Here is a 72,089-nt window from a genome sequence, read left to right on the forward strand (position 1 = left end):
TTGATGGCATTGTGGAATATAGGGGTTGCACATTGGTCTCTAATGGACATCTCACCATTGCGTAATAAACGTTTGAGGTCTTCTAGCTTCCCGCCATCACATACTACGTGCATGGACCTCCCACAACTTCTCCAAGTCTTATGCACCATCCCCTCCTCCACGACACATCCATGCTCTACTTAAGTACACTAGTGACCTGGAAAAAATTATATGAACTTGAGGCTACACCCTCAACACTATCTAATGAGACTTCCTTGTAACTTTGTTTTTTGCTTCCATAGGCAATGTTTACAACCCTTTGAGGATATTAAAATATTGTCGTCGTGAAGCATCTTTTATAAGTCAATGAATTGAGGCCATAACTTACTATTTTAAACATTTGCAATATGTGACAAACATTCTACAATCATGATATATATTATTCCTTGGTCATATTGCAACATTATTTTGATCATTTACATTCACAACATATTTGCATTCCTAATGATATCATTTACATCCACATCAACAAATGCCCATGACACATCCAAAACATGATAACTATGGTTAACTTCTTGGGAACCATCAAAAGTAATTAGGCATCCTCCAAAATCTCATAAAGTCATTATGGCACTTTACTACATCCAAATCCCATACATGGCATGTAGATTAAAGATGATGAATAAATTCACAACCCCAATAGCTACTAGTACCTAGGATAGAGAGGGTTGTAGAAGTAAACTTAATGATGTGGCTTGTAAGGTCATCGTACACTTTAATTGTTGCTTGATAATGTGTTTATGTGTATATGATATGATTTGTAGATTGAAAAACTTAATGAATACATGTGTACTCATTTTGTATATAAATCAAGAAGCATTAGAAATAGGACAAAATGTCTTGTGCATTAGGAACAATGGATATCAAAATGATGGAAACTGTAGCATTGATAAGTTCGGCATATGATGTGGGCAAATACATGTACTGAAGTGTGCATATAACTATTGTAGAACCTTAGGAATGGCCCGCTTCGTGTAATAACGATGTCTATGTCTTCACTATTAAAGAGTTGAGAATCTAGTACATGACCTTTTATTTTAGTGTCTTTTGCAAAGTGTCAATGGTATGGCATAATAATAATAATAACTACACATAAAGCATCAACCTTCTTATTAATACAAATGCAACTATAGGGATGAGATCTGCAAATCGAAAATTTAGATACTAGCAAAAGGAAAGTGTGAGATTCATACAATATGATTCTATTGAGAAAGTGACATGAGAGGTGGAGTGTATGGTGTAATTTACTTCGACAAGTAAATGGGGTCCCATACAAGAGGTAGTGGTTATAAAGCATTAGCAACAAGAAAAAGTGCTTGAAAAGAAGACTAAATTTTTCAATAATAATATCCATTTATGTTTATAGATCCAATAATCCTTCCATTGATAAGTTGTTGTCAATTTCTCATATCCGACCATGTTTTTAAAACCATAACTGGTAAATTTTCAAGAGCTCATGCTTAAGAACATTTTATTCTCATTTTTGAGATAAGGAGGTATGATTTTCCCAACAATTTTGGTCAACAACTTTTTTTTTTTAAAGTCAAGATTCACCGTGGTATTACTGAAAAGATGCCCAAAGGCTACAACGAATCCATACAATAAATTACAACCCTCGTACCCACATGAATTAACATGTCTAATAGCGGAAACCCTCTTACATGGTCATTTCAAGACATGGGGCGGAAAAAGCCATCTTGGTGGAGCATATCTCCATTTTATTATGTCCCCAGAAAAGTTGAAGACCTCTGCCTTTTTCCAAAATTCTCGAAATTGTTGTTGCTTGCAAAACACAACATGAGGCTCACCATGTATTGCCTCATATTGACCTCTTAGAGTATGCATGAGCATCAACCTAACATTCCTTGTGCTGATATGCTTTGCCATTTCCATTCATTGGGATCCCACAAAAGTTTATAAATGGGCTTATTCTCGTAGATCCACAATTCAGATAAATTGTTTATATCATTTGGGTGTGGATTCAACATCTATTTTTTTATCGTTTTTCCACAATATACGAACAGGCAACATACTCTCTTGAGATACAACTTCATCTTCCATAAGGATAGAATGAAGTCGTCTAGAATGCAAAACATCGAAATAAAGACAGTCATGAGAGTTTTTATAGCCCTTGACCCCCAACAAGACATATAAAGATGAAAACATACCATACCAAAATAGACCACTTTGAGAAGGCTGAAAGGAATACATCGTAAACACTCTATCGATTTCTGCATACATAATGTTCCCACCCCAAATTGTGCGACAAACCTGGGTTTTGAAAAAAGGGGGAAAATGGAAGGCCTTTAGGAAACCTATACCTTGCTCTTTGTATATTGATGTTGTCATTAAATGAGATGTTTTAGCAATTTGAAGGATACAAGTGTATCACAACTTATGGGGTGTAATAGGGTTGCATATGCAATTGCCAATGTTAGTAATTGGTTTTGTAGTAAAGCAAAGGAGGACCGATATCAACTAAAAACCAAGATATTGAGTACTACTAAGCAAGGGGTTGTTTCGTTGCAACATTTTCAACAACGTATGTCGTGGGCGATGTGGGTGATGTCTGAATTGCATAATACAATGGATAAGCTCTCTAAACTACAAGATGCTTGGGCCCAATGCACTTATAATTCATTTGTTGCAAAGTGCGCACAAATGGGGGATAAAGTCTCTACTGATTTTTTCAAATTTGTAATTGAAAAAAAATCTTGTAATGGGATGAAACAACTTCAGAGGGATGACGAACCTATCATGGAGGATGTTGGGGAAATAAGGGATATTGCCACACAATTTTATAGCAATCTATTGTCCGCTCAATGTTTTACACTTGATCAATTGGAGAGTCGTCAATGTGTGTGGCATACCATGCATGCATGGGTTTCACTACATATGGGAACTGTTTTAGTTAAGACAATTTCAATTTTTGAAGTATGAGCTGCTCTGGATGCAATTGGCGCCCATGTATGCCTTGGTATTTATGGGTTGTCGGCATATTTTTTCCGGAATGATTGGGAATTTATTGGGAACGACATTACTGTTGCATTCCAAGAGGTGTTTGACACTGGAATTATGCCAAGTAAATGGACAACAGGTATGATATATCTTATTCCTAATTGGAAGGGGTAGTGGCTGATATTAGGAAGTGGCGACCTATTACTATATTTAATACTATTTACAAAATATATGTTAAGTTGTTGGTTATGAGACTACAACCTTTTTTAACAGACGTCATTCATAACACCCAAATATGGTTCTTACAAGATAGGAGTATATTGGATAACATTTTCTTATTTTGGGAAGCGGTTGCAATTTCACAAGAAAGGAAAGACGACAATAAGATGTGAGTGATTTGAGAAAGTTGTCCCAACTAATATTTGTAATGAACATCCTAATGTTAGAAAGAAGTCATCAGCGTAGAATCTGTCTAATCGACCTAGATTAGTACCCAACAACCGCCTATTTGATCTAGAGAATTGCAAGGATTCAACATGTTTGCTAAAACAAAGAAGCTTACCAAGTATCCTGAAAACCATACTTAAAGCACAACCTCTCCCAAAAGCTTAACTCTGAACCATATAAAACAACTTGGCTACCTCCACTTCTATCCAACTTATCCTCAATCATATTAAAATCTCCGACCATACACCAATGATCCACATGTGGCAAAGTATCACACAGATAAGACCACAACCTCCTCCTATTTGATGATGCATTATGAGCATATACATTTATAAAACCCAATTGTAGATTTTGGATTTCTACAATAATAACTTGCACTCTTCCTTCCACTTAAATCCTATAGTCAATCACATAAGAGGACCATTTTTGGGCTAATCCTATACAGACACCAGCTTTATTGTAGGATTCGCCAATAGCGGAGTTCCAAAAATGGGCCGAAGAACCACTGAATAAGGATCCATATGAATCTAACCTTGATGAACTCAAATGATGTTCTTGTAAAAAAACCATATCTGCAAATCGCATAAAGCTTTTACACAAGTTTTGCCTAAGTCTAGCCTTAAATTTCTATGCTTGTGCACCACCTAATCCTTGAACATTCCATGAGACAATACGAAAATTATCCATAGGCTAACAAAAGTTGTTTTCCTTTCACCCTCTTCTCCTCCATTGTTACTTTCTTAGGCTTAGCGATTTGTCCAGCAATCTTGAATCCTTTCTAGGATTTCCTAGCCACAACTTCTGCGTATGTATCTTTCTTTATTGATGAAGAGAGTGTGCTATTTCCCTCCACCATCATACCTCCATTCATAACCATAGTATATGACTGCACAACCGATTTCCCAAGCATGAATCCTTGTGCATTCTTACCATGGCTTGCTAAGTCTTTTGTTTCAGCCTGAGTTAACCTTCAAGAATACTACAACCCATCCATATGACCCATCCTCAAGAGATATCACAGTTTTGCCCTCTTCATTCTTTTCTACCATAGCTAACTCCATGTGAGACTCACCTTGTAATAAGGAAGGCTCAAAAGCTATCATATGCTCATGATCATTCCCTCCCTTCAAGGGCTTGTCCATCATGGATTTGACAATACGAGGGTCAATTACAATATCGTAACCCTCCTCTCTATCAAGTTGTATATCATCATTATTAAAAGGAACTATTTGTAAATTTTTGGTCAACAACTTTTAGTTTTCATCTAAGTGATTCAATTGGATAAGTAAGCTTCCTCACTTATTCAAAGAAACCATGCTCTCATAAATAGAAGCCACTTAGTACAAAAATTATCAATTCATACAACAATCTTAGTTAGATAGTGTATCGAACCCCATATTGGCTAATAAGTTATACAAACATTACAATATTTATTTGTGAACCTCTTCATGGATAGACCTACCTTAATGATAGGAGTTAGGACTATCCTTTTTTTTTAGTAATTGCATTATGTTTGTACTCTATGGATGCTAGTTTATCATAAGCTCACCATCTTGTCAAAATGTTGGAGTTAGGATATTCACTTTTGGATATGTCAATAAATGTGGTTTCCATTGTCTATATATCATCGTTATGCGTGTCTTCATGTTGTTGAGTTGTAGGATTACATCTTGTTTTCTTTTTGAGTAACTAGAGGGTTTTTTGTTTGGAGATTGTTGTATTTTGGCGTGTATTAGTATTTTTGTATATATGCCCATGAATATGTAGAGTTTGTGTTTGATTTTGTTTGTATGTTTTTAGAGAGAGAAGAGAGAGATATTGTAGGAGGAGATCTAAACCAACGATGGAGGAGGAGGAGAAGAAGAAGATGGGCTAAGGTTTGTTTAAGCATTTGCAAAACAAAGAGAGAAAAAGTAAGACAACAACATGTTCCTAAGTTCAAATATGAAATGAAGCATCATGCCACTTGAAAGAAAATAGGATAGATTTTGAATTATCTAGGGAGATATTTTATTGTTGACATTATTATTCCTATGATTTCTTCTTCTTCCTTTTATTATTTTCCAAAAAAAATGCTATCCATTAGCTAGGAAAAAATACAAGAGGTATCATATGTACAAGGGTCAGACCTCATATAGGGCTCTGTGGCTTCGATTAACTCTAAAAACGTGAAGCCTAGAAGGATCCTTCTATAGTCCAGGGATGATGGAGGGATGTTGCATGGGGGGAGTCGTCATTGGGAGGATTCATTTCAGGGGAGATAACACCATTGTATTTTGTCACCTTGCAATCACGATTCACAACATCGACGTTCCACTCCATTTCAAAATAAAGGTTGCTCGTACCCTAGATGTTGCCGTTTCGCCTTGAATATCTTCATATGACCCATGAAAGAAGGCGATGAGTGATCCCAAAGTTCCATGATTACCTCTATTGACGAGATGGGATTCCCTTAGAAGATCATGTGGCAACGGTGCTACCATATCTACCATGTTGTTAGACCTGCAAGTATGGTCCACAATGACTTCGCCTCTATTGACTTTGTTTGTGACCAGGATGGAGAATTGGTCGACCTAATAGTTGAACCTCGCGCCAATTGCATGAAGGGGTCTGATTCGTTGAATTAGGGAAAGCATGATTCCTGGTCCGTTGTGAGCCATTGGGTTGCCATCCATGAGACCTCTCCATAACCTTTGTTGCGAGCTAGTATCCGTAAACTTCGCTTCCATATTTCCTGCGCGTGTACGCAAGACCACAAGCAATGTTGAGATGATTTAATTGCTTCACTGCACAAGCAACAAGTTGGGTCCAGTCCACATATGTTGCTCCATTCCTCAGTTGGAAGGGCACGATGGCTGAGCAGCCAAAAAAATGACTTCATTTTTTGGGGGAGATCGGTAATCCATAGTTTCTCCCAAAACCTGTGCAAGAAGAAGTTAGGTATGTTGTGTGATGCCCACCTATTTTTAATTGGGGTTTTAGCTGCTAGCTTTTGGAGTAGTAGGCACCTTCCTATGCCCGTAGTATAGGCAAAGAACTCCCTTTTCTTCTGATAAGGGATATTCCAGAGGGTCTCAATCGAGTTGTTCTAGCGAGCAATTATCATCAACCCATACCTTATAATCATCCTCCCAACTCTCTAGTTCAAGGTCGATGTGCCATTTCTTGTCCATACATGTGATGATTCAAATGGGATACCAGTTCCCTTCGACTTCATTTGAAGAATGTAGGCGCATTTGCAAAAAATCACCATTCGTCATCCCACCTTTTATGGTGAACGCTTCACCATCTCTTGTGAACAAACCAAGCCACGTATTAGTTGTAGTTTGTGTGGGTGTTGGGGTCACTATCACCTTCTCCATTAGTTCTAACATATGTTTGCTTATTTTTTGCCATTGCTACCATGAACAAAAAGAATAACTTGATGGATTGTGTTATCCATGAAAGCATACTTTTAAAAGTAGGTGTGATAAATATATTTGCTGAAATTCTACACTTAAACAAACCTATATAATATAGATTGTGCCTTTTTTCTAAAGAACAAGACACATTAGGAGAGGCCGACTGTGGCAATAACTAAACAATTCACATGAAACACCATGCCAAATAAGGAGAGACCCTTTGGGCTACGAAATATGGTGAGGAGATGGTTCATTGCCTAAAGGCAGTCTATATGGATTGAAGCAAGCACTATGACAATGGTATTAGAAGTTTGATCCATTTATGAGGACATAAAAAAATTTCTATAGAAATGAATTCATAGTTGTATATGAAGCAATGCAAAAGTAACAACTTAATCTTATTCAACGTGTAGATGGATGATATGTCGATCACAGGAAAGTCCTTGGAGTTCATCCATGCCTTGAAGTGTTCCACATATAGTGGAACACTTGAGAAATTTTCAATTCATTTGCTTCTACGTGAATACATTACCAAGGTACTTGAGTGGTTCCACAACCCAAAGCCAAACCTATCACTGCTACACCACCAACCTTGTTAAAACTTAAGAATGAGCAAGAAGGATTTCCTAGAGTACGAAGTTTCACATTAATGGATGTAAAAAGTTCATTAATCGTCCATAAATGGTAACACAATGTATTCCATCCATGGTGGGCACAAGGCTCAACATTGCATCTTGAAGTGAGTGAAGCAATAATTGGAAGTTTTTGGGCTCCAACTTACTTGAATATGCATACAATAGGAAATTGGCATTTGAATATATATTCAAGTTCATTGGAGGGGTGGTATAATGGAGTGATATGGCAAAGCCCAATCCACCATATTGATAGTCATAACAAGATTTCTTTGGAGCGGATTAAATTTTTTCATGCTCAAATGAAGCAAATTTGAATATATATTCAAGTTCATTGGAGGAGTGGTATAATGGAGTGACGTGGCAAAGCCCAATCCACCATATTGATAGTCATAACAAGGTTTCTTTGGAGCGGATTAAATTTTTTCATGCTCAAATGAAGCAAATAAAGGCACACCATCACTTCATTTGTGATTAGATCCCAAAGAAATATACCATTTTTCCAAAGGTATGTACCCGAGAATGCCACATTTGGATTAACAAAAACACTCAAACTACCCATTTTGAACATGGCCATAGGTTGATGCATATCTAGGAAGTATGGAACCACAAATTGTGCATTAAACCGTGCTAAGCATGATCAACAAGTGGAAACATGCATGATTCCCAAGGGATGAGTGTGCATCATAGTTGCCGCAAAACCAAGCTTGTGGCACTAGAACAAGAGAATCAAAGGTTGGGTCGAGACTTGCAACAGGTGAGTGATGATAACCTGACACTATGAGGGGCTACCTCAATGGCTCCACCAATTAGAATAAACTTTACTATCTCAATGAGTTCTGAGGATTCTTGATACATGTGTGGTTGATGAACCAAATGTGTTTGAGTAATACCCAACCGATGTTGTTGCAGTTGGTTCAATGTCAATCTTCAACTTAACCTATAGCTATTGTGTACCTCATCTATAATAAAATTTATTTTCTTTATTTCCTTTTCTCAATCTAGTATTGTTTTTTGGCATTGGTCGTCGATAGTTTCAACAAAAAAATCCTCTTCCTCTTTTTCATCTTCTAATTTTCTTTTCAAGAACTCTAAAAAACTCTTCTCATACCCATGGAGCTCATCAACCAGAAGAAAATGTTTATCCCGTTAGAGTTTGGTTGCACCATAACAAAGTTGTTGGCATCATAGAAGAAGAATAAAGCAACAATATGGGGAATCATCTCAATGGTCCATCGACTAGAATAAATTCAATTATCTTCGTGGAAACATTTTCGAAGATTTCTACACCTACCTTGGCGAATTCTTCTTTCCTAGAAAAAGGTTGTGGTGTGTTTATCCAATAAATGATTGGTTTGTAGCCTACCACATCCATCAAGCTCACCAATACCATGATGCAACTAAATATACGAACCTCACACATTCTGAATCCTCCGGTAATTGTTCCTAAAGTTTTGCCTTGTGATAGGCCCCCATGGCATACATCAACATGTTTGGTGTTTCTTTGCAAGATTTGATGAGACAAAAGGAGATACATATGTATCCTTCAACTTCTCTAGAGATGACAACTTGGAGGTACTTCATTTCCCCCATGGTGGAGTTTTGTTAACCATTAGAACTGGCCAATAGTCATTCTTGAAATGATCAAACTTGAACCCGAAGAAGACAAAGGAACTGAAGGTTGCCCGTTATTAATAATTCTTGAACCACTACACGACATATGTCATGGTATTGTGCGTGTGGATAATGTTGAAGGGAATGAAAATTCATAGAGGATTTATTAATGCTCATTGTCTTGGGTAGGTCATCCAAAACTAGAAGATTGGGTGGATGCATAGGAGCCCTACAAGTTCAACAATATAAATTAAAAACCAAAGAATATTTGAACTTCTTATGGTTTTTAACTTTATATCTTTGTGCTAAGTTTGATGTTAGTCCCTTATCAACAACAACAAGGGCAAACGTAAGCATATAGAACTCCTTGCACAATTGTACCTTGAAGTATTCATGAGTGAGAACGCTAGGCCAGATGTTTGACCTCCTTATTAAAAACTAAAAGTCAATGAGCATATGGTTTCCTCAATGAGCATTAATTTTTGACACGGTCCCAATTTAATAACAAGTAGACTAGATAATAGATTACAGAAATTAATTTTATATGGGTATCAAAAAGCAAAATACATAAAGGATTAATCTAATCCATAGACAACGGGATTATCTCGACTTTGTTACATGGAGTGGTTTAGAATGGGTAGATAGATAAAGAAGTCAGAGATTTGGGAATTCCAATAGTGAATGTTATAGTCACAAAATTTGCCAAAATTACTTTTATATTCAGCTTAAATTCAAAGGTCACGATATTTGTTTGAGGAAAGAATTGGTGAGGAAAAGGGGAATGATGAATTCTCGTAGCGATTGACAAGCTAATCTCATAGGCTCAACACAAAACACCTTGACACATCTTGTCAAAAGTGAATAAATACTTGTTTTTCCCATGGAACCTCCACAGAAATACTCATGTAGGTCAAGTGGCCCAATCATTGTCTTCAATATGAAAGAAGTGCTAGATGAAGCTCTCATCAAGAAGAACATGTCAATGTCCTTATGGCGCATATGGAAATGCTTTCTTTGTGTGAGCCTTATGGAATCACTTGTCAGTTGTAGTTGTTTCTTTTTGTTAATACCTAGTGAAAGTCGGAAAAACGAATTTTGCTTGTTCCCCCATTTCCCGCCACTAGGATTTTCACATTGAATTTGGCAAATGTGTTAACCTTTATTGAATAGGGGAACAATAAACAAGCAAATTATCCCTAATATTTCTACAAGTGTTTTCTTTACTAATGAGATTCAAACCAATATCTCTGATTTTGCATATTTGGTCATGCCCTGTTGTTGAGTCGCTCAAGGTTTGGCACATGCCCAACCATCGAGGTTCCAATCACTTTGGGCCCACTTGTCCACAGAAGGTAATTGTTGATCCTTTATGAAGGAGCTATCGTGACATGCAACTAACCATCGTGCAAAGCTTCTAAACAATATTGCGTCAAGCTAGTCATCGCTTGCCTCTTCAATTGACTAGACTCGACACTAAGACCTAGGCTTCATGCTAAATCATCTTTCTCGTCTTTTACTTTGGTTCCAATTCCACCTTATACACTCAACCCCTAAGGGTGGGAACTTATTGTCATCCAACCTTCTCCTCCTCGAGCCTTCTGCACTTGGAGCCTTCTCCTCCTCCAACATCGAGAAATGTATTCATGTACGGCAAGATTCAAACCTTACACCTCTAGAGTTAGAAGAGGATGATTATTATTGAGTGTTAGATTTCTCATAGATAATATTTACATATGAATATAGTCAAAAACAACTTAGATAAACCCTTTGGCCTCTAAACCAATTATCGATAGGTAGCCTAAAGTCGGCAACACAACAATTCGAGTCCCACAACCCATCCTCTCTGGTTCAAGTACTCGATGGTTCCGCCATATTTCACATGCACGTGTGTAACTTCATGACAATGCACGACGACGATTTTTGTCTCCTCTAACAAATGTACCATACAAAATTGGTTATTTGACCGAGTTTTATTTTTACGAGAACCGTTGAAAGCTTTTAGGTGAAGGCGATTGCTAACACCTAAGCAGACATGGGGTTTCGATATTGACAAGTGTATTGATCGAATTTTGTCGCAGGTTACGTGGGACCAACGAAAATCTGCACACATATTAGCATGGGGTTTTTTTTTTCATAATTAGCAGCACAAAGAGCTTCAGTTTCACGTGGTTTTTTTTTCATTGGTAGTGCGAGAGCTTTTATCGTTGGTTCTTTCGGATGGATGCCGGAGTCGGGGTCCAAGTGAGTGAACATTATGTATTATATTCAATATGATACCAAATGTATGAAGTTTGGAGATTCCTCTTTCTTCATGAAGTCTAAAAAATAAATCAGTAGAAGCTTCTGGAAACAACCAATATATGTATGTAATGTATTGGTTTGGCTCTGCCTTTTCTTCCAGAAGTCTCTAAGAAGCTTCTAGAAACAACCACTTCTTTCATTCTGTTGCCTTCTTCATCTCTCTCTCTCTCTCTCTCTCTCTCTCTCCCTCCTTCCTGCGCTGCGCCTCGTCGTAACCCTAATTTTCTTTCCATCAATCTCTGTGTTGACTTCATTCGCAAATTGTCTCCCTCCATCCGTTCTTTTCAACTTCTCTGTCACACTTCTTTCTTTGGTCTTCCAAAACCTTACATTTCCTCTCCTTTCTCCGTTTTCCCAAGCCCTGTGCCGAGCCATAGATCAAATTCAGAAATAGTAAAGAATAAAGAAAGGAAGACCATAAGCTCCGTACCTCCATGGCGAAGCTCGGGGAAGGGGACAAGAGATGGATCGTTGAAGAAAGACCAGATGGAGCCAACGTTCATAACTGGCACTGGGCGGAGAAGGACTGCATTCAATGGGCTAAGAAACGCCTCGCAGATCTACTAGAGAATATAATCGTAATGGAAGGATCGGGGGGACTATGGATACGAACCACAAAGATTGATAGTGTCACAGGAGAAGCTTATGTTAACATAAGGAAAGGTAAGATTATACCTGGCTATGAACTTACTGTCGCTCTTTCATGGAAAGGTGAAGCTAAAGATGGCGAAGGTAATGTAATCTCTCAAGTCGATGGTAAAATTCAGATTCCTTACATAGCTGATGAGAATGCTGATGAAGATCCAGAGCTCAGAGTTTCTGTTCTAGATGAAACGCCTGTTGGACAAAGGTTTAAAGATGCTTTCTTAGCCAAAGGTAAAACGATGGTGTTAGGAAAGTTAAGAGAGTTTGTAAATGATATGCAACAAGGAGGGCCAGCTAAAGAAGATATCCAACAAGGCAAAATGAATGCCAGATCTTCTGCAAAAACCTCAAAGGTTGATGATAATGTGAGGATGGAACAATCAGTACAGGCCTCTGGTAATGTTAAAAAGAGCACTGCGAAGAAAGAGAAGGAGAGAGAAGGGTTTAAAACCATATCTTTAACTGAGAGATTCCACTGTCGGCCTCGAGATATTTATGGTACTCTGATGGATGAGAAGAGATGGAAAGCATTTACTCAAAGCAAAGCTATCATCAGTAAAGAAATTGGAGGTCAATTCTCCATTTTTGATGGAGCTGTGTCTGGAATTAATTTGAAGTTGGAAGAAGATAAACTGATCATGCAAAAATGGCGTTTCCAGAATTGGCCAGATGAGCACTATTCTACGGTGAGTTCACTAATCAAAGTTAAAAAACATGTGCGTGTGCTTGTGTGATATGTTACGTCCATTTAACTACACATGCTTTTGCTGTGTACTTAAATGCATTTGTTACTGCAATGTCCTTGTTTTCGTTATGTTCAAAGATGTGAATTGTTTTAAAACCAGAATAAAATGGAAATTTGGTCTGTAGCAACTAAAATAATGTGGAAGTTATATGTTAGATTATGATACTGAAATGATATAGACACATTTTGAAAACATAATTAGAAAAGTTTATTGAAGATAACTGCTAATATAAGGTAGTTTATAGGAAGGGAAATGTTGTGCCTCTTGATGTATTTGTGGTAGTTGGTCTTGAAAATATTGTTATTTTCTGAATGTGTAGGTTAGCTTGACATTTGAAGAGCCAGAAATAGGAGTAACTGTGGTTAAGTTAACGCAGACAGATGTTCCTGAAGAGGACAGGTATTCTTAACAAGCGTGAGATACTCTTGAGCTTTCTACTTCTAACTCATAATGAATATCTTCCCATTGCATAAATAATGTCGTTTCTTCTCTATTTTTAGCTTAGTTATATTTATTCTATGGTGTAATTGTCTACTTTTAATCTTCAACAGGTTTGGGAATGCAACTGTTGTCGAGAACACTCAGAAAGGATGGCGAGATCTCATCTTTCACAAGATTAGAGCTGTTTTTGGCTATGGTTTATGAGGATAGAGAATGGGTTTTGCCATTGTTCCTTTCAAACACGATAAATGTGTCAAAATTCAAAGCAATTGTAGTTTTTTAATGTACAAGGCATTCCGGGAAACATTCTCTCTATACAATGTAAAACCTGAGATTATTTGTGAAGATGTTGTGGATTGTCTGATTTGGTAATCTGAAGAAACTTTCTGATTTATTTAATTGGTGTGCATCTTAACATAAGCTTGTGCAAAGTGGTGTTCTTTACTTTTGTAAGTGTGGTTAAAAAGGTTTGTATCTTGATTGCTCTAGAATTGAAACAAGGATTTGGCAGACATGCTATGGTATATTTTGATGTTTGAACATTTATGGTGTAATCTGAAGAAACTTTCTGATTTGTTTAATTGGTGTAGATAATAATTTTTTAACAGAAGCTTGTGCACAGTGGTGTTACTTTTGTAGTGGTGGTTAAAAGGTTTGTATCTTGATTGCTCTAGAATTGAAACAAAGATTTGGCAGAAATACTATAGTATATTTTGATGTTTGAACATTTATGATGTCATTAGATTATAGGTAAAAGGAAATTAGGTATGATTCTGTTGGAGATGATGAATGGTATGTGCGCATGAAAGGAAGATGGGAAAGTGAAGAGTTATGGTAACAGGGATTCTTAATGTAATATGTTTTTACAGAGCAAGGTGCATTCTTGTCCTAAGATTTTATCAGATGATTACATTACCTATAGGTAATGTCGTTTGGATAAACATCAATCTTCTACAGGTCGATACGTTGCTACATTCACATGTAACATTGGAAGGGTGATTATGTGTCAGAATAATATGAAGGGGTTTTATGCTTTGCAATTTTTTACTATTTTTAATCTTCTTGCTAGATGGATGAGTAATAGGAAGATGGATATATTCTGTTATTGATGGGACATAAGAGGATATGTTTTGTTATTGAGGTCTCAATTGCAAAGAGTATTGCTGTAGAGGATGCATAATGTCATCAACTTGCACAAATTCTACGTATGTTTTAATTCAGTATTAAATATCTCAATTTCAAAGAGTATTTCTGTGGAACTGACATGAAGATTTAAAATATCAAGAATGCTAACGAATTGTAGGTCCATATGCATGTATATGAGCAAACGAAGCCAAAGGATGTGAAAGTCCAGATTGCATCACTTTTAATTTGCAATGCATTTTCTTTTCAACAAAAAACTGTACCCGAAAGTATTCAACTGCCACAAACTTCAACGATTCCAACTACAATGGACATTACGTTGGTGAAAGTGGATAATACATCGAAGATTTCACATCACCTGCCCACAAATATCATGCAGTCAAAAAAATTCAATTGCTGATGCAACATTATGTACACCACTGTATCATAACTCATGGAGAGGATCACTATCATCTACTGATATACTATCTTGTAAAGAAAAGAAAAATGCATCACATGAGATTAGGAAGGTTTCTGATCAATAGAGTTACCTTTTCTCATAGTAAACAAAGATGATTATTGATGACTAAACAAAAAATTAACAGTCCATATGCATAGAAAACCATACACCTCATTTATGAGGCTAAAATAACGAAAATATGGTTAAAAGAAAGATACAATCAGATGATCTGGTCCATCAAATATCCCTATGTAGCAGAATCTAACTCACAATTTAGAGTCACGATTTGGACCCAAAGAAATCATCACCTTCATCCTTCACATCCCATCCTGCCCAATTATCATTTCCTCCGGTACTCGTATGAGAAGATTTAACACCTGCTCCAATACTACTCGATTTGCCAGGAGGATCATCCCAGGTATCCCACTTGCTATTGTTATTGTCAATACTTTGTGACGGATCCATGGAAAATCTCCCTTTGCTTTTTAATTCCTCTCTACCTGATTGGTTGTTTAAGTGAACTTCATCATCCCAATCATCCCATTTGCTATTGATGTCATGTGAAGATTCTTTGGTAAAAGTGTTTTTGGAATTTGTCCAATCATCCCATTGGCTACCACCAGAGTACTCACTTTTTCGATCTTCTTTGATCCCTTCATAGTTGCGTCCATCCATTTCATCATCTAATAAACCATGATCACCTCGTTGATAACCTGATATCCAGCTGGAACCTCCATCTTTTGAAAATTCCTCAACCTTTTGAGATGCCAAAGCCATTACACCTCTCATCAGCCCCCACGTTTTCTGACCAATTTCGGTGGTTTTCATGGTTACAACCGAAACTGTTTCATTCACCTTTTGGTCATAGCCACTTTCTAGATACTATTCAGCAAGAATAAATAAAACTTAGTTGCCATAAACATTCAGTGGGACAATTAGCATTAACAGCATAGATATATAATTTATAACTTAGTTGCCACTTTCTAGATACTATCCAGCAAGAATAAATATAACTTAGTTGCCATAAACATTTGGTGGGACAATTAGCATTACCAGCATAGATATATAATTTATATTCCATGGGTTAACTTCCATAGATATAAACATTTGGAAGGATGTCATGAGGGAAACCTTGAAGTTAGCCCATAGGTCATTTGGGTGACATGACCTCTGGCATTGAAGCTATTCTATTAACACATTTGATTTTTCTGTTGTTCAATTTCTTGGGCCAAAGTGAATAACATAATGACAACTTGGAGCTAGTATCACCAGTTCTACCCTGGTAGTAAGACATCAGAGACCTAGGAATAATTAGTTGGATTAAGAGCGTATCTCTAGATTCCTTTATTTTCAAATGATTATTCTATTAGCAACTTTATCAATGTCTTAGACCCTACCTCTAGACTCCTTTTTCTTTACTTAATTATTCTATTAGCTTATTCATCAATTTATTAGACCACTAAGCCCTTCTATCCCAACTACCCTGATTACTAGAAGGTAGTTCTACAATGGTAATTTAACTGCCCCTATTTTCCTTGTCCCTCAACTACTTAATCTTTCGGGAGAATATGCTAATACGATCTTAATGAGGTGCAGAGCCTTGCATCCGACATTCGTTGGGCTTCCGCTCCCTGCAGGAGCCAGCGTCCCCTCAAGGGCTTTGTGCAGTAAACTCCTCTGGGCAACGATCATTCCATTAACTAGTTATCAGTTCCCATCACCAAAATATCTTTCCCCCCAAATATTAAAAGATAATCTCATATTCTACAATCAGAGCATATAACCAAAACTTTGGGAAGGGGAGGGGAGGGGGGAGCACTTATGAGAATACCAAAAAACTAGGGGGTATTTCAAAGTTTTCCCATATTATTTAATTCTATTGATTCATATTCGTTTCTCAGGTGAAAAGGTGTTTAATCCAGGCACTAAGATGGTAACCAATCTCAAAAGCTCTACCTTGGCAGTAATATCCCTTGTTCCTGCCTGCATGGCCCCCGCTGCAGTCTGTGCTGCAGATGCAGCAACAAGTGAAAATCGGCTCAATCCCTGCAGACAGTAACTTCTAATAAAAAATATAGTACAGATATGTCATAAATACATCATGAACTTATTATCACAATCATGATATATCAATGGTATACATGAGATTATTATTACATTTATGTTATTATCAATGGTAAAGATAAGATTATCATCAGACAAGAGATATTAATCATATATGTGAAACCACATTCAAAATCTATCGTAGTCACACATCTGGACTCATTGACTAGTACACAAGCTCATTCATGATCTATAAGTGCCACAGATGAGCTTAGTATTCACATTCATTATCTATCAAAGGAACAGATGAGCATATACAGTTCAAACAGCTCACGATCAAAATATAGTTCATACAAACTTATATGTGCTCTATAAAAGGACACAAATTTAGGCATGTTCTTTATATATAACTCACACATTTAAGCTAAATATGGTTCCTCATAAACATAAGCATGCCCTCTCTAATCGCTTGGATCTGCCTCTTACAAGATTGTTTACTACTCTCACTTGGCCCCTCCCTACAACACCACTCTCATTTGCAAACCCTAATGAATTTTCTACTACTACATGCCGTTGGCCACTCCACTACATTCTCATGCCACTCTTATTCAGAGTATCCTCAAGTGGTTTCCTAATCTAGCCTAGCCCCCATACTACCATAGTTTAAGAGTTTATTGACCTTCATGGGCCTTGCAATATTTTAACATTCTGATGGACTTACCCCTCTTGCAATGTTCATGCTATTCTGATGGATTAACCATTGTAAATTCCCCTTGTATATGCTCATATCCAAGATCTATCAATGGCATACATGATGATGATATGTCATAATTGTACACTACAAAATAAATAATAATATAGTGGCTCTTAATATCACATCAATTATGTCAATTTCCTTCATGATTTCAATGGTAGTCATGCATGCCCCAAAAGGAAATCTTAGATCTTTACAAATGTTCCAAGTTGCATTTGCAAGGTCCCAAAAACTTTGATGATTGTTCAGGCTGCATGCCAAATTGATTAAGATAAGAGACATTTGTCCCCTCCTCTCATCTTTAGCAAATATGAAACTTTTAAAATTTTCTCAACACATGATACACCATAGTTATTTCCAATTGCTAGGGCTCTAAATGATGTCCTAGAGACTTTCGGAAAAGACAAAATATCTTGAATTCTAACATCTGCTCAACCAATGAACATTTTGAAATCCCTTTGTCATTCGGACATAAAAATATAATTATCTGAAGCTTGATCAGTAACCAAAACCTAGAAAATCCACTAGCCTTCTGAAGTAAGTGAATTCATTATGATGGAAATAGTGTTATGATTCTTCTTCATCTCATGGATGTCTTGCTCCTAACAAGGATCTTCAGCTTTAGCTCAATCTCCAATAGAGCTGGAGATTTTCTTCAAAATTTTGCTTACTAGACTCAAAACAACTCTAAAATGTACTGCAAACGACGGCATGCCTTTAATATGGGTTGGACAATGTTTCCCAGACTACAAAACTGTCTTCTGGCAAGATGGCCCAAAGACTAGCTTGGACTGGTAGATGAAACATGGTTTCTAAGGGAGGATAGGGTAGGCTCTGATACCAATGTTAGGAATACTGAAGTAACGAGAGGATTAGAACACCACAAACTGCCAAAAATAAGTTTATTAGGAACAGATTTCTGTGATAAAGGAAAAACCATGTTTTATCATGTATGACCAAGCAGATTCTATAATATATGTCAGAATATTGCCTTGCTAAAGGAAAAGAGGTGCAAGTGATCACATGCTAGAATAGGTCTCACCTCTTTGAGGGCAAATTGCAACATCAGGGAAAAGCATTAGAACTAAAAAATGCTTCAAATTTGCAAACTATTTCCTAAAGATATTTCATCAAAGCTCATGCAAAGTGACGTTGAGATTGCAACAAGCTTCATTCCTAAACAACGCAAGATCCTAGATACACATCCAAAATTTATTGGGTATATATGATAATAGTCTATCAATGGCATATATAAGGTTAATTACACATTCCGATCTCCCAGGGAGATATATAAGAATAATCTACAGATGACATATAGGAGCTTATCATCATCCTCACTGTCGATCTATGACATCTCACAATCACATTCATGAATAGCATAAACAATCTTATCATTGAACTCATGACTGATCCATAGCATTTAAGATCTCATCACCGAATTCATGAAATCAATTGCATACCTCAGAAACCAAAGAAACAGTGTCCTTGATGACATCACCACCACTACCAACATTCGGCCCTTTGTTGATTGGAGGGCGATTGCTACCACCAGAGCCAAAACCAACATACTTTCCACCTTGTGATGGAGGAATACCTTCTGGTTTACTAGCATTCTCAGCTTGTCTTCTTGCAAAGAAAGCTTCCTTGTTCGCAACTGAGGCAGAAATTTGTGATTTTCCATATATCTCTTCATTGGAATGAGATCTGGGTGGACCATTTCCACTATTCCCGCCAAATGAATCAGCAGATTGATTCCTTCGCATTCCACCTCTTTCATCATTTCCAGTTTCCTGAGATCCCCAATCATCCCATCCTTTGTCTGAAGATCCATAGCCACTAGATCTATTGCTGCCATAGCTATCCTTGGCAATATCTCCATATCTTCTTCCATCTCCATAGCTAGAATTTTCCTTTTTTACATTTGGGGAGTCCTTCACAATAGGTGGATCTCTCCATGGTTTCCCTTCTGAGAGGGCCTGAATCTTTTCTCTGTACACTGTCGCAGCATTAGAGTTATATTTCACAACAATATCTGTCTCTTTCGAGATTCCATATTGAAGAAAGAAGTTGTTCAGAGCAGCATTTCCGCCACTAACTTCCATCTTCTTCAACTGGATTTCAGACCAAGAATCCATGGAAACTGATCTAACAAAACTTATATGGACCCCAAGACCTCTGTGTTTTCCTGAGCATTCTAGGCACATGAAGATGCCATAGGAGACTGAAGCCCATTGAGGATTCTTCTGCGAACAATCCACACAAGTTTTATTGGCTATCTGAGCCTGAAGGTTCTTGAGCCTGGCAGCCGCAACTGCCGAGGCCATATCTGTGAAGAGAAAGAAAAACAAAAAAAACAAACAAATAAGAGAAATTTAGGGTTAGAACGAGTAAAATTAGTATAGTAGAAAGGTTCTCTGAAATCTTTTGAGCAGAGAGCCCAAAATGACTGCACAGACATCTATCTAAGTTCAGTTGCAGATCCGAAGTTCCTAGGAGAGAAATATATCTAGGCTTACAAAAAACCTTCTCGGAGGGGGATATATCAGTATTATTGCAAAGTTTGTAGATCAGTACACCTAGATTATGAACAAAGCAGAGATCTACGATTAGGAATGAAGTGTATCTGAGAGAAATCATCGATAACACTTCACGGATTGAAATTTAACACTATGAAAAATACAATTAGAGCATGGGAATGATGCTTTTCTGAGAGAAATATTATTTAAAAAACCTCTTGTAGAAGCAAATCGGAAACCCTAAATGATGACGAGTAGAAAAAACTCTTTCTTATAGAAATGCGTCAGCATTCACAAAATCACCTCAGATTGGAAACTCTAGATGATGGACAAGAGGGATCTAGGGTTTGAAAATAGGATTTTCTGATAGATCTCAATCGGTCCTATCAGATGTTTCTCAAAAAACTGCAGATCGAAAACCCTAGACTATAATAGAAAAGGAAAGGTTTTCTGAGACGAATAGATCAGCATTATCGAAAAAAGGTCTGCGCTCTCTCACAAATCAGGAACCATAGATAATAAAAATGAAAAGAGAGAGAAAAAAAACAAGCATTTGTTGCAGAGAAATCTGAGGTAGGAACCAACCTGCACCGTTGATAAGCTTCGATGAGACCAATGTGTTCAGATCGGAAACCCGTGGGAAGAAGAAAGAAAGGGGAGACTGCAACGTTAGGATCGAAGGAGCGAAGCTTCTTCTGCAGGGATCTGAGGGAAGAAAGCAAACCCTAGAAGGCGATGGGGATGGTGCTCACGATGATGATGATGATGATGATGGGTGCGTGTGTATAGAGAGAGAGAGAGAGAGAGAGAGAGAGAGAGAGAGAGAGAGAGAGAGAGAGAGGTGAGGATTTTCCTTATTTACCGAAATACCCCTCATCTTTTCCTTATTTCTCGAGATGCCCCTCGGCTTTTGTTTCATTAATTGCAAAGGGTATGGGATTGCCTTATTGCCATTTTTGCAAGCAATGAGTTTATTACTGTTATTCTTATTGATAAGAAACAAAGAGAGAAAATAAGAGGCCCAGCTATGGTGTGACATAAGGTAATCCAGGAAGGTGTCATAGCATTTTTAATGAAGCCCATGATCGAAGGAAATTGATGTTTCACTACCAACAATGATACGGCCCGGCCCATGCACAAAATTACCTTAGCAAATGGGCATGTAAGGAACCTGTGTGTAAGATCCTCCTTCATCATTATACAAAAAAAAAACATGTCTCGTTGGAAATATGTAGGTATTTTAAGTATTGTCATAGGCAACCCACCCACCTATTGCTCGCCAAAGAATCACTTTCACACCAAATGGAAGACAAGAGTGTCATCCTACATCCAAAACTTGAAACCAACGTTGTATACAATGGGCAAAATGTCATGCGTACGAAACCTTCATCACTAACCAAGATCTATCTTCAATTCACCTACAATATACACCATTGGTGTGCGTCGATTTCTTATTATTACCCAATCTTTCCACCAACGACAATTCTAGAACAAGAGTAGGCATCACATTCACTAATTGCCAGATATTGTCATAATATTGTGCTCCCTCCCTCCCTCCCTCCCTCTCTCTCTCTCTCTCTCTCTCTCTCTCTCTCTCTCTCTCTCTCTCTCTCTCTCTCACACACACACACGCACGCACACGCACACGCACACGCACACGCACGCACACGCACACAGCGGAAACATACAATTATATTAATAAAACAGTACCACAATTGAGTGGTATTAACGCCCCATGGATAGTGGTTCATGATGAACCATCCATAGGCAAGAAAAACACTCCCATGAAGAATGAACCTTGACTTTCTCCAATAAACAAATTTGCCACATCAATCTTCCCTTCAACTTTCATAGATGTGTTCTAGCTCCATGTCACCATCAAATACAAAAGCATTGTGCATATCCCAACTATTTTGTGATTTTTGATATCTTCGAAAAAATGACAACTATCTCCATCTCTAATCTTGGGACAAGCTATGTGAATTATGCAAAGTTGCAAATAGCCACTATCTTGATGTTAAATAACATCATGACAAAACTTATGGAATCTAAGAAATGTACCCCCCCAAATCTAATGAATAATCAAACATTGTATGAAACGATGAGTACGATCTTCCACTTGAACAATTCAAAAGAATCAATTGCATGTTATTAGTCCACGTCCCTTTATTGTTAATCCCAAAGGTAAACCCCCAATTGATACACTCAAAATGAAGAACTTTGCTAGAAGTGGCAATTCAAAATGTTGACTACATTTCAAGGTCTACCACCATCCATAATCAAAGTTACATACCTTCCACTATTGTTTAGCCTTGGACAATAGCCATCAATGAGACTAAATCACATAGTGATAGTACTAGAGATTAGTTATCACTTGTAAAAATTAAGTATGGCTCCTTAAATTGCAATCAACCCATGATTGTTCTTCAATTTTTATAGGTGAAGGACCTTGCTTTGACGTTATACTCTATAGTTGTTATCATCATATGTAGAGAGCATTGTAATTACTTGAAAGAGCAATTGCTTATGTCTTCATGATTATTATATTTCATGGAAAGGATAGATTACACTCTCAATTTAATCACTTGTTTCATTTAGGGTAAAAAAAATTTGGGAGATGCAGATTTAGCTCGATCGTTGAGAATTTTGGATTTTGGTTGAACCACGACGATTCTCTCTCTCTCTCTTGATATATATGTGTTTGGGTACCTTCTCAACATCTTATCAAGTAAGTAACTTTAAAGGAAATAAAAGCTTCAAAAAAATCCTTTATATACAATAAGAACTCTAGGTTTATGTATTCACCATAACCGTGTGAGCATCCATTAATTGAGGCGTCAATATATCTCCCATGCATTATGTATGTACACATAGTCATTCTCTTTAATAAGGATCTATGAGACCAGATACAAGAAACAAATCAACCCAAAATATCATTATATGTAATGTTATCTATATACATCTAGATTGTATAATCACAACATTGGTGTAATTTAAACCAGCCAATGATGCCCCATTAATATACAATTCTAGTGTAAACCATTGTTTATCAAACTTTTAAAAATATTCCATGATAAGTTCAATTCAATACAAATTTCAATAACAAAAGCTAAAATGCATGCAACGCAATTCAAGTTTGACTTCAATAACTTGCAACAAATGTTTATTGTCCTATTAATTAAGGATGGCATCTAGTTTATAACATTTGAACTCGAGTTGATCATCTAGGACCATATGTTCACTACACATCGGATCTCTACATTATTATGTTTAAGCTTTCATCAAACTATTACGACAATTGCAAACTCTTCATCATCTAAGCTTTTCAACATGCATTAAAAAGGTAGATAAGTTGCCACTGTTGCAATACGCTACTTTCATTGAAACTAAAAGTTGCAGACTAATAAAGAATGTTGTACACATGTCTTTATTTAAGGGTAAGAAAAACAAGGAACTCCATGAAGGGTATGCCATAAGGAATTGGAATAGGATATTCAACCCTAAAAAAATAGTGAAGTACATGGGTTAATAGTATTTTCCATATGATTTTTGTATTGTTTGGTGAAATTTCTGAAAATCATTAATGGTACAAGTAGCCCAAAGTTTCCACAACCTTGAACAAATAGCTACTTATATTTTGACCATATTTTCAAATCATTTGTATATTTATCTAAATATTTGCTTTACCTAAAGTTATAACTTCAATCAATTTGTGCCAGTGTATGGGGTTCTAAGGATGAAAAAGTAGAAGATAGTGCTGACGATGATGAGACATGTAAGACCTTGCCACAATATGGGCAATGCTGCGTGCTTGAACTATTACAATGCTCATGCCTTTTCTTTTCGTTCATATATTTGTCTGCAAACTCGAGAAATTCCTTGAAACGATTGACAAAACGCGGATTCGAAAAGACATTAATCCCTTGCACCTGCCGGTGTTGCTTATATTTCTGAAGCATTATAAACATATGTATAATTACACATAGCACAGATGCCACTCCAGATATGAGAAAAAGACCCCAAAAGTTGCCAATGTCCAGCTGATTAGATGTAGCATCAGCATTCTCACTTTGGCATTCATCATTTTTAAACCAATAATCTTTAATACGTTGTAGCTCTCCCGATTGCGACATTTGTAATATGGCTTGTGATAAGTCGGCAGTAATATCAGATCCTTGAGGAAAGGCCTAGTTTGATCAATGGCAACATGTCAAGCAAGTCACATAGAATATAGTCGTCACAAACAGAGACAAACAAACACATGGTAGCTATATCATCATTTCTAAACAAGGTGAAAGTATTTTGAACTCTCACGAGCATGATATATTGCTAGTAACCTCTATGGTATATCGTCAGTTGCCCTCTGATTTAACCTTATCCTCTATTTGAAGGCACATTGGTATTTATGTGGGAGGTTTGTTGCAGGATTAATGCTACTATACACATCCTAGATAGAGTTTTACTTTAAAAGAAAAAGCAACTTTCAAGCATATAAAGTAGATTTTTAAAAAAAAGCATGTATAAAATATTACAAAGAAAGAACAACAACTTACAAATCCCCAGCCACTCTTAGTGAACTCCTGGCCAGCAATTGTGTACTTTCGGCAGTTGGATGCTTGAAGCAACTGAACATATGGAAGCTCGTCTACAATAGCTGCAACACCCCCTTGTGAATAAGGACCAAGGTTCAACGCTCTCTCATACATCTCACGTGATTCGAGATCCTTCAACCTCCTCGGATTAACATTGAGATTGATCAAATAGTCTCTTACAAATGACCCTGTCTGATACCCAATTGGAAGATTCGTCTGTATCAAGCTCTCTAGCCCATTTATTGATGGTGCAAGCTGTTGCACTGTCAGTATTGATGTTAGGTTGGCTGTATAACTTGAGTTTATGATTAGAATCACAAATAACCATATGAGTAATACAAATCGTCCCAGGAACGATCTCGCCTCCTCCTCTGCAATGCATTAGAAAAATAAATGAAATAGGCTTTGATCTCTCTACATGTTCCCAGTTTTCCTATTTCTTATTCATTTTATGTTACAAAAACAAACCAATGCCCAATTTAGAAGCAAAAACAAAAACACTTACTATGGCTGTAGAAAAGAGTTGAAAAAATGAACCTGCATACGAGAGTTCTCCATTAAGATTGCTATTAAAATATCACAGCAATACTTAAAAGACACATAAGGTATAAAAAGAAAAAGAATATGTTGCAGAAGAAACGTTTTTCCTTGGAATGAACCTTTATGCCCTTCCAACACCAATCCATCCACCTTTTCCTTAGCACCAATAAAGATTCATGCAATAAAGCTATGCTCTGCAACTATTCCCAATTAAACCCAGAATTTGGGAGAACACATAATGAACTTTTAACATCTTCAAATTCTAAAAACCTTTAAGATTTCGTATCAACCACATCACCCAACTCCATCACCCCTAATCGAAACAAATGGTTGAACTAAAATCCCAATATCTCTTTTCCTTGCCAATATAAAATACAGAATAAACAAGTAACTCCTTCTGTAATGAAAAAGACAGTTGTCAACTAGATGATGGTGCCCATTCAAAATATGACAAAGCTTCTTGCCAAGATTTTACTATTAACCAATTTCCACTATGACTTGAATCTCTGCCCTTCTATGCAGCAATCCATCGATCTCCATAAAATACTGCCTCACACAAGCCCAATGGTTGATCTCGTCCACACATATCTCGCAGCAACGACAACCGCCTAGTCATCAAACACATCCAAGTTCAAAACAGCACCACCACCTAGTTGTTCGGGAGTAGCTAAATGATCCCATGAAATCCATGTAATTACTCTCTTATCCTTTTTCTCCCAAAACATGAACCAAAGAGGCTATAATACTGCCTGTATGCCTTCTCATTCCAAGGAAGCAATGTCAAAGAAAACACAATTATATTAATAAATGTGTATGAAAAGCAATACAATGGTACCACAACTGAGTAGTATCACCACTACATGGGTAGTGAGTGGATCACACTGAATTGCACAATAGAATAGAAAAAATGATCTCCATCTTGAATCAAGCTGTGCGAATTGTTCAAATTGAAGAGCATTCGGACATTGTATGAAATGATGAGTAATACCTTCTACTTGAACAATGCAAAAGAAGAAATTGCCTATTGTGAGTCTGCCTCTCTTTACAGCTGATCCCAAAGGTAAACCCCCAATCAATACTATCCAAACGAAGAGATGGTACGGTAATGTCAATACTCCCCCAAGGGATACTCTCCAAACACATGAAAGGAAGAAGATAGTCTGTATGTAAAGATGGTAAGGTCATTATTATAGAGGAGAGCTGCATGGTAGTGTATGGCCTATGAGACCTACACATGACTATATGGTAATACAATGGCTCTCAAGATCAAATACTGGGTATTTTGAAGATAGCTTCAAGAACACATATTTCTATGTATACAAAAGACCCATCAATGCATTGTTAGTAAACTTCTCGATGTTCAAGGATATTGATGGGAGTCACTATTGTTGGTCCCCAACCATGGATAACAAGAAAATCTAGAGACTCCAAAGGAGTGGTTGTGTTGTACAAAAAGGAGCTTCATGATATAGTGCATGTTATGCAGAAGGATGTAGATGCACGTTATATGTGGATACAAATCAAACGAGGGAACCTTATGGAACTATAAATTGCAATTGTCTACTTTCCACCTGCCAATTTCAGATCCGTGCCTTTCGGAGAATCACCATATCTACCATTACATGATAATATCATGAGATTTTCTACTATGGGGGATATCATACTATTAGGAAACTTCAACACACAAACCAAGGATGAATAACCAACTATGTTTGACACCTGCAAGAATAGAATAGAAATTTTATCGTCCATCATGCAGCCAATTTTGACCTATGGGACCAAAGCAACATCTCATCTTGTATGTGACTCCTTCCTAAGAAGGGGGTTTATTACTCTGTAGAAAAAATTCTCAATGTAAAAATAATGCATGCACATCTGTGCTCACCCTTCGTGGTGGAAATTCGAGTATGACGCTCACATTATCACACCTGTTTAGCAGGTCACCGTGTTTCTCACAAATTCCCTTATATGTTGAGTGTGTAATAAATGATATCCATCCTCCACTAGACTTTCGTAGCATACCTTGCATATCTTCATGTTTGTGTGATGATGCCATGATCTACCTTAACACCTAACTTGTGTGAGAGGGTTCAAAGAAGTGCTAAGGCTCAACGAGAGCCAAGGCTCATGGGGGTAGTGAGATGATGTGATTGGATACGTCCTGGCATATTTTTCCTTACATAGTGCCAATATCAGGGGTTAATATTTGCAATGTAATATTCCAATTTTGACATTTTAGCATCTTGTTGCTTCATCCTTAGTGCCTGTAGTAATCTATCCTCAATGATCACATACTTCATAGCATCACATGAGAGCTCCAATAGATCCTTTACTCCCCATCTCTTAAACCATTTCATGATGTCACACACTCAGCCAGATTAGAGGATTTTGCTCTTATTAGTTTTTGTACCTTGCATCCTATGTTCCAAGCTTGTTTGGGAAATCTATGATCAACTTATTGAACATGAAGATATTCATTGCTGGTATGCTGAAACACAACAATGGTTCCAGCAGCGTGGCATAAGCATAAATGCAGTACCCCACTCCAAAACAGCTTGGATTGTCCCTATCTAACAAGACCAAAGTGGAAAAGAATAGAGTGATGTGAACTGATATTAATCAACTTGGGAAACAAAACATGGGTCAGCTCCACAATGTCTCCTGCTAAGACATACTTTTTACACAAATCAGAGGATGGATTCATTATCTGACCCTCTGATATGGACATACATCTGTCACATGCACTGGGCAGTGTGATCGGGAAGCTACAAACTTCTTCACATCAGTTAGAAATTGAGCTGGTCAAATATGCACAAATATCATAGAAGAAATAATTTGCCAATTGTGTCATCCGGGAGTGCACGAATACCAAGAAGATGTTATCTCTTGTTTGGTCTTATAGGCCATTATGGCCACTTAAAAGATGTTCTTTCTTTCTTTCTTTCTCTGTATCTACCTATCTATAGATACATACATATATCTCAAAAAAAAGAATATACACAAAGTCACATTCAAATAAAACACAATGAATCATTCATATCTGCCAAAGCCTATTCTTAAGTTATAACAAATCAACGGATGACAGACAATATCATCAGAAGAACTATGTGAACTTGGCCTGAGTTAATGTTTGGTACCTCCAAGCCAACGTTTACATATGTACATATGTATAGGTATATCTATATATGTATATACACACAAACACGCACATATACATACACATACACATACACATACACATATATACATATATAAGTAGGTTCCCAAGAGCTTTTAGAACAAAGCCTTGGGTTGATTTTTCAGACAGTTACTTGGTCTCAAAACAATGTCTTAACTTGCCCGTTTATTGTTTTAACGGAGTTTCTATTCTAAAAGCTTTGTTTTCTTTTTAAATGAGCAGTTATTCATACCTAGGGATCTTCTAAAGCTTAGAGCTTCAATAACATGTTCAAGTGGGTTTCTAAGACTTGTGCTCAACAGCCAACTGTGTTAATATCTTTATTTTGCATGGTTGTAGGTGGAGAGAGAGGTCATTGAGATCTGACTTTTCATTGTTGCAGAGAACATGAAATTTGGGTTGGCATTGGGAAGTTGTTTGCTTTACGTAGTAATTGAGCAAACTAGGAGTCCTCTCTTATATGAAGGCAGTTTTACATGTACAGAATATAAATGATGAAATACTACATATACCATATATTTGTAGTGAAGGCAAGGAGATGTTTTTGGCAATCCAAGTAGCTCAAAATGCTTAGGTGATGCATCCTTAAAATCACATATTTGACAGGGTACATGGTTTTCATAGATAAAGAACCTATTGATTGGGATTGGATAAGAGGATAGAAGTACAATTTTGGATTTACGCATGCATAAGGAATGCAACACAAAAGAAATACTGTTAAAAGAAAGACAAGTTTGTTGATAAAATGGATCAACTGATTGTTGATTGGGATTGGATAAGAGGATAGAAGTACAATTTTGGATTTACGCATGCATAAGGAATGCAATACAAAAGAAATACTGTTAAAAGAAAGACAAGTTTGTTGATAAAATGGATCAACTGATTGTGTTTGTATACTTCATTTTTTTTCCTGAACCATTTTTCTGTTGGTTGCCACGGATCTCTTTAAGAGAACAAGGATGAAAAAAAGTATAGAGAGAGAGGAAGCCCAGACAGTTGCAGCTCAGTTGGTACCAGAAGGTCATGCATTCATCAAAAAGATATATAGTAAGATTTGAACTCTGGTGCATGAGTTAGTAAAAACTTGGAGTACCACTAGGATACAGCCATAATATGAATAACAGACAGAGGAATACATACGTCATGACAGTGACAAGTTGTTTCCTTGGAGGACCTCGAAACTCCTCGTTTACATTGTGCTCCAGTATCCAGATGACCACTCCTGTAAATATGAAAGACAGAAGTACAATACACCACAAGGTGGATGTGAATGGTATAAGAAAAGCCCAAGGGCTATTTGCTCTCCTATCCTTCACTGGCAGTAGCACAACCAATCCAGACTCAATGTACGGCTGTGTGAAATCGACTATACGAAGACGGTCTGCAAGAATAGCTACATCCCCAACCACAGCATCATATTCCTGGCCATAAAGAGAAAATCAAAGAAACATATATATAAGGAACAATCTAAAGCACTTGGCTTTTTATTATTATAGTCTATATTGTGTCCAAGTAACTGGCATGAGCAAGAAACATACTCTTCTGAGTGAAGAACCTCACTAAATCGACTCTTCATGTAACCTAACCTTCTTTGTACACATTCATTGACCCAGCTATGTTACGACAGTCTATAGAGACAGGCACACTTTGTGCAGCCTATGGTTTTTGTAATGTGAGTAATACAGATGTCCTATAAATTAAATGAAATGTAAGTTGCACCGAACCAAGAACCTATACTGAAGCATTTATAAAATGATTATCAATTTGAATATCAATTTTGGTGCTTTGAAGCTCTCTTTTTAGCCTATGTCTCTATTATTTGAGGATAATATTGACATGAGGGAAATCTACCAGGAGAAGCACGATACAGGAACAAATGTATATTTTTGCGTATGTTTTAGATTTGCACTCATACAATGACATACTCTTTGAATTCAAAAGTGAATAACATAGATAACATAGATAATCACAATTAATACCTGATTTGCCAATTTCTGAATCAAATCACTGTATTTTGGTGTTGTTATACCATCCCCAAGTAATTCAAATTTGTATGGCACATCATAGGGGACATGGTCCAAAGCAGCTTTAAAGACCTGTATACAGAAACCATCGATAACTGTCTGATTTTGGGTATCCATAGTTACACCAACAAGTTCAGTATATCCAGCCTTTCTAGGTACACCAATTATTAGAGGATTTCCATTTTTGGGAAGTGCCCAACCACGCGGAGTGTCAGTTAGACCACCTGGCCATATTATCGGCATTTTGGTCACATTTGAAGAACTACTCTGATATAAGAAACCAGGATTTTGTGGAATATTAGTGAGATTTAGGAGTTCATGCTCGCTGGGAGGGTTTAATGAGATCGTCTTGTGGTTAGGCCACCAGTAGCCTACACCATGTGGATTTCTACCCACCATGTTTACATATTCAAAAGCTCCTCCAATCAGATCCCCGTTCTTATCAAACTTTATTAGACCTGATGTCCCAAGAAACTGTGTCCTTAAAATCTCATCTTTGAATACCTCCCCTGCTTCAAATATCTTCATTTTGGATAGTTCTGATTTGCCCCCAGATTGAGTGGGCATCTTCCTCGGTGAAATGAAATTAATCTTCCCATTTGTCTTCAGATAAGAAGAAAGAGCATACGAGATTGTCCAAACAGCATCATAAGCATACAGTGCATAGGGATTGATGTGGTCTGGCTCATGGAAGTGGGTGGGGAAGTTCTTGTTCCATGAATTGAAAAATCTTTGTAGTTTCAAAGAAGGGGGTATATACGGTCGTATGCCAATGATGCCTTGAGTATTTCTCACTACTCCTAGAGTAAGGGGCGTATCTTCTAGGCTAATTGTAATTTGATCTGTAGCAATCCATACATATCCATAACCCATCATATTCAGGTTGTATGCTTCTTGAAGTATAGCCAATCCCACATCCGGGTATGCATGTAATACAAATACCCTTGCTTGTTGGTTCATTAGTTGTTCAAGTTTTTGATCAATGCTGGACGTGTCCATCCATGGAATTATAGGAATTTTTTCGACTAGTTTCATACTTCTTGCTTGTAAGGAATCACTCAAAGAAGAAGCTCCATTCATGCCAAAATCATCATCCATGTGGAACATGACCACTTCTTTCCATCCATAATTCGCAATAAAAGACGCTATGGCGTCCATTTGTAACACATCGCTTGGCACAGCACGGATGAAATACGGATATTGCATCTCAGATAGGTTTGGGTCAGTAGCACCGAATGAAACAAAAGGTACTTTAGTTGCTCTTCCTATGTGAGCTGCAAAAGATGCTGCAGATGAGGATTGAGGACCCACTATGGCCACGACACCTTCCTTCATAAGCTCAACAACTACATGAAGATAATGAAGTGTGAAAGTATTAATCAGTTTCATAATGAATCTGAACATTATATATATGGGCAAAAACTCCAGAAATCCCCTCCCCCCCTGAGTTTTTTGCTATTTCTCCGATTTCCCTTCCTTCACCTCAGAAAGAGGGAAACAAAAGAGGCATGAATAGGCCAATTTAATTGCTCAAGTAGCACATATAATTGCTCAAATAGCACATATGATTGATTGCTCTTTCACAGGCTACGGGCATTTGAGGAAATGGCAAACATTTAGGCACATTCTGGAAATAACGAAAAATCCCGCGATATTTCAGAGTTCTTCTCTAGCCTGATATGATTATCTTAGAATAAAGTTGAGGGGGGAAAAAGAAATTACCACAGGATGCTGCTTGCACTGGATCTTGCCCAGAATCAAACATTTCCAAAACAAGTTTTGATCCATGTAGAACATCACCCTCTGCATTGTTCACATCATCTATGGCAAGTTGTATTGCTTGTTGGACAAATACATTGATCGTTGAATTGAAGCTCACTAAAGCACCTATTTTCAAACTTGAACTCATGACGCACGATATACATAACATGACCTCTACACACAACACCAAGACACAACATTGACAATGTATTCTCATATTGTGTGACGTTTGGGTTTTATTGTTTTCTATTTATAATGCTGAAGAGGTTGGCGTTAATGTATGGAAATAGAGAAATTTGGAAAATAAAATGGGCAATCGAAACTAGCTTCTAAACATACTGTGCTACACAGAATTGAAGAGAAAACTCTTAACGGATATATTGTAGGCATTAATATAAGCTCCGACCAGAAATTATGCATACCAAATCTCAATAATGTAATAGACTATGTTTCTGATTACAGCGAAGTAAAGTCTCCGCCAGTAGTAAGCTACCAAATGATCACATCATCAGCCATGGTCTTCTGAACTTAGCGCTAGCAATGCTGTTGATATACGCATTAAATCACCACTTTCTAGAAAAGCATATGTACTAGGAGCATCATTGTTGACGTTCAAGTATAGTAGATATTATAATAATAAGCAAAAATGCTTATACACTGTTCACTATGCAACTCCCAACTTTAGATAATGATAAAAATATATAGGGTTTTAGCATTCTGTCCTAAGCTAAGCATATGATTGCTTATACCGTTTAGCAAACCACAACCTCATATAATAGTAGAAAATCGTTATACAATGAATGTCTATTGCTTCTGAACAAAGCTAGACGTGAGTTTAGTTTACGTAAGGTTTAGCGTATTTTGTTCTGTACATGTGTTTGAAATTAATATTGGATTTAAATGGATTTTCTGCTGTATACGGGTTAAAGTAATAATGGCATTTAAATGGATTTTGTACTATTATGTGTGGGTTGAAAACAATATTGGATGCTGATAGATTTGGTGCTATATAGGGGGGGGGGTTTACTGTGTTGTGTGCTATACATATGGGATTAATATACATAGATTCAGCCACCAGTTCTAATGTATTTTTGAGATATGTTGATGATTAGATTTCCTGTATTTCAGCCCTAAACTAATATGGGCTGAACATATTTTTTGTGCCAGAATTAATATGTGGTTTAATGGATTTTTGTCTCAAATACATCATAAATAATATATATAATCAATAGATTCAGCCACCAGTTCTAATGTATTTTTGAGATATGTTGATGATTGGATTTCCTGTATTTCAGCCCTAAACTAATATAGGCTGAACATATTTTTTGTGCCAGAATGAATATGTAGTTTAATGGATTTTTGTCTCAAATACACCATAAATACTGTATATATGTATATATATGTATACATATATTATAGTTGATTACAGTTCAAGTGACCTTCTTCGATCAAAAGCCAAACTTGGTTTGAAAAATAAGTAATGAAGTAAACAGAAGCTCTAGAACATAGCAGTTACGAGTAAAGAGATCATCAAACAGTCTATTTATTTACATATTGACGTGTATGTAAGTGAGTAAAGTAAGCCCACACATAACTTTATAGTGCGCCTGCAAAAAGCCCCACCCACTCCATCCCATCCATCCATCTCACATGACACCAACACAAGGTTTCAAGTAAAACCCTAAATCAATCAATCCTACACGAATCACATTTTGTTTTAGCCAATCCATCCATCAATCAATCATTACATACATACATACATACATACATATGTGTATGTGCATGTGCATGTGCATGTGTGTATGTGTATGTGTATGTGTATGTGTATGTGTATGTGTATGTGTATGTGTATGTGTATGTGTATGTGTGTGTGTGTGTGCATGTGCATGTGCATGTATGTGTATGTGTATGTGTATGTGTATGTGCATGTGTATGTGTATGTGTATGTGTATGTGTGCCCCCCTAAAGCAGTGTCTAATCGCTATCAACTATTAAAGAGCGAGGGAATCACGGGCATGGACAGTGTCGGTCGCTTAGTTGAGGGCGCGTGCAATCTGCACCGTCCGATGTGGATAATAAAAATGCGTGAGAGTGAAAAAGTTGTATCCAGACACCCGACCCATCAGTCACAATCAGTATTCAGACACCCTGTTCATAATTGTCAAACACACATGCTCATAATTCTCAGTCGCCCTGCTCGTAATTCTTAGTCACCCTAGCCAAATCAAACACCCAAACTTAGAAGGATTTAGGGTATAAAAGCAAGCGTCTGCCGTTTTCTCATCATTTTTCAAATCAGAGATTGAGCTATTTGGAGGGATTTTCAAATCAAAGATTTTTCGACATTACATTCAGCGTCGCCATCTGCATTACAATCAGTAACACCACTGGAAAATCATTTAGGTATGTATTTTATTACAGTTGCATGTTCGTCTTTTCTATTTGTAAAAGTGTGTTTTCAAATCAAGGTTTATTGTTTGGGATGGGTTAGGGTTCAACACTAAAATGTTGAAGCGGATTTTTTAACTTTATTAAATCTATTTAAATCTTAAAATGGGTTTAGGGTTTTTGGAATCAAAAGATGGGATGACAAAGTTAAAAGGAATTAGGGTCATGCAAAGAATTGTATATGTCTCAAGGTTTTGTGTTTTCATGATATGTAATTTCTTAATAATGTTAATATGGCTTGTTAAAATGGGTTTAGGGTTTATCTATTTCGTTATATATTGCTTGCCAAAGATAGTTGCGAAGTCTAAACACTTGGAAATGGAAGATGTCAACTAGAGTGATGCACATCACTCCTAAGGAAGGTATGCCACTTCCTCATACTTTCTATTGTATAACAGGTCTGCATGTGTGCTAACCCTTGTTTTAATTCTACAGGGTTTTTTGATAAAGCCACACAAGGATGGGACAGGATCCGATTTTGTAAGTATGGCCTACCATGTGGATTGCATGTAACTCTTATCAGTAATGGGTGGGTTCTTATAGTCACACCTTTTTTAGAGTGTATAGAGAAGTGGTTTGCACATGAGGATGTTCAACTCCTTCGAACAAACATGGCGAAATGGGATTGAAGGATTTTGGGATTTCCGATTTCATAGCCATGACAGTTTTTGTATATGACACATATTGTAGTTGCCTCGCTATTTTTATGAATCAACCAATTTTGTATATGCTTTCGAAATGTATATGAATCAACGAATTTGTAGAGACCACATTTTGTAGATGCAAGGCCTCGTTTTGTATACTCTTGATCATGTATATGAATACAATCTTTTGCACATTTTGTATATGAATATATTCTTTGGCACATATTGTATGCCATAAATATTTGGTGTGTATGGTAAACATGAATTGACAATTTTTCTGTTGAGGTACTGGATTGGGATTTTTGGAATTTAGATTAAAATTTTTGTATATAAATATACTCTTTGGCACATTTTATATATCATAAAGTTTTGTAGTGTATATGGATGGATGACCAAGTTTTACCTAATGAAGATACTAATCATATGGTTCGTCGAGTTTTACCCAATGTTTGTATCATATGGTATTAAAATACATGTTATTATGGATTTCTTCTTGTTTCATGTATCATATTGTATTGAAATACATGTTCAATTCTAATTCATGTGATTGCTACATATGGGGAGACTAAAGACAGTAAAAGCGCTTTTGGTCTTTGTGCACAAAAGGATCTAAGCATATAGTCAACATATACCGCATGACTCATTCATTCAGTGGTTGAAATTTTAAACTTGAAAATATTCAATGTGTTTTTGATAGCTAACACATAAAACAATGTAGCATAGAATAACAAATGCATCTTCTATTTTTTAGACAATATCAACTATATGGTGACATTTTTTTTTATATATTTTTTTCCAAAAAAATTATACTTCCATTAGTTAAGAATAAGTACATAGGATAATATATAACTCATATGTTACAAGCCACTTTGCAATGGGTACAAGAAAACATCATGTATAAATGAAGCAACAAAGCCTCGTCACAAAATCACTCGACAGACTCCCCTCAACATGAGCCTCACACAACCCAGATTCAGCAAAGACACCCTCCAATCTCTTCACAATTCATCACCTACCTCTGTGTTTGGTACCCTAGGAGGAAACAGCCACCGGGGTGGCTGATAAATCCACTTTGCATTGCCATCCACCATTTGTAACATCGGAGAACCTCTCCATTTAAGAAGGAAGCGGTATCTAGCTTCTTCACTCGCATCAGAGGGCCCCTAAAGGTTGTCAAACTTTCCTTGCAGCGTAGAAATCAGATTAAACCAAATCATCATTAAGCTCTCAACCAATGGGGTTCGCTTCCTGGTAAACGACTCCTTGCACATAGATACCCACACTTGCCAAACAATAAGGCCAACCACTAAAAACCAAACATCTACGTACCGTTCCTGTATGTAGAATGAATCTCCTTGAGCCGCAAGTTGAATTGTTCCATTCACCACCTTTAAAGAAGGGCTATTTCCATTCCACCCATGAAACCATGCAGCCGACTCAATAGCTAACCAAACAATTGTTGCATTTGATACCTGAACTTCAACCCACATCGAACCATAATTCTTAAGCTCCTCGTCCAAACTTCTTAGGCTCGCGGGCAACTCCCTAAACAATGGGCGATGTCCTCCAATCTCGCTCCACAAGCCTTGCAATTACTCATGCCACCCCTTTTCCCCAGCCACTCTAAACTTGTTAGTCGTAATGGCTTCTGCTATTTGATTGAGCAAAGAGTCATCCCGGAGCAAGCAAGTCATGAAGTTGTAGAATTGGTCATCCTTTAACAAACTTTTGGATTGTTGGAGATAGGCTTCGTCCTCTGGAGTGAGCTCTAACTCAAATTGACGGAAAAAGACATCGGTTGTCGTGTGTTGAGCGTCAGGTCGAAAGATTATCTCAAAATCATAGTTTGCCAAGAAGGTTGACCAACACGCTTGTCTATGATTTAAAGTTCATGTGGTAGAAAAGTATATTAGGTTTTTGTGATTGGTAACCACTTGGATACGGTGTTGCGCCCCGACCAAATAGGGTCTCCATTCTTCAAAAGCAACAATAATAGCGAGAAGCTCCTTGTCATATATGGGGTAGTTGATTTCTAGGGCCGTGAATTTGCGGGAGTAGTAAGCCATTGGGTGAAGCACACCAACCTCATCTGGCTAGGGGAGGATTGCCCCAATGGCGAAATCGAAAGCATCTGTTTCGACTTGGAAGGCTTAGTGAGGTCAAGATGTAAAAGGATTGGTGCCATAGTAAACATTTGTTTCAGCAAGTCAAATGCCTTTTGTGCACTTGTTGTCCATTCCAAAGTAGCATCCTTGCGGGTAAAGAGCAATGAGAGGTTGTGCAATCATTGAAAATCCTTTGATGAAACGACGATAAAATTTGGCAAAACCAAGAAATGAGTGCACATCTCATACCCGAGTTGGGACAACCCACTCTTGAATCATGTTGACTTTCCGTGTGTCCGTTGTGACTCCTTGTGTCGAGATGACATACCCAAGAAACTCTACAGAAGTACGATCAAATTCACATTTTTCACTTTTAGCATAGAGTCCATGCTCTCAAAGTTTCGCGAGGACTAACCTGACATGTTGAATATGCTCCTTGATTTTCGAAGAGAAGACCAAGATATCATCCAGATAGATCACAACAAAGTGATCCAGATATTCTCGGATGATGTCATTCATCATATGTTGAAATACTGCAGGAGCATTAGTGAGGTTGAAAGGCATTATCTTATACTCGAAATGATCATAGCGCGTTCTAAAGGCGGTTTTCCATTCATCTCTAGGTTTGATCCGTACTAGATTGTATGCTCCCCGTAGGTCGATCTTAGAGAAGATCCGCCCAGTTCGGAGTCGATCCAACAGCTCTGGGATGAGAGGCAGTGGGTAGTGGTTGCGAACAATAATCTTGTTTAGACCCCGATAGTCGACGTAGAGGCGTAAGGAGGCATCTTTCTTTTTCACGAACAAAATAGGAGCTCTAGGTGGTGATTTTGAGGGTTGAATAAAACCCTTTTCAAGGTTCTCGTTGAGATAAGTTCGGAGTGCCTGGAGTTTTGGTTCTAACAACTCATAAATTGGGTAGAAGGGAGGACTGGCACCTTCTTGCAGATCGATCGGAGAATCGTAGGGTCGATGCTTGGGCAAGCGATCAACATTCTTTTTCTCAAACACGTCCCCAAACTCTTCATACTTTGACGACAGTGAGTCAGTACTTTTCTCCATTGGACTACTTGACTCAAAGGCACTATGCACTATTTTCCTCGTTGTGACTAGGAAATGAGCGTCCGCCTCGGAGCTGATTCCTTCTTTAATGGAAGGGTGAGCGCCTGAACCCGATTAGTGCCATATTGTTGCTGCAACATAAGATACTGCTGGCACCTCCGAGCTGGTTTGCGAGAAAGTAATCGAGTGGTTGTGCCAATCGATAATTGGATTTTGTGCCTTCAACTAGGACACACCAAGTATGATTGGATGTCGCGGTGAAGTGATAATGTAAAATGTTAAGAACTCCTAGTGGTCCTTGAGTTGTAAGATAAGTGGGACAATGGCTTCGGTGACTGCTCCAGAAGAAAGCATGCATCCATCGAAAGCTTCCACTGGGATTGGCTTGGACAATCAGACAACTAGAAATTTATGTTTACAAACGAACATTTCGTCCATAAAACGCGATGTTGCCCTGGAATCGAGAAGTGCTAAGGACCTAATTGAAATAGACTTGAAATGGATGCTTACTGGGAAGGAGAAATCTTCTATCGATGTAGCCGAACTATGGGAGCAACATGAATGTGGATTTTCCAACCACATGGCTCCTATTGTGGTTGGACACCATCGTTTTCCAGTTGTTGGGATCGTCTAGTCATATTGTTTGTAGATAATTGTCGTTGATTATTCTTAACTGGGCAAAAACGAATGAGATGAGTGGATGCACCACAATATAAACATAGTTTGTTGGATCGGTTGTTACAGGCATGACCATATAATATCCCGTGGTGAGAATTTACCGTAGTATTCTATACACGTGGATAAGTGTGAGGGTTAAATGAGAGTGTAAAGAAGGGGAGGATTACTTTTAATCCTCAGGATTAAGACAACCCATTAGGCCAAGTGTGAACTTGCCTGGGGGCCTTGGGTATCACTATAAATAAGAGGCCTAGTTACCCTCATTGGATCATCTTGTTGACTACGTCAAGACTCTGTCTTGTGGTGGGTCAACTCTTGTAGCAAGCGCACTAGCACCAGGTACGACTCGATGCCACGACAGTGGTGTGGGATGCCGATCGAGGCTCGAGTCCGTCTTGATCCCTTCGCTCGGGGGTGGTCCAATGGATCAACACCCTTCTTTCTCTCTCTCCTTTCTATCTAGATCTATATTTTATCCTTATCTAATGCTTACATTAGTTCGTGTCTCTTACATCGGTGATACCTCTGTTCAGCCTCGGTGAGTGGCGGGGCGGGAGCTCGATCAATTTCCATTGGCACGGGGTCATCATACGATGAAGATGGAGGAGATCTCGAAGAGGGTTACCGCCTTGAAGTTGATGGTTCCTCCTGACAAAGCTCAAACAACCGATTGTCACAACTAACTACTTGCGTGATGGCTTGCGACAATGACGTAGGCTCCGAAAAGTTTAGTAAATTTTTATCTCACTTCGAAGGCCCTGACGAAAATGGTCGTAAAGCGCTTGGCCATCCCACTGAACATCACATGCTAATTGTCTAAATTCAGAGGCATAAACGGATACTAGACATATACCTTGATGTAATGAATAGAGTTTGGTAATGGTAGTTCGGTGTCGTTTCATATCCCCAAATGTCGCCTCGAACTCTGTCAGAAAGGCAGGAAAATTTTGGAGAAGTGGTGATGAAGTTTCGACCAACTATGCAAACTAGGCTTGTGCAGCTCCTGACAGAAGGGTCCCAATGAGACCAACTTGACGAAAAACATCTGCATACCGTTGGGGATGTAGTTCAATAATAAGCTTGACCTGATTTATGAACCCGAAAGTGCTTCCTCGTGCCATCGAACTTGTCAGGTAAACTAATCTTGGGCTCCATACTTGTAGTGGGATGGAGAGGAGTTGGAGAAAGAGTGGACGAGGGACCAAGCTCTACAGGTAGAACATTTGTTGATGCATGAGGAGAGTTGTTTTTTTCGTCGAGTTCCATCGGTGTTCCAACTTGAAGCTTCCGTAGCGATACTTGAAGGTTGTTATTCTCAAGTTGAAGTTGATGCATGGCTTCCATGTGTTGATTTATTCTCTTGTTAAGATCCGACATGTTGAGGCTTAGAAAATGGGAATGTGAACAAACTGTCACGGACAGGTAGACGAGGCTAAATACTAAGAGAGAGCGAGAGCATAAGCAAGAGAACAAGAAAGGGATAGAGATTGTCACGGACGAGTAGACGAGGCTCAGTACTAAGAGAGAGAGAGAGAGAGAGAGAGAGAGAGAGAGAGAGAGAGAGCATAGACAAGAGAACAAGAACGAGAGAGAGAAAATAGACAAGAGAACAAGAATTGAATTATGTTTCCGTAACTGGTGTCGTTCTCCTTGATTGTAATCAAGGTGCACCTGAGTATTTATACAAGAATGTGAAGGTATGCATGTAAGCTAGGAAACTTCTAGAGAATGCATCTTCATGCACTCTCTAGAAGTTTATTGAAAGTTCTAGTGATTAATCTACAATGTAATAAGTTGAATCTTATACAACATAATAATGCATAGATGGATGTAGTTTATCTGGTAAGGTTGCCCAATAAGATCATGAGGTCATGGGTACAACCCCCTATATTCCATGTGGCATCTTGTCTATGACAGGTATAACATTTTGTTGTCAATTTTATTTTTGTACACATTAAAGAAAATTTTAATGGTTTCGTGTCTGTCGAGTGTTTGATTTGAGTAGAGTACATGTATGTCAATTATGGGCAGGGTGTCTTAATACTAATGGGTCGGGTGTCGGGTGACAACTTTTTTACTTTTGCGTTGTTTTTATTATCCACATTGGACGGTGCAGATCGCACGTGCCCTCAATTGAGGGACCTACACCATCCCTGCCCATAATTCCCTCACTTGCCCTCTTTAATATTTGGTAGCAGTTAGACACGAGCCCCCTAAAGTCAAGGCCATCCATCCATACATACATACATATGTCGTACATACATATATGTGTGTATGTGTTTGGGTGGTCCCTTGAACTTTGAAGGCAAAGCGAGTTGACATTTTCTCATGATATCTCGACATCTTTGTAGTATCTTCCTATCCCAAATGTCACATGCCCTTGGTGTTTTTTATGTCCGGTTTAACAACTCTGATATCTATGTCATCCGTCTGATTCGTTGATGGTTCTCATGGTATACACACCTCTAGCATCTTAGATCATTCATTGACTTTGTTAGTTGTTATGCCTCCAACATCGATACTATGTATGTTTCGTTATGGAAATATTGCATGCATATCAATATTCCAGACTTATTATGTGGTGAATCATTATGTTGGACATATATCATCTTTTAGGATCCAAATATGCCTTATTGGGCCAAAAATACAATAAGTACACTTTTCCTACTAGCTTGTAGTTAGTAAGGTTTTTTTTTTCAAAATTGGGATGATTTATCAAGCCCAAGTCATTGGTTGGAAGCACATGTCAATCAATGCTTTGTGATCAAGTTGCCTCCTTCATGGTATCCTAGCATATGAGACTTGGACCTTATCTCATTCATCTTCCTTACAATTGTGAGCATTCTCATCCTTTAAAGGCTTTTCATGCTCTTTGGTTTATCTTCTAAGAGTAAGGACCTAAGGGTCATACTTATGGATGAGAGGGGAGGGGAGGAGAATTGTTCTTATGGATGGACTCCAATTGTATATTCTCATGGTACATTGTACCCCCCCCGGCACAACAACGCTTGCACTATAGACCACATGAGGGGAACAAAGATAAAGATAACAATTTCAAGGAGTTACATGTGCAATAATAATGTAAGTTCTTACTTTCATTTCTGGACCCTATGCTTTTTCGTAGTATATTTAAACCCTTTTTTATTAAGTTTGCAAATGCATATAATTAGAATATACAAGATCTTATCATCATCAATACAACTTAGGTACCCTCACCTCAATACATGTCTTCCAATATTACTTTGAGCAAGTGATGCTTGAGTAGTTTCACAACTAACCCATCGATTCTATAATTACTTTGCACAAATAATAATACTATGAGGACTTACCAATTATTATCATGAATCTTCCCACATCATGTGATTCTAAAGTACTTCGATAATCAGCTAATAAAATATTGTGGATAATTTTGAGTTTATAAAGGGAAACAATATCATTTTCACAGTTTGTATCGTGGAAAGTATGACAAATTCAATAATGTAAAAGCATTTAGTGAGAGTTAATTATGCGTACATATTTTAAATTCATGACCAAAACCATATCCAATCTCAAGCACCAAATTAAGAGTTCCTATAACATTGTAACACAATATTGTTTGTAGTTCAATAACTTTCACATAGACCTTCAAAGTTCAACATTCATTCTCATAAAAGCTTAAGAGGATAACCTCTCGTGATGCATTCTTTAGTGCATCAGAACAAGGTCTCACCCACCTTCCTATGAGCTTACGTTGGAAAGTACATCCCAAATCAGTATTACATAAAAATGCCGATTTTATGTACACATTGGTAAGAAGCAATTAAAAAGTAAGCCTTAAATAATATGCATGCAAAGATATGTGTGTTTGTGAAGAATCAAAGTATGAACAAAATTATTCGACACAAATATTTATGAAGTGAACACAATAGCCGTTTGTAAGATGAACAATACATATGATCAAGAGTCATCAATGTTTAGTCGAGGACTTACTACCATCAAGAGTTCCTAACATCAATGTTCCATGGATTTGACTTTCAAAACAAAATTTAAGGCATAATTTCCAACTAGCTTTCATTAAATCAAACACATGTGCTCTAGGTTGTAGTAGTTTCTCGAGCTTTGTGACATAAAGATATAGAATGCATCCTTCCAATAAAACTTCACATTTCACAATAGAACGCACATGAAACAAGAATTTATTCTCCCAATTTTTTTTTCTCTTGTCGGCCCAAGGGGATAGGTACTAGGCACCATTTTCTTAGCGAAAGAATCGTCGATTTTTGTTGTCGATTGTTTGGTTACGTAAGCAGAGAGAGAGAGAGAGAGAGAGAGAGAGAGAGAGAGAGAGAGAGAGAGAGATTAAAAGTGGCAAAAGACAACTCCCCGGTTAAGAGTGATAGGTTTTACTAAAGATATATCGGGAGAAATTAACCACCTTATTTTGAAGAAGCCAACTTGTAGAGTCCACAATCAAATTACCTCTGATCGAGTCACCTTTTTCAAAGATATAACAAAGTCAAGTTCCACTTATTATGTTAAAACTTTCATTCTTGCCGGTCTCCTATACAACAAGAAGTTCAACAACGAGACAAAAATGAAGTTCGACATCTACAAACTCGAGCAATCATGTAGCTAAAACGAGATATGAGAGTTTTTAGTTTAGGCCTAACTAAGTACTTAACTAGGTCAATATAGCAATGCATGTATGTACTAGGTCAATAAATTAAAAGGGTTTCTTATGCCTTAAGTATGTGTATGAATTATCCATCCCTATGAGTCCAAAAGTAGGGATTAGGCAAAATATTATTGTTCGTGTTTTAGGAATTTCCAGACTTTACAAAACCTTTGGAAAAAGAAAAGAAAAGGTAGGAGTAGTTATTCTCCCTCCACTCAGAGGGAAACTAATGGTGTATCATGTATGTATATAGATGTGTGCCTGTTTTTAATCTTCTTCTTCTTCTTCTTCTTCTTCTTCTTCAAAATGTGTTAAAAAATGCTTGAAGAAAAGTGGTATTAGCCTTTAGAACTCTTTCTGATTCTGATTCTTCTTCTTCTTCTTCTTCTTCTTCTTCAAGGTGTCTAGCTAAGTCTTTCCCCACACAGACACACACTCTTATGGTCTCTGTTCTTCTTCTTCTTCTTCTTCTTCTTCTCTCCTTTCGATGATGTTATTTATCTCTTTGTGTTCCATAGCCATTAATTAGTATTACATATTTTTGACCTTTTCTTCTTCTATTTCCTTCCTCTTCCTTGGATGTTCTCTCTCTCTCTCTCTCTCTCTCTCTCTCTCTCTCTCTCTCTCTCTCTCTCTCTCTTTTGATCTCATCTGCGTCCATCCATGCCCCCCCCCCCCCCCCCCAAAACCCTAAAATCCTTTCACAAAAGCGAAAAGGGTTTTCTTGATTTCTTCCCATCTACTTTTCTCTCTTCCTCCTCCTCTTTCCCATTTCTTTTTTCTTTCCTTCGCGTGTAAATCCATTGCTTACGACAAATGAAATTATATACATACATATATTTATATAAAGCAGCATTTGTACTTTTCTTCGCAAACCTTCCCAGACGATGAGCCTCTTTTGTTCATATATTATCTTCAATTGAAGATGAGGATTAAACCTTCTTCTTCTTCTTCTTCTTCTTCTTCTTCTTCTTCTTCTCGTAAATGGCATCATACATGCTTACTTGTGCTGGGGAGTCATCATCATGTAAGTGTTCCATATTGAGGAAAAGAGAAGAAAAGAACATTCGCTATCGTAGCAAAAGGTCTACTATGGAGCTATGTTCCTTTTGTTGATTTTGTGTGGAAGAATGTGAGTAAAATTATGCAGGATGCAACAACAAAAGAGAGAAAATCTCTATATTAGTAAGCTATTCTAGTCGGCTCCAAAAATGTTGTACACTAGATGGCAAATATTCAGAAAGCAAATCTCCATCAATTAGCTCTTCTTTGTTGAATATTCTATGTTAGGGAAAGAGTGAATACATCAACAGAGGAAGCAAATATGAGCTATTTTGCCAGATGTTGTATGTTGTAAGGTGAGTAAATCTACAAAGAAAGTAAGGTATCTATCTGTCAACGGGACTTCCTGAGGAAGTATATGGAGTAAGGAAAAAGATGAATGGAGATGCGACATTGGCAGCATTAGAGGAAGGATGGAACCAATATAAAGAGAATTTAGAGCTCCGCAAGAACAAGAGATTATTAAGCCCTATACAACCCAAACCTAGGTTAGATGATGACATCTCAAGTCTAGGAATGTCTAGAAAGGCTTGTATCTTGAGCATAGATGGAGGTGGTATGAGAGGAATCATTCCAGCCCGGGTCCTTTCATACATAGAAGACTCTCTCCAGAAGAAGACAGGAAACCCAGATGTGAGAATAGCTGATTTCTTTGATATAATAGCAGGAACTAGTGTAGGGGGGCTCGTAGCCACTATGCTAGTAACCAATAATGGCAATGGTAGGCCATTGTTTAAGAGTGAGGAGGCATGGAAGCTTATTGCTGAGAAAGGAAAGCTTATCTTTCGGGTTCCGACATTGCAAAGGCCATTTGCGTGGCTACGGGGAATTCTCAGCCCGAGATACTCGACCAAGGACATGGAAGGGATACTGAAAAAATACTTGAGTAGGGATGGAAGAGAACTAACACTCAAAGACACCGTGAAGCCACTATTAGTGCCTTGTTATGATCTTTCGAGTGCATGTACGTTCTTATTCAGTCGAGCGGATGCGATGCAAACAGATAGCTTCGATTTTGCACTCGCGGACATATGCCGGGCAACATCGGCCGTGCCAGGGTTCTTCAAGCCGTCCAAACTTGTATCCGTGAACAAGAAGACTCTGGTAGTGGGGATAGATGGGGGTTTAGTGATGAACAACCCGGCGGCAGCTGCAGTTACACATGTACTTCATAACACTGCCGAGTTCTCATACGTGAAATCAGTCAGCGATGTGATGGTGCTTTCGCTTGGTACCGGTCTATTCGATCGATCTTACCCTAATGAGAGGGTGAGGAAATGGGGTGCTTTCCAGTGGGTGAAACCTGTTGCGAGGATCGTTCTTGATGGTATCTCAGACATGGTTGACCACTTCATGAGCATGGCATTCAATGAGCATCGATCCAACTATGTCCGCATTCAGGTAAACAAAAATGCCTTTAGTTGCTTGGCTAATGTGAATTTCTTACCTTCATATACTTGTAGTTTATGCTGGACCTAATCAGGAAACCCTAAAAAACTCATAATCCTGAAAAACCTGCAACTCTAAAAAGTCCAGAGCCCTAAACCCTGAATCTAAACTCTACAACTGTGAACCTTAAAAAACTCTAAATATTGAACCCAAAACATTTGACTTCAAACTTTGGACCTGAAATTCTGAAACTCAAAATCCTGGATGGTTTGGTTTTTATGCTTGTTGGTAAATTTGTGAGTCGATAGTCACTAAGTGATCCAGTTGAATCATCCAAGAGAGATCAGAATTGTGATGCTAAATGCTTTGTTAACTTTACATACTTGGAATTCATTATTCACTCTAAACTATTAACCCTAGACATGCTAAAGGCTTTTATCGAGATTCAAAAGTTTTGCTAACTGCTTTCTTGTAGATTCAAAAGTATTGCTGAATGCTTTCTTGGGAAATTTGAAAGTCATGTCTAATGTTTTCCTATCTTTACATATTTGGAACTGACGAGGCACCCAAAACCGTAAAGTCTCAATGGTTTGTTATTCTTAAGTTTCATGCATCAGGATACACCCTTTCCTTGTAAGTCTTTGAGTTAAGGGTCACTAAATGGTGCAACATGAATAATTCAAGAGACATCAGAATTCTTGGTTGATTAACCCTAAGAAGTTTATACTCTTGCACACATAATCTCCTTGGAGGCAATGTGATAAAAGTTGCCTGATAAGTCATCAAAATTCATAGGCCTATGGCAATAGCTGATAGATATATGTATATTTTGTAGAGAACTGTATGGGCTTGCTCATATGTCTTGGTATCTCATAGAAACCATTTCATCACTGTGTAATTTGTGAATGTGTTTATACATAGTATGTATGGATGTGTGTATCTGTGTGCAAATGTATGGATTGTTAGTATCTACTATGTAGCTTTATACCATATTTCCTTAATGTTTTTTCAATGTACTTGTCGCTTAAAAAATGAATGATTATCCATGATTTCTTCATGAAAAGCAATGTTCATGCTGCATTATTATTTAACCATATAATTCTGATGTATGGCGTGCTTTGTATATTCCATGTAGGTTTTGTCTAGCACTTTTGGTTAATGTTTTTTTCAATGTACTAGTTCTTTAAAACATGAACAAATTTTTCATGCTATCACTTATTATTAATTAATTAGTTTTGGCTCAGGATTTAACTTTCGTCCTAATCTAGATTGTCTTGTATCTTAATTGTTATATGTGGAGAGAGACACAAACCTATGTTCTATATATAGTTATATGTATGTATGCATATATAATATTTAATAAGTTGGTGTTGAAACAGGTTTCTGGAATACCAAGCCGGTGTCTGATGGAGATGGATGATCCGAGTAGTGCAAATGTACGGCGATTGACAAAGATTGCCGACGACATGTTGAACCAACCCAGCATGGAGTATATACCTTTTGGTGGAAAACGCCAGCTCCAACTGACAAACAAAGAACGTCTGGATCACTTTGTCGATTGCCTCATTGCCGAACATCGTGTACGTCAGACAGAGTCCCCTCTCCCACTTCATTGTTGAACCCCTTTTTTCGTCTTCACATCATTAACCACTTTGTAACCCAAAATCTAGGGCTTTTCTTAAGCAGTAGATTTGTCTTGATATGATGATCCACTTAAATCCATCTTGTTAGCGCACCCATAAAGTAAACAAAGAAAGCAAATTTGTAACTTAATCTTCTGGTTAATGAGTTGTAGACAGGAAAGTTGTTTTTCCTGTGTATTTAGGAGAAGAGGATTAAATTCCTTGAAAAATGGAAACATAAATGCCCAAGCTGTTTGATCTTGGCAATTGCTCTTCTTCCATCGTCTTGATTCTGGAGCTGAAACCCTCTTTTCTAACGACAACAAAGTTTTAACAAAGTAAAACTAAATTGCATCAAGTTATAATGCGGAGTTTGAAGAAGATTCAATCTTTGGACTCTTAGTTAAGCTTGATGTGATTGATTAATAAATTTGAAGTCCAAACTGAATCAGAATGAATTTATAATTTGAGAAGGTGACCTTTGGAGTTTGTGCTATACATGATATTTAATAAGATCTACAACTTAAGCAATGAGATTTCCGAAATAAATTTTTTTATGGACAAGGGACAATTTTTACAATTCAGGATTAGTATAAAACATACCAATAGAAAGCTCATTAAGAGCCATGAAATCATTTAAAGAAGAATGTAAAGGACAATTAAAAAGGAGGCATGACTTCTCCTCCATCACCCAAACCTATCAAAGTCACATAATAACACTCCAAAAGTTGAGATGATTAATCAAGTGTTTTGCATCTACCCCACTATAATCTGATTGCCAATTAACTACGTGTGCAAACATCCGGTGACTAATGAAGTGTGATTGTGAAGTAATTAACCAATCTCACGATGGGCTTTGTCACTCTTTTTCTTGGTGTGCAAACATGTTAACCAAGCCATCATTTCTATAATAAATAGAACATTGCATATGCTTTGCGTTCACAATATATTTCTAGAAGCACTATAACATCTACAGACATGTGCTTGAGATTTGATGCTGAACATATGGGAATGCAAATTTATCAATGGTTACAAGTAGTGCATGCATATATGATATGCTGTTATGTTGTCTCTTACCATACTTGTTTGTGTATTAATTGAGCAAGCTTATCTAAATACTCCTAGATATATCATCATGCTCAAGATCTGAATCTGGCCTAGTCATTGAATCCATGTCTAGTGAGGGTGTGATATCTTGGTTAAAAAGCTTGTAGATATGATGCTTTTTACCAACAGTATAACCAAAATGTATAAATTTTAACCTATTACTATTGTTTACGCTAAAAACCAAGTAGAGAAACTGTAATATCTATGTCTCCATTAAAATATGCCACCTTATTATATATCCTTGTGCTTCGGAAGCGTTTTGAATGCCCTTTCCAACGTTCATTTTCTAGATCGCTGCTTCTTCATTTATTACATTAGAAACCAAACCTTCGTTTGAACTTTTTCCCTTTTGTAGAAGGGACAAATCACTTGAACTTTATCTTTGATGAGCCAAGTAATGATGCCTTCAAAATGCATGTTCCTAAAGTAATGGCTTTACAAAATTGTCACTGACATGCTTTTATTTGCTGGGTGAAGGCAATAGCTTGCTCTTTAAGGATCAATGGTAGCTCTAACAACTAGACACAGATAAAACCTGGGCAAGTCATACAAACGCCACTAGTTTTCCACTAATCCTTAAAATGCCAAACCCACGGGCCACACTGTTTTAAATGAACTTTCACAATACTAAAAAGTAAATGCTCAACTAAGTGCATTGTGCATTTAACAATCCATATGATGTTCTGAGCTTTCCAGCTGATCCCTCAATATGACATGGCAAAAAACGGTGATAAATTCTATTGGAATAAAAGAAACACATTGGAAATTCACACAAGGTAGGGTAAAAATGACAAAAGGGATTGAATAAAAGGGTTGATTTTGCACAAATCTGTTGCTACACAACATTTTCAACCCTCTTTGTGGGACAAGTCTAGCTTTCGAATATAAATTATGAAGATTTACTAGATACGTTCAATCACAAGGTGTAGTCACATGGATTTATTAGAACTTAATGATGATGTTTGTTAAGAACTTGATTATAAGACTTGATACTAAATTCAATGGGAGCATTTATACAACAAGATACAAGAAAAGACTCATTACAATATGCATAACAAGACAAGATGAGATTACATGAAAATACATAGAAACGGAAATGTTTTTTCCATCACTCCTATGGGATTTTGGAATGATACTGGCATTCAACTTCCCCCCCCCCATAACAATAATGTATGAATGGAAAAAGCCCAAATTAAAGATGTTATAGCTCACTCTAGATAGAAAGAGAAAACTATCCAACCACAAAAGCGGGGCTACTTTAGGGTTTAATGTTTTAGATTCACTAAGGTTTATCTTAAAGTTCTCCATTTTCATTTTCTAAAGTGTATTAAAGATTAATGGTATCATCTGAGCGTTTTACCTAGTACTAAATCCCATACCTAACTCACTACATGAATATCTATTTCTTGAAGTGTTATTGGGTAATGCAAAGTGGTTAAACATTATCAACACCAATCAAAACAAACCATATTATGAGAATGAGTAAGGCTAATAAATCAAACTATTAACTCACTCATCCATGGGGCTAGGCTCATCGGCTTTTCCTTTGAGAACAAGGCTGAGATTCTCCATCATTAGTGGTCTGTACGCTTCCATAGCTGGTGCAATATGCTTTAGCATATCCAAGGCTAAATTCATCCATTTCTCTGCCATTGTAAACCTAGAGAATCTTGCATGCAAAGAACCTCTATTCCAAGCAGTGGAAATTAGCCATTGTATCTCCTCCTTTGGGTATACATCAGCACCGAGGCCAAGCAATATCTGGTGAGCTTGCCTATAAAAACTCATGACCTTTGGTCCATCTCTCTGCTTTGAATCTCCTAGATTTATAAGTGTCCTTATTGTTGCAGAAACCAAACCATAATCAGGCGATGGGGATGATAATGTAATGTTAAGGCCAGCATCAAATGCTGCCATTGCTACCTCATAGTTATCATTATTGCTTTGGTTTTTCTCTGATCCTTCATTATTATATGCTGTTGAACCCATAGAGAAGAAATATTTTGGATGGAACCCTGGTAAGGTGCTGCAATGACGAATTATATCTAGTTGAGCTTTGTAATCTTTCAATCTCCTTCTCACTTCAAAGGAGATCAAGCTTAGGTGAGCTTCTACTGTGTCATTGTTAGAAGAGATCGTGCTTGATTTTGATAGTATGCTCTGGTGCACCTGTAATACGTATATTTGCAACATCAATTTCACTGCTTGAAGTCATTGTTTGTAGAGATTGTACTTAGGTTTATCAAAAGTAAATACACTAAAGGTAAGTCTCACATCTAGGTTCAATAATATTGGGAAAGAAAATTGTTAAATTTTGATTAACATTGTGAACAATATGGTTTTGCTAGCATTTTGAAGGAACAAAATTCTAGTCTCACAAACGACAGTAACATTAATAGGAAAGAAGAAGATACGATGAGATTCAGAGTGTAAAAGAGAAAAATAGACTAGATTAAAGAGAATGATATTTCCTTTAAATTAACCGTAACAGAAGACGGAAAAAATATATTGGTGAGAATGCTCTTAAAATACTGGCAGAAACTCCAAGCTATTAGAAGTTTAAATCGAAGTTATAATATAATTTAATTTTGAGCTGTTAGGCAAATTAAAGTTTGCTAAATTTGTTACAGTTTTTAAGAACATGCGTAAGACAACGTCAAAATATGTTTATAGAATTTAAGAATTCAACACTAATATACTAATCTGTTTCCTATATTAGAATGATTAAGCCAACGATAAAACGCTGTTTAAGAAATTAAGATAAATCAATTATCATCATCTATGGATGATATAAAAATTCTAAAATTATCAACAAGAAATGCACGTCTACCTTCACACATTTATCCAGATATAGTGCTGCCTCTCTGATAACTGCATTACTGTTTGCCTCTTCTTTATAAATACCTCCTATTAACGTTGCACTGATTGCTAGAAGCATAGACGTTCTTCTCAGTTCTAGATTCTCTAAGGTACCAGGAAGTACTTCATAGAAATCAGCAGCACATTTAAGGAAATCTATACAAAAGCTCCATTTCTGCAATTGTGCAGTATCCAAGCCATGATTCCAGGAACTCCCAGCATACCACTGAGCTTCTTTCTCTCCCATGCTTCCAGTACCAAAGAATCGGACAGACCCCACTTCTGCTAGTCTCGATCGAGCGAAATTGAAGTATTTTAGCATCGTGGTCAATTCATTTCTTGATTCTTGAGCACACAATGCAATGATGTTCCTGATAATCACTGCCTCTCTTCTACTATCTGAACTTAATGATGAACAAGATGGCATCTCTAACATGTGAGATAATGCAGCTATGGCGACATTGAAGCATTTGCAAGATATTGCTTCATGGGATGCCAATGTTAAATAATCTGACTCAAAATTTGGACAGTTCAACATTTGTTCTACCTCCTTGGTTGCTCTTTCTTCATCATTCGTCTGAAGGTAGATTTTGAACTGGAAAGGTTTGACGCACAATTAGTAAAACATTGATTTAGCTAATCTCTAAAAAACTTTCGTGTACAATTTTATCTGTTGATAGTGAATTATTTCTGGACCTGGTCCTATGGTTTTCTATCCCTCCTTGAGGGTTTTCCGAGTTAAAATTTTGGTGATGTATTGTGCATAATTTTGTGGTTTTTCTTGAATAACTTGCACAAGATAACCTTTGTCTCTAAATCATCAAGTCAGAATTGGGAAAGTGTGAAGAACAGTTACTAATCTGGACTGATTGTAGATAACATCCATGTTCGAAAAGTTTATAATCATATTCTAGTCTTCTAGCAGAAACTGTATCAAAATTTGAAGCAGATTTCCCAAACAATTCCAATGTTGTAGGAATATGATCACCTTCAAGAATGCTCCAACGATATTTGGTTCAATCTGTGCATTTAAGAATCCGTAATTAGCTGTTACTATCAAGAAACATCGCAGCTTTTGTCCATACACAGTCTTAACACGAGATTTGTGTTCAACAATACGCACCTTATTTGCTTCATCAACGTAATCTGAGGCTCTGTCATATTCATGACTTGCAAGATGACAGATGCAAAGGATGCGTAAATTCTTCGCCCTTTGCTGAGCATAATCGGTATCATTTGGGGAAAGGTACATCAGTGCTGCTTCAAAAAGCTTTGTAGCAGTGAGATAATCCTTGGCTTGGAAAAACTCTTGTGCACTACATATGATCTCAACAAGGTGGCAGGCAACTTTGTGAGCTCAATAAAACATCAGATTAGTTGACGCACTCCATTTAATATGTGAAAGAAAATGACATCAGATTGGCCTCTTATATTGCGGCATGGATAAGAACAGAATGATTAATCCTTTAATGATGCGTGTAGATCAATAATCATCAGATTAGGCATATCGAAATGACTTAAAATTAAGCTTTTTCTTCGTGAATCCAGCTTGGATATAAGAACTGACATGATCAGTATTGCAGTGCTGAGAATAGAGCAAAGATTAACGAACTGATCTGCTGAGAATGCATGAAAAGAGCAACGACAGACAACAAAGAAGGCAATAAATATAGTCAACCTGTTCCACAGGAGGCAATGCACAGATCGCTGAGCGTTTGCATCACTGTCCTGATCTGAGTCTCCTGTTGTATCCCCCTGGTTTATAGAAGTAGCCTTGCCATTAGAGGAACTTTTGGCAGCAGCTATACTCTGAACAACATCTTCATCTGTGGCGATAAGGAGGGCTGTTTCTGTCCGTTTCTTGAACTGTTGATCCATAGAATTAGTAGTGCGTAAGAGGTTTTCCAGAACGGAGAGGACAAAATTTTTGTTAGTTGGGAAACGGCTCCGTACAATGGAGAAAGATTTTGCTATGGCATCTTGCATAAGTGATCTGCCAGAGCTTATACAGCTCTCAATAAGAGCACTAATGGCTCCTGCACAGATCTTAGCAGTAGAGAACCTTTGGGCAGAGAGAATGAAGAGCTCTTTCTCTGCTTCTTCGAATCGAGATAAGCCAAGGTATGCCTTTAACGCCAAGTAAGGAATACAAGCATGGTCCGGGCCATTTTTAAGAATCTCCACACATTTCAGAACACTGTCAAAGTTCTCGTTATGGAGATGCCCCGCTGCAAGAAAACGCAGAATGTCAAACTTCAGACTGTTCAACTGTTTTGAAGATCCTTCTTTCCCGATACTTAATTCGAGTGATTTATTGCTGCTGTTTTGCAATGCCATGAGTCCTTCTGAGCAAATTTCGAAAGCTTGTTCAAGAAAATTTATGGATTCTGCATATGCAGCCTTGTTGGCCATAGCCAGAAGTCCCTTTCCAAAGCGAAGACAGTCTTTTGCCAAGATTTGATACATTTCTGCTGAATGAGAGCAAGTTGGAGAATCTAGCAATCGTAATAGTCCTCGAGCGCGACCTAATAAGCTGCGAGACAAAGCTTTTTGCTGAAGCTCCCATGCTGTTCTTGCTCTAGCAAGATACAAATCAAATAGGAACTTCTCTTCTTCTTCTGTTTGAGCTCGTGACGTGATTGACATTCCTTCGTGATGATCTTTAGATCTATTTCCTAGCTCAGTAGCTTTGTCAAAGCAGGACATAGCCATGGCATAGTTGTGCAGGTTATGCCAGATCGTTCCAGTTCTGTAGAAGAACATTGCTGTCTGAAGCAAACTAGAATGAACGGATGATCCTCCAACAGTACCTGCAATAAGAAGAAGATCGCTTGCTACATGACGTAGTTTAGCTTGCTCTTCGTTAATTACTACTTTTGCAGAGAAGTCTTCATCTCCTTCTTCCACTACGTCTCCTTCGTTTCCACCATGAGCAACAGTACGTTGAGCAGATGTTCTTTGCACATTACTGATTTCTACACAGGTGTTCCAGATATGGCGAGCAAGCTTCCAAATCCGAGATCTTTGATCTTCGTTCAGACGAGAGTTTTGGAAGGATGGGATGAGTTCCCTGAGTTTCTTCACTGTGTCAGGACTAATCGTGGGAGCCATATGCATAACTTCTGCAACAAGCTGCTCAAGCTTCTGCAAAGAAGGCGAGAAATTGGTGGTAGGTTGATGGCCAAGTTCATTGTCTGTGTTAGCAGAATGGTCGCTAGATACCTCGGAGATCTGCATTTGTCTTCTTCTTTTTACTCTGCAAAGAAGCTTGATTCAGAAGACTGAATTTTTTTCTAACAATATAAAGAGACGAAGACAGCGACGATGAAGACAAATATAAAGAAGACTAGGACGACGATGACGGAGCAAAAGGAACAGAAGAAGATGAAGATGGAGATTGAGATGACGATGGCGATGGCGATGGCAATGAAGATAAAGAGGACGATGACGATGTGATGAAGCAGAAGAAGATAGAGACAGTGATACCGACGATGGAACAATTTCTGCACAGAGATAGTGATCTTGATGAAGGAGAGCGAAGGATGGGAGGAATCAAACGGAGAGAATGTCTGTGCACAGCGATGGCGTGCTTGAAGGAAAGAAGGAAGGAAGAAGAAGGTAAACGGCGATGGCGGGAACGGGAAGCAATTCGGTTTTTGAACGAAGAAGAAGAAGAAAGAAAAAGGTCTGCGTTTTTGTTCTCTCCGTACACATCCAAAGTGCCGTACGAATGGGGGAAAAAAAATAAGAAGAAGAGAATTTTAGTTAGCCCTCTCTATACATAATAACATTTGGAAGATTGCTTCTTCTTTTTTCTGTTTTATTTGGCTTTTGCTTTGCAACCGAAGAAGAAGAAGAAGAAGAAGAAATTCTTGTGTCCCTCTTTTCTTGAGTTCCATGCTTTTAGATTCATTAAGAGAGAGGGAAAAGAGATTCTCCATGGCAACTTATGAGGTCTTGATGATGGAGGCTATGAAACCTCGATCTACTTTATGTCTACCCATACCGTAACCCCTCACGAGTGAGTCCCTCCTCTTGTTATGTTGCTTCTCGGAGACCGCAAAACCTCGATCTACTTGTCCCTTGAATAATCAGAGAGAGACAGAGAGAGAGAGAGAGTTGGTAAGGTTGCCCAATGGAGACCAGGTGGTCATGGGTTCGAGTCTCGACCCCTACATTCCACAGTGGCTTATCTAGTGTAATAAGAGATATTTGTGGAGTCCAATAAAGAAGTGAGAAATTTGGGTTTCAAACCAAAGATGTAGTGTTAGTAGTGTATCACTAGAGTAAGCTAATTACGATAAATAAATAAGCAAGTTGTAACTCTTTTCTCTTTGGAGAGCACAATGTTCGATTTTATCGTGGGAAGTTATCCCCTCTCAAGAAGCAGGAGGGTGTATAGTGTATGTTTCTTGACTTAGAGAAACTCTGTAAGGAAAATGCTTTTCAAACTCTTTCCAAGTCGCCTTAGGGATGCTACCTGCTCCATACAGAAGAATCGGTGACATTAAAGTGTCAAAAAGGTACTTCGTGTAGACCCAACACGTAAATTTCTCCATGATTACACGTGTTCTCAAATGCATAATATATGCTCTCTTTCTCACCTCAAAGCACCATGTAATACTCTTATTAAATCTATGATTTAAAATATCTTCAAGACTATGTTATGACCAAGTGTCATAACTAATGCATCTCTAGACATCATGTAATTATAACAAGGAACATATATGATAAGATACTTGTACATTTTATTGTTCTAGAAATCTTTAGAAAGTTCTAGAAGCTTTTGAAGCATGCATTGCAACAATCATTGGAAAGCTTGAGAAACTTATGGAGAATGTATACATATGTAGTGCTCAGGACCAAGTATAAATACAATTATTCATCTTGAGCTCAATCTCGATAAACAACGCTAGCTACAGAATCATAAGTACAATTCATTGTTTCTCTCTCAATATCTTGTCTCTTGTGTCATATTCCTTGTCTCCTTTATGCTTTACTCTAGCTATCCGTGACAAATTGTTCACCTTCCCCTTCCCTAAGCCTCACCATGGTTAACTTCACCAATAACCTAAAATAGATTATGGCAACCTTGCAACAACTCTAGATCGAAAATAACAACCTTCAAGCATCATTGTGGAAACTTCAAGTAACAACCTTCAACCTCGATGCTATTTTGGTTGTTTTTGTCAAGTCGATTTAGTTGTCACCTCTAGTTTAAATATCGTCATCGTCACCCCTTCTACAAGACTGTGATGCTTTCCTTGCATAGCTTGTATCAACATTTCGGGACACTAATCGACATCAAACAACCCTCATTAAGCTCTGTTTATTACATCAAGGGATTTCAATCTTTGTTTGTGCTTCTAAAGTTTCAGCAACTTACATCTAATGTTCAATGGTAGTCCAAAATTTTCATCAACGATGTCCACCCAAGCTTGGAAGTCTAGCTTAAATGAAAGATAATGTCACGTACAACAATCAAACGTCCAACCTCCCATGTCATAGCCAATGCATCTCCACACATCAAGTGACTCTATTATTTAGAGTTATTATTCTAGAAATCTTTGCAAAGTTTTAGAAACTTCTGAATCATGCATTCTAGAAATATTTGGAATATTCTAGAAACTTCTAAAGCATGCATGCACATGTAGGAACATATATAAATACATTTGTTCGTCATGATTCTAATCAAGGTGAACAACACTAGTTACACAATCAGCACCCTTATTTCTCTCTCTTCCTCTTTATTGTATTTCATTTAATTCATTGTCTTATGCTTATATTAGTAATAATCTCAAGTATATGGTATTAGAGTGATTTTCTAATGTTTCTTTTGTTGATGTTGATTTCCTTCGAATGGTGATCGATTGATGTTCTTTTGAGCTTGATCAAGAAACTCGTCAACAAAGGATCTTCGGTACTTTCTTTTATTTTCACGAATAATAATATATTTATTTTTATTCTATTCTTTCTTCTCCTATTCTCAATCATGTTTAAGTCAATATGTTAACATGTAAATCATTCAATTATGTTGTAGTGGTCATAGTTTGTTCGTATAAAATGTACATATGTTATGTATGTGTATGAGGTCAATACCTCAATTGCTATGTATTTGATATGCGATGTGTGTCATATGCGTAAGAGGTCAATACGTCAATTAGACATTATGTTTACTCTCTTTTTTGGATATTGCATGTGGGTAGAGGCGACATGCCTCGATTACGTATCTCAATTACATTATTCGTTGGTTTAATATGTTTTGTTAATTATTCTTTTATATATATACATATATGATCACATGTATATGTATGTGATCATATACAAGTCATAAACATATAACGTATATATTAGGAATTTGTTACATGATATTGGTATATCGAATGTTGTGCTTTTGGGTTAAGGATCTTGGTGGGTGTCTTCCTCATTTTTGTGGGAAAGGCGTAGTCACCATCCATTTTTAACAAAAAATTCCGGTTATCCCCCTTGGTCACCTTGATTTTGCTATACGTAACAATTAAACAAGCACTTAGTGCGAGGTTGCCCTTATGAAACCCACATCCAAAAATCCGCACTTGCAACATGATTATGGGGTCACCATGAGATCATGATTACGAAAGGAAATCATAATGAAGTAACTATGTGATGGGCCATGTGAGCCTACTATGGAAAGAGGCCTAGTGTTGGCTTGACCATTAGGTTGCTCCTTATGGTATGTCATTGTAATGATGAGACTTGAGGTTGAGGAGGATACCAACATAGTTTTTTAGTCAATGAGGGGGAAATAAGGATTTTGAACCCATATGTTTTTCTTTTAAAAAGTATATGTGGGTACATAGCTTTGAATATATAGAGATCGGGGAAAAAAATTCTTTTTTCAACCCCATGGTTTTTTAAAACACCTTTGTATTACTATAATTACCTGATCTCGAACCTCATCTCATGTGTCTAGAGGGGTAGTAACATGAGATCATGATAATGATTAATGTTTGCCCATGAGATGGTTACATCACGACATTATGTTATCACTATTTGTTTGACCTGATCGTATTTCTTTGGCAGACATTATATTTTTATGGCTCATAATAACGATCACCCCATGGCATCCTCCCAAGTAGAGGGTTTCAAGGAAATATGCCTAGGTCAATCCCAACTATTTGTCTAACCTAATCATATTTCTTTGGCAGACATTATATTTTTATGGCTCATAATAACGATCACCCCATGGCATCCTCCCAAGCAGAGGGATTCAAGGAAATACGCCTAGGTCAATCCCAATTGAGCTGTATTTTTTACAAATACAAAATTTCATTAACTCTACCTTTAATGCGATTTCTGAACTTTGACAATCTCATGGTACTCTAGAAGCACATCTCATTAGCGTGGAAAGATACGAATAGACCAGATGAACATCAAGGTGAACCATCATTTGTCGTCAAGCCATTTATAGGAGAAAAAAATGAGAGAACCAAAGAAGCAATTCACACATAGCTTGATCTATATCCTAAGGCCTCATCTATCCAAAGGAGACAATTGGTTAATTGTTTGTTTTGTCAATGGCATTCCCAATTCAAAGTATCATTGGATAGTGCATGATAAGAAAATCTTTCAAAGAGGCCGTTGAAATTGTCCTTCGTTATCAACACACTTTAATAATTACCAACGCGGTAGAAATGCATAGAGATTATTCCTAATTTAAGCATAAGGCAAGGAATTAAATTATAGCTGATGAAGAGCAAGAGAGAGAAAGAAGGGTGTTAATCCACTCGACCACCCCCAAGCGAAAGGATCAAGATAGACTCAAGTATTGATCAATGTCTCATACCACCGCCATGGCATCTAGTCGTACCTAGTACTGGCACATGCTCGCCACAAAAGAGCTTGTTTACCACAAGGTCACAATCTCAACGTACTTAAATAATGTGTCTAAACGGGTGGTTAGGCCTCATATTTATAGCGAGACCTAAGGCTCCCATGCAAGTTCACACACTGGCCCTTATGGGTTGTCTTAATTCCTGGGATTAAAAGTAATTCACCCTTCTTTACACTCTTGGTTAACCCTCTGACTTTTATCCTGGCGTGTATAATACTACATTACAAACTACCATGGGATAAATTATCGTCATGGCCGTAACATTAAACAAGGAAGCAATTAACATATGTAAGGAAGGTATTGCTATTGTGTTTGCCTCGTGCTCCTAAAAGTAGTTTCGTAAAGTACTATTGTAAGCGAAACTATTAGTTTGGATGTTCTAGCATTGCCTAAGGGATTCAACGATATGGCTATTAACCATTTATGTGTGATGTGGTAGTGTGTAGTGGCTTTTAAATGAAAAACTATTCCATCATTCTCAATCCTTAGGGGAACTTGTCATTTTTTGCATGTTGCTCTACGATTTGTGAAGCCATATTCTATGGAGAAACTATCATGTCTATGCTTCCCTTGGATTTATAAAGCCATTTGCATGTTGTTCTTGGATAAGACAAAATCATGAAGAACTCATGTGTACATATGAAATATCCTAATCAATTGTGCACTTGTTTAGGTTTGAATCGTGAAATCGATATTGTGTTCAGATTCATGGTTAACCGCCAATAATGCTTTGAAAATAGCATTGGATTGGCACTTGTTTTTGCATTCGCGGGAAGTTATTGTAATAAACAAGAAACAAAATAAATTCAAAAAATAATTAATAGGACATGATGCGGGTGGGTCAATTGAGGTGTCGTTACTTTTTTGAATTCTTCTTGATTGAATGAATCGATTACCTGTTTTATTTCTTACAAATTTGAGACAACATCCATATGGATTCGAATGTTAAACCAATTTTTTTGAAAAGAAGTATATAAAATAAGTCTAGTTATGAAAGTTAGCGCGGATGAAACCTTAACTTCGTCGAAATGTGGTGCCCACCCTCCAAAGGCTAACATGATGGGATGGAAGATTTAAATCGGCTACTTATAATGTGACGTTGATTTCAACTCAAGGTTATTCTTTTTTGGGATGTTGACAACCTTCATGAATAAGGCAATTGATTCTTGAAAAATATGCCAAAGCTCGCCTACGAGATTCGAACTCTCAAGCATCTAGAATATATGTAACCTTTCTTTCGAGTATTCACATCATGGAAGGTATATTAAGTCCAATCTCTACATTTATTTTTCTTTGCAAAATGAACCATTTCAAATGCCACTTTGTGAGTATTAAGCCAAATGAAACACCCTAGGTAAATGCAAGAACGACAAACATGAATTCAAAGGACAAAAACAAATGGAGTTGACATCTTTCGGTGTCTATCATGACATGTTACTGATACAATAATAGGGTAAGGATATCGAACACTACCTAGGAACAACATGTGACATCTAGCACTACCTACAACCAAGAACTTTAATTTTGTACAATTATAATCATATATAAGCCAACAATGGTGAAACACAAACATATGTATCGTCATATTTTCTTTATTTTGTTTGTGTGTGTTGGTTCGTTTGAACAAGAGCAAAACAAAATGCATACCCATAAAGCTTCTCTTGTCATCATGTTCTAGCACATGCTCTCTCTTTCTCTCTTAGGAAAGTTTCTCTCTAAGAACATTCTTGCACTTCGTAACTGACACTCTCACATAAACCAATTTATCTTTTGTTCTTCTTTTTAGCTTGAACAACAAGATTATATTAGAGAATGATCAGTCCATATTGGTGGCATGACTAGCAAAGCACCATGCCTTTACAATCATAATGTTAGGGAAGAATATTTTGGTTCATATAGGCTAATTTTAAGTTACGACATCACATGTGAGCTTTGGTATCCCATATAAATGCTTATGTAGGATCGATATGAGACATATGCTTTTTGATTTTGTCCTCGAAGCACAATGTCCACCTCCATGCCTTATGGCTAGTTAGGTTATGTTACTTCTTTAGAATGGCTTATGTGGGAGCAATGTGAGCCATACATGTTCTCATTTGTTTCCCATAAAGAATAATGACCACCTCCATGACCTATGGCTACCTAAGTTATATTCCTCTGTACATCTATTGTTGATGATGAATGTTATAAACATATTTCGGAGAAAATAAAATTGTTATTTTTTATTGCTGAAGCGAAGATATAATATTGAAAGATTGGAGCTTCATGCATTCCCTACAACTACATAATTATGATTTTGTGTTGCCTCCATGGCATGTCACCAAGCAAGTTACATCACATGTCATCTCTAGAAAATATTGTCTAGTAACATAGGAAATGTAAGAGAAAGTGAACATTTCATATGGTGGAGAAAATTTCCTAAAGCTTCTTGAGATGATGTCTATTCCTACATGCATACCAACTAGCATATATTATAATTTATAACATTTTGTTTTATACATGACGAAACAAATTAGATTGGAGAGAAAGGTACTTATATTGAATAAATTTGCTTGTATTCGACATGCTCCACTTGAGTATTCCTACTTCGTCTGCATATATGACCTTCCACATGCAAGTTTGGAAGAGGAACAAATGGGTACCTTGAGAAGTCAAAACATGGCTCCGTAAATTTATGCCCAATATAATTCATTATTATTTTAACACTCTTTGACATCCTCATTACATAACTTTTCCGCATAAACCCAAAACATCACAATGTCCACCCGATCGAATGAGATGCAATGTGCTTGATTTGTCCCAATAATAACATTGATTGCTAGCTGCTTGATGTGTTCAATAATAACTATTTAACACCCATCAAACAATCAATAACATTAAGCAAATATTTGTCCAAAATAAACGATAGACCATTGTTGAATAATACTTGGCATACAATACGTGTAGAATACATATGTACATATGTTAAGTATTCTCCCTTTTTAAAAATACTTGGAATACGTATCCTATAGATAAAATACATAAAATATGTATAGAATGCTTTAAATACATGTAAAATATGTTAAATACTTCTTAAAGTTTTAAAGTTTTCTTTTAAACTACATAGAATATGTGAAATATTATAAAAGGGCAGTTCTAAGTTCTAAAATGTATTCTAAACGTAGAATAAGCATTTTTTAACAACTACGCTCTAAACACATTTTTGCATATGCATAAAACGCCTCAGTTTCAACATCCAATAAATTGGATATATATATAATACTCCTAGAAATACTTATGTTAGTGAAATTCCACCTCTTTAAGTGAGAAATTGAGTAATTACGAACTATAAGCTTGAATAGTGACCAACTATGAAGAGTAGTATTCATATTAATGCTCTAGTGCGGGGTTAAGCGACGAGTTAGGGATGTGATACATAATATCTATCCATGACAAACCCAATGATATTTTGTTGTGCCGTTTTGTTATTGACCTTTAATTGCCTTAGTTGCCAACATGCTCTTTGGGATGTGAGCTTGAAGACTATAGAATAGGTTAAAGTGCTACCCAAGAAAGACCAAAAGGATTCCCTACACTACCTCGAAGTCGAGACAAATGCACAAAGATTCTCTCAAATAATAAGCCAAACATAAAAAGGATCGAAATGTTATTGGGCATCGTGCATAGAATACAAACAAACAGTTGATGATTGGGACTATATTTTGGAGTGCTAGGAATCAAGGTCGACTTATTACCGGTATGTCCTAAAGACCTTGGAATATACACTTAAAATAAGATTTTATTACCACTTAAAATAGAGTTATATTACACCCACTTTAATTTTATAAGCTAATATTGAAGTTTGGTTTGAGTTGAAGAACCATTTGTAAGTACACATGTACATAGATACAAGAACAATATCATCAAACACATTTTTATACTCCTAGAATAGCTTAAAGCTCGTGTTCCCTATAAAGGCATTACAGATACTATCATCGGTTTTTACGTACTTTTGTAGCCCTAAAGGCGGATTGTCATTTCATTTACGAAAGAGCTTTTGTTTTGAATGTTATCACACTTAATATGTAGACAACCAAAGGAAGAACACTATTTGCACTATTGTCGAGATAAGAAATAATAGTGTGGCCTTACAAACTGTCGAAATCAATGTTCCCAACTCTAGCGACATTTTGTATCCTCGCTCTTTACCTTGGGCCAAGAAATTTCACATGAATTTTCATAATCTTAAAGAGACATTTACGTTAGAATGGAGGGAAACATGTTTTGAGTTATATATTTCCTATTTTTGCATTCCCTTAAGGTCCAACCTCCTAAAAATATGGAATCTCAACATTGAAATGCTTATTGCATTAATGTTTCCCTAACATTAAAGACATGAAACCTTACAATCATCACACTTACAATGATGCCTTTTGTTGCCAATGGGCACGCGTCATCAAGGTAGCATATCATTGACAAGATAAAAAGTACAACTTCTACAACAATTATTAAAAGATTATGACTGAGATCTTGTTTCAGGAAAGAGGGTTTCATTAACTTCTAAGAACCCATGTTACATGGCATGAGTGGATCCTGGAGGGCAAGCTACACTTAAAAGTTTCTAAATATGAAGACCTATTTCTTGAACCGTTAGTGACTTCACATTCCATAAGTCACCAACACATCCGTAACAGAATCATGATACCACAAATAACGATTCATTTACATAGGGATTGAGGCCCGAGGGCAACCAATTCTCAGGAGAGAAAAATTGCATAATTGTCTATGAATTCGAGAAGTCATGTTTATATGTGTTTTATTTTATTGATGACAATGATGAGTATTTTTTTTGAAGGTTTTGTGTAATCTCTGGTAGATTAACAATCAAAATTGGAGTTTCCCCTACATTAGTACAAGCCTAATTTTTGTCTTTGTTTTGACGAACATTAAGTGACTAATGATAACATTAAGCATAGGCTCAAAGCCAAATACTATTTCCTTTGTACATACTCTCTTGTCCAATATAACACACACTTACAAACAAATAAACACACACATCACTTTTAAATGGTAAAATTATATTCAAGCAATGCCCCTAATGCAAGGGATGACTTTATAGAAGTATCTTGGGTTGGGAAAACACAGTGACTTATAGGCCTCAAGAGAACTTTAGAAGTAATCAAAGTGGGAAGCTGCCTTGGAGGGTGTCCTAGTGAAGACCTTGGTTTTGAGGTCATCTTGTTGATATTGATGTTGTTGTTGTTGATGATATTGCGTACTCAACTTTGATCCGCCGAAGTTTGGTATCTCCGGTGGTTCGGCACTTCGGATGAGTGCCCAATTGACACCACGAAAGAATGGGTGTTGCTTGATCTCGGCCGCCCCTTTGATGGAACCAAGCCTTTGGCTAGGAAGTTTCTCGAGCAAGCCTTCGATAAGGGTCTTGGCATGCTCACCGGGATCCACATGACCCCCCCACTCCGGGAACCGAAGAGGTTGTTTGACGATGTTCAAGAGAGTGTGCTCATTCTTAGCTCCCTTGAATGGAGTTTTCCCATAGAGGAGTTCATACAAAAAGATGCCGAAGGTCCACCAATCCACTGCATTGCCGTGGCCTCGCCCATCAATCATCTCGGGCGCCAAATACTCGTGAGTCCCGACAAATGACATTGATCGGGCTTCGGTCGGCTCTGCAATGAGTTCCACTCCCATTGGGATTTCGTCACGACATACATTAGAAGCCCTCATCATCACATCTTCTTCCATGTCCATAACAATCATGTCGCTTCTATCTAATACCATATCATGATGTAATCGATCTATGGTGGCCTTCGCCCCATCTTTCACACCAATGCATTCCACATTGTTGGTATTCATTTCAGAGCTAGAAAGGGCCATCGTGTCTTTTGATGCTCTTACCTCACCCGCTCTCGGTGTGCGGGAGCTTGCTTTACTCTTCGAGCTGTACCCCATGTGCTTTGAATTGAATAACATGGAGAAGAGGCTTTTCCGATGCTTTTCATGGCCTTGACGAGCTTTAATTCTAGTGAGAGCACTCGCGGTGCCGGAGATTGGAAGGCACGAGAGGAATGGATGGATGGTACAAGATGCGGAGCCAACCATACAATCTAATGAAGTGTGGCCCACGATAGGAGTAGACGGGAGGGACGAAGCGACCGACGAGGATACACTAAATGACCTCATGAACTGGCTAAATCTTCCGGATGTCGAGGTCGAAGTAGATAATGGACATCTCGATAGCTTCGGTTCGACTTCACACTTGAGCGAGAGATCAAAATCGGTGAGCATTATGTGCCCATCCTCTCTCACCAACACGTTTTCGGGCTTGAGGTCTCTATACACAATGCCCAACATGTGCAGATACTCTAATGCCAACAACACTTCGGCAGCATAAAACCTAGAAGGAAAAGCACCCCGAAAAGACCCGAATTAGACATGCAAAACATCACATATATGTTGCATAGCATCGGAGTTCTATGTCTTTACAATTGTCATGAAGAAAAAGGGACCTTGTTGCTTTTGGCATAAACGCATGGGTCACACTCACTAGTAATTCTAAGAGCCACAAAGAGCTCAATTTCCCTCATGTTTCTGCCTTGGATTCAACGTAATCCGATCTTTTGAAGGTGATTATTGAGCTTGCATAGATGAGACGGAGCATGTCTAGCTAGAAACAAGTAGACTTTGGGCCAAGAGTGTGGTTGACACCATTGATTTTGAGAGTCTATCTTGAAGATAGGGTCTACATAACAATCACCTAGGTGTGGTGGTTTGGCCATGGATCCCTAGGGTGTCCCTCTTGATACAAATTCCCCTACTATAAGTTTCAACATTATGAGTTTGTCAAGATGGGGTTGGGCCTAGCATACATGTAGAAAGGGCCCTAGAATCCACAATGCTGTCTCCGATAATATTCTACTAGCTAATCACAACTTCTTGATATATCGACTAGGATCTCACCTCGCGGCCTTGAGACCGAATCGTTTGGCTGGTTGCTTTTGTCGGAGGGCGTGGAGGTCTCCGCCGGGGCAAAAGTCCATGACGAGGCACGAGAATTTCTCGGCTTCGAAGTGCGCATACAACGTGGGTAGGAAGGGGTGATCGAGGAACCCGAGTATCTCCCGCTCTCGGTACATTCTCTCCAGCTTCTTCCGATGGGAGAGGGCCTCTTTGTCCATGACCTTGATGGCGAAGAAGCAATGTGAGGTGCCCCTTAGCTGGGCCAGGAAGACCGTCCCGATGTCGCCATGGCCGACTCTTTCCAAGAGCTTGAAATGGCCGATACCTAGGGGGATATCGGGCCCGAGCCTCCGGCGCAAGGCCCGGATGGATGCCCATCCTTGGTCTTGCGATTTGTGGGGCTTATTGAGGACCACATTAATAGGGAGGCGTGGCTTATTGACCGCCATTAGGTCGTCGAAGTGCACCATCACGGGCTTATCGCCATGAATGCCCTTATTGTCCGTTCCGCTTCTATTATAATCAACACCGGGGACTTCACAATTCACTGCGATGGCACCGGAATTCTGGTCCTTACCATCATCATCATCATCATCATCATCCATAGCTATTAGATCACACTTAACATCATCACCATCATCATTGATCGGCCCGAGATTATGCTTCTTAACATAATCACCACCTCCACCACTATCATCATCATCATCATCATCATCATCATCATCAAGAGCCACATCATGCAGGCTGTGGATTGTGAATAGCCATAGGTTATTGTTGTTGTGGTTGGTTATGAGGTCACTATTCCTAGGGCTAAGTGTAGTAGTGCTTGAGCTACAATTACTGAATTTGTTCCCATCATGAATGGCATTGTTGTCCCCCATTGTCATTGGATTATAGCATGGTTTCTATGTATGGATTTAGATGTTAGTAATTGCTTCTTGATGAAGCTAAAGAAGGAGAAGCAGATGATGGTGGTGGTGGTGGTGGTGGTGATGAATGATGAGGTTCATGTAACAGAGCTTCCATTAAACCTCAGATACATCATATAGCATTGCAAAAGGAAAAAAATCTCCAAGCTCCTTACAATCTTTTTGGTTAAATTTATGGAAGGAATCCCTTCACAACAACAACAACAACAAACACACATGATACAAGCTTGGTATATGGGTGGTTTCACACTATAGAGAACTTTGGGCCATACAAAACTTACATCGCATTTCCTCTATCTTTCTTTCTTTCATTCATTTGGGGCTGTCCCGAGTGAAAAAGTGGAAGAAAAAACCTTCCTCATCGACTCTACATGTCACACACATCGGCAACAAACAACATTACAATTTACATACATACATACATACATACATACATACATATATTGTAATTTGTCTATATATCTTGTCACGACTCACATCCTCTTCTTTCATACTTTCTCTCTATACCCGTGGCTATCAGATTCGAAATAGTTTCGAGTCAAAGAATCTCTACATTCCACACACTAGGAGCAAATTACACTCTCCCAGACACATACACCTCTCTCTCTTCATTGTAGAACATGTTTGTTATTTTACTAGAACTATTTAGCTTAAAACTCTATTTTTATTTTTATTTTTTACTTTTGATGAATGGGTAAATATCCCATTTTTTGTTGTAAACCATTTGTCTCATGGGCCAATTTTGGTCTTAGAAGACGTTAATATATCTTTCTTTCTTAAGCTTTTTTATACTTTCTCTCTCTATGCTAGTAGCTAATCAAAACAAAAATTGGTATATTGATATAACATCAAGTTTTTCTATCTGCAATACTCGCTCTCCACAAAAAGATGGGGCTTCTGTTGTCACCTAGTTTGCCATCAACTTAATTGTGTTTGTATTCTCTCTTTGGGCCTATGTCAACTTTGGCCTCTATGTTTAGCGATGATCTCCTAGTTCCCAAAGTGTTTAGTGTACTAAGTTAGCAATGGCTCCTTATTGAAGAGAGGCTCGTGATATTTTAAACTCAGCTAAGGACTGATTGTCTTTGCCAAGCTATTTTAAGCCCTGAGCTTTTCCTTATACAATTTCCTATGATTGCTATTCACAATGCATAAAGGATCCATTTGATTGGATTATATGAAGAAATTAGTAATCTAGGTATATCAACATGAAATCAGATCAATTAGGGGAAAGTATATGACTCATTCTCTTTCGTGTGAATGCATTGGTGTCCATTGGTTGGTCTAGACAGGGTCAAGCTCCTCCACTATCAATCGTGATGCATAATAAGTGTGTCTTCTTGCTCTACGTTACGTAAAATTTGTGACTAGATTTGAGATAAAAATGTTTAGTAGGTCAAAAAGGAAATATGTTCAAATAATATCTTTAAAAGTATATTTGTCGTAGAATTGTCTAAATATCATACAATGTGAATTAGATGTTAGCAATTATGTGTGATAATTGGCGCAATAATTCGTGCAAAAATGTTCTTGTAAGGGTGGAGTAGTTGGGGTTTTGGACGAGAGGACAAAAGGGATGCTCATACGAAGATTATTCACTTACAAGTGGAGAGAGAGAAACATTTGTATGATTAAAAACATGTAGAATAAAATAAAAATAACATGATTGAGTACACATTAATGAATTATAGAAGCATGGTTTGTATTTAGAGGTTGATCAATTACAGTTAGGGGTGGCTTTCACACCTATCGCCTATTTGTTTGCAATAATACCCATTACCCTCATCAAAATTGATTAATCCCTTATAATAGAACCCTAATCCACCAATTTATGTGCAAGACCATCTTGGCTACATGCCAGAGCTTTTTCTCAACCCCCCGTCCTCTCCTTGAGGTTAAATTACCCTTGTCACATACACCCTCTCTAACTAGAGTCTATTACCATTTCCATACTCACACTCACACCCACACAATGTACCTACCATTTACCTTGGCTTACCCTTTTCACACACACCTTGTGCAACTTTTACATGGTTCACCTATGTACCACAAGCAACACGACATCGCCATTAATTGTATGACTTATTGTAAATGTACAAATCAAAGATAGAAATGGCAAGGCTCTCGTTATGTGCGCCATTTAAATCTCTCGTAGATGTCGACTATAAAAAAGAAATCAATGAAAATTTCTGAGAGAACCAAAGTGTTGTTGAAGCAATAATTGACCAACAAACCTCTATCTTCCATTTGAACCTTTGTCAAAATTGTTTCTAATTGCCAAAACAATATGGGTTTATGATCTTAAAAAGAATGAAGAGCACACATGAACATCAACCGAAACTCCTTATGAGGTGTTCTTTTATCTTTTAGATGACACAAGAACAATCTTGCTACCCATATATGTGCATCTAGACATATGCAAGCATTCGTGCTTGCCACATTGACATACCAACACACGTGTGTACCAAGCATATTTGATTAGTTGGAATACTAGTGTAGCATATGATGTCGTTGTTAGAATGGAATCTCTAATATAAAATTTTCTTCCTTAATTCCTTTAATATACAAAAGATATCGTATTGAGTGGATGTGGTTGGTACATAATTTGTCTCCTCGAATAACTTCTTTAGGGAAGCCAAATTTAATCTTAAAAACATTTTAGCTAGACAAAATGAGACAAAGATACACAAACTAGACATCCTACTCACAACCTACTTTAGAAACTTAGTTTGCCCAATGTTTAAGTAGAAATTTGGCTTAAATCATTGCAAAGGCCATGGGTTGAAATACACTTTATTCAAGGATTGAATGATGCCTTGTGGCCATGTACAAGCAGTTGATAAGGGAAAGGAAATTCAGGAGGAGATCATCGACAAGGGACTACTGGAAAAACATGTTGTATTGTACTTGGCAATGCATTAGGAGATATGTATGTTAGTGGCAGCTGAAGAGCAGTTGAAAAAGGTAAAAATCCATGCTGAAGTTGTTAATATATTTGAAAGTGTCCATGTATCATGTAAATCACTTTAGACATAATATAAACCATTGTTGGGAAAAAAAAGGATCGAATGATGCCTCATAGATAGTGAGCTTGGCACACATGACGCGTAAACATCTTGTCCAGGAAATTTTAACATTCTAGCACATTGATTGATACACCCAAACAATATATATTAATGAATAGTTTCATAGTTGTTAAAAAACGCGCATTCCACGTTTAGAGTACGTTTTAGAATACTTTGAAGTATTCTATGTTTTAGAACTGCCATATTTTAAATTTTGACGTATTCTAAAAATTCTACGTATTTAACATGTATTTTTCATTTCAAAAAAACATTAAATTTATTTTTATGAAAAAAAAACTTTAGATTTTAGGAGGTATTTAACGTATTTTACAAGTATTCTACACGTATTCTAAGTATTTAACATATTTTACCTATAAAATATGTATTCTAAGTATTTTAAAAAAAAGTTAAAATACTTAGAATACTTATTCTACATGTATTTTATGCTAAGTATTTTACAACAATGTTTAAATCCTCATATATGATTAACAACTACAAATATGTATCAATGCCCAAATCTTGGTCCAACATCACTAATTATTTATAAGCTATCTAGTTTTCTTAGTTATTCGTAGTCACATGCTTCTTTATGGATATTATCGACATAGATCTTAACATAGATTTAAAAACCTATGGAAACATCCCATTCATGAAATGTTCACATTTCAATCCAATGTCACATATAGTTTATAGGTATCTAAGTTTCTTAAGTATTCATTCCAACATGCTTCTTTACATACAATTTGCATTTTTACGTATAACTTTGATGCCAATAGATTTATTTAGTATCCACATTTCAGTCCAACTTCATTTCATTGTTTATAGATATCTAAATTCATTCTTTATTCACAGTAACATGCTTCGTTTTATACTATCTACATGTACATTGAAGAGTTTGAAAGGTTAGTTACACCATGTTGCTTTATCATGTCACATGTATAAAAGCATGGAACACCTATGTCTCGAAAAAGAAAAAGTATAGTAAGTTTAATGTTCAAAGAAGCATATTATTTGTATAGATTTAGATGATACTAATAATGGATAGTCCACTGTCCATTCACTATTCACTATACCATCATTCTTAAGAGATTATCCACCCTTAAAGGTATGTCGAAGGTTGTTACACATTGTAGGTATATGTGCACCAAAGTTTGACTACAATATTATTGAGGATAACCTTTGCCTTTGATCGATTCTTCAAATTATTCCTTTAATCTTGTTTTCTTGTGGATAGAAGATTGTCCAACTTCTATACTAATTGTTACTGATGCATTATTACTCTTGCATTCATAGTGGTCAACAAATTATGTTATCAACAAGCTCAAAGATTTCTTTGAATTTTATGTGTTATCTTGATTCTTTGTAATCCAATGTGATCTCACTAATGTTTGATAACATTGTGCCATTTCCCATTGGCA

General features: G+C 37.3%; 6 protein-coding genes across 9 annotated transcripts; 2 read left to right on the forward strand and 4 right to left on the reverse strand.

Annotated features, from left to right (window-relative positions):
- Positions 1-11,675: 11,675 nt before the first annotated feature.
- LOC147853565 (Aha1 domain-containing protein) lies at positions 11,676-13,623 on the forward strand. The gene is made up of 3 exons (XM_087332619.1): positions 11,676-12,723; positions 13,103-13,182; positions 13,335-13,623. Exons 1-3 carry the CDS (start codon positions 11,827-11,829, stop codon positions 13,426-13,428), a joined length of 1,071 nt encoding a protein of 356 aa, XP_087188745.1. The 5' UTR covers positions 11,676-11,826; the 3' UTR covers positions 13,429-13,623.
- Positions 13,624-14,957: 1,334 nt separating this feature from the next.
- On the reverse strand, positions 14,958-20,884 carry LOC147853566 (ADP-ribosylation factor GTPase-activating protein AGD7-like). The gene is made up of 4 exons (XM_087332091.1): positions 20,705-20,884; positions 19,064-19,929; positions 16,763-16,852; positions 14,958-15,688 (listed from the first exon to the last, which is right to left on the reverse strand). Exons 2-4 carry the CDS (start codon positions 19,925-19,927, stop codon positions 15,086-15,088), a joined length of 1,557 nt encoding a protein of 518 aa, XP_087188217.1. The 5' UTR covers positions 19,928-19,929; positions 20,705-20,884; the 3' UTR covers positions 14,958-15,085.
- A 2,756-nt stretch (positions 20,885-23,640) lies between these two features.
- LOC147853567 (glutamate receptor 3.6-like) lies at positions 23,641-33,885 on the reverse strand. Of its 2 annotated transcripts, XM_087332182.1 has the most exons (7): positions 33,809-33,885; positions 32,176-32,340; positions 30,409-31,799; positions 29,570-29,850; positions 25,217-25,248; positions 24,673-25,082; positions 23,641-24,306 (listed from the first exon to the last, which is right to left on the reverse strand). In XM_087332182.1, the coding sequence occupies exons 1-7, from the start codon at positions 33,849-33,851 to the stop codon at positions 23,821-23,823; spliced, it is 2,808 nt and encodes a 935-aa protein (XP_087188308.1). In that variant the 5' UTR covers positions 33,852-33,885; the 3' UTR covers positions 23,641-23,820. The 2 variants fall into 2 exon arrangements, with proteins under 2 accessions (XP_087188308.1, XP_087188307.1); XM_087332181.1 differs by lacking the exon at positions 33,809-33,885 and having other exon boundaries at positions 32,176-33,053.
- A 10,624-nt stretch (positions 33,886-44,509) lies between these two features.
- Positions 44,510-48,236, forward strand: LOC147853568 (patatin-like protein 6). The gene is made up of 2 exons (XM_087332111.1): positions 44,510-46,268; positions 47,636-48,236. Exons 1-2 carry the CDS (start codon positions 45,243-45,245, stop codon positions 47,873-47,875), a joined length of 1,266 nt encoding a protein of 421 aa, XP_087188237.1. The 5' UTR covers positions 44,510-45,242; the 3' UTR covers positions 47,876-48,236.
- A 1,775-nt stretch (positions 48,237-50,011) lies between these two features.
- On the reverse strand, positions 50,012-55,126 carry ATSPO22 (Tetratricopeptide repeat (TPR)-like superfamily protein). 3 transcript variants are annotated; one of them, XM_087332358.1, is made up of 5 exons: positions 53,523-55,126; positions 52,968-53,160; positions 52,833-52,865; positions 51,816-52,439; positions 50,012-51,154 (listed from the first exon to the last, which is right to left on the reverse strand). In XM_087332358.1, the coding sequence occupies exons 1-5, from the start codon at positions 55,079-55,081 to the stop codon at positions 50,495-50,497; spliced, it is 3,069 nt and encodes a 1,022-aa protein (XP_087188484.1). In that variant the 5' UTR covers positions 55,082-55,126; the 3' UTR covers positions 50,012-50,494. The 3 variants fall into 3 exon arrangements, with proteins under 3 accessions (XP_087188484.1, XP_087188483.1, XP_087188485.1); XM_087332357.1 differs by having other exon boundaries at positions 52,833-53,160; XM_087332359.1 differs by lacking the exon at positions 51,816-52,439 and having other exon boundaries at positions 52,833-53,160.
- Positions 55,127-64,756: 9,630 nt separating this feature from the next.
- Positions 64,757-67,812, reverse strand: LOC147853570 (serine/threonine-protein kinase D6PK-like). The gene is made up of 2 exons (XM_087332074.1): positions 66,678-67,812; positions 64,757-66,114 (listed from the first exon to the last, which is right to left on the reverse strand). Exons 1-2 carry the CDS (start codon positions 67,562-67,564, stop codon positions 64,866-64,868), a joined length of 2,136 nt encoding a protein of 711 aa, XP_087188200.1. The 5' UTR covers positions 67,565-67,812; the 3' UTR covers positions 64,757-64,865.
- Between the last annotated feature and the right edge of the window lie 4,277 nt (positions 67,813-72,089).

The sequence above is a fragment of the Azolla caroliniana genome, unplaced genomic scaffold (assembly GCF_043228905.1).
Source record: "Azolla caroliniana isolate FFs.n. ecotype wild unplaced genomic scaffold, voAzoCaro1.0.p SCAF_16, whole genome shotgun sequence".
Classification (NCBI taxonomy): Eukaryota; Viridiplantae; Streptophyta; class Polypodiopsida; order Salviniales; family Salviniaceae; genus Azolla; species Azolla caroliniana.

Coding starts and splice junctions, on each gene's coding strand:
- LOC147853565 (XM_087332619.1), top strand. CDS start 11,827: ATGGCGAAGCTCGGGGAAGGGGACAAGAGATGGATCGTTGAAGAAAGA. Junction 12,724..13,102: donor CAGATGAGCACTATTCTACG/GTGAGTTCACTA, acceptor CTGAATGTGTAG/GTTAGCTTGACATTTGAAGA. Junction 13,183..13,334: donor GATGTTCCTGAAGAGGACAG/GTATTCTTAACA, acceptor AATCTTCAACAG/GTTTGGGAATGCAACTGTTG.
- LOC147853566 (XM_087332091.1), bottom strand. CDS start 19,927: ATGGCCTCGGCAGTTGCGGCTGCCAGGCTCAAGAACCTTCAGGCTCAG. Junction 16,853..19,063: donor CTGTTTCTTTGGTTTCTGAG/GTATGCAATTGA, acceptor TACTGTCTGCAG/GGATTGAGCCGATTTTCACT. Junction 15,689..16,762: donor CAAGGGATATTACTGCCAAG/GTAGAGCTTTTG, acceptor CTTGCTGAATAG/TATCTAGAAAGTGGCTATGA.
- LOC147853567 (XM_087332181.1), bottom strand. CDS start 32,431: ATGAGAATACATTGTCAATGTTGTGTCTTGGTGTTGTGTGTAGAGGTC. Junction 31,800..32,175: donor AGTGCAAGCAGCATCCTGTG/GTAATTTCTTTT, acceptor ATCTTCATGTAG/TTGTTGAGCTTATGAAGGAA. Junction 25,249..29,569: donor CAACTTGTCACTGTCATGAC/GTATGTATTCCT, acceptor TCTCGTATGCAG/GTTCATTTTTTCAACTCTTT.
- LOC147853568 (XM_087332111.1), top strand. CDS start 45,243: ATGAATGGAGATGCGACATTGGCAGCATTAGAGGAAGGATGGAACCAA. Junction 46,269..47,635: donor CCAACTATGTCCGCATTCAG/GTAAACAAAAAT, acceptor GTGTTGAAACAG/GTTTCTGGAATACCAAGCCG.
- ATSPO22 (XM_087332357.1), bottom strand. CDS start 55,081: ATGCAGATCTCCGAGGTATCTAGCGACCATTCTGCTAACACAGACAAT. Junction 52,440..52,832: donor TCGTTGGAGCATTCTTGAAG/GTGATCATATTC, acceptor AAACCTTTCCAG/TTCAAAATCTACCTTCAGAC. Junction 51,155..51,815: donor ATCTGGATAAATGTGTGAAG/GTAGACGTGCAT, acceptor TACGTATTACAG/GTGCACCAGAGCATACTATC.
- LOC147853570 (XM_087332074.1), bottom strand. CDS start 67,564: ATGACAATGGGGGACAACAATGCCATTCATGATGGGAACAAATTCAGT. Junction 66,115..66,677: donor TTCGGTCTCAAGGCCGCGAG/GTGAGATCCTAG, acceptor TTTTCCTTCTAG/GTTTTATGCTGCCGAAGTGT.